Source organism: Solanum verrucosum, unplaced genomic scaffold (genome assembly GCF_900185275.1).
Source record: "Solanum verrucosum unplaced genomic scaffold, falcon-dt-bn FXZP01000182.1, whole genome shotgun sequence".
Taxonomy (NCBI): domain Eukaryota; kingdom Viridiplantae; phylum Streptophyta; class Magnoliopsida; order Solanales; family Solanaceae; genus Solanum; species Solanum verrucosum.
Genome location: NW_026020378.1, coordinates 4,172,814 through 4,225,220, shown reverse-complemented (window position 1 = coordinate 4,225,220; position 52,407 = coordinate 4,172,814). Strand labels below are relative to the sequence as shown.

At 35.1% G+C, this 52,407-nt stretch overlaps 3 protein-coding genes across 4 annotated transcripts; 2 read left to right on the top strand and 1 right to left on the bottom strand.

Annotated features, from left to right (window-relative positions):
• The first annotated feature begins 1,892 nt into the window (after nt 1-1,892).
• Nucleotides 1,893-7,143, top strand: LOC125838555 (pentatricopeptide repeat-containing protein At3g54980, mitochondrial). Of its 2 annotated transcripts, XM_049517602.1 has the most exons (3): nt 2,135-2,254; nt 2,335-4,763; nt 6,648-7,143. In XM_049517602.1, the coding sequence occupies exons 1-2, from the start codon at nt 2,182-2,184 to the stop codon at nt 4,539-4,541; spliced, it is 2,280 nt and encodes a 759-aa protein (XP_049373559.1). In that variant the 5' UTR covers nt 2,135-2,181; the 3' UTR covers nt 4,542-4,763; nt 6,648-7,143. The 2 variants fall into 2 exon arrangements, with proteins under 2 accessions (XP_049373558.1, XP_049373559.1); XM_049517601.1 differs by having other exon boundaries at nt 1,893-4,763.
• A 7,471-nt stretch (nt 7,144-14,614) lies between these two features.
• LOC125838769 (protein arginine N-methyltransferase PRMT10) lies at nt 14,615-21,261 on the top strand. The gene is made up of 8 exons (XM_049517807.1): nt 14,615-14,906; nt 15,551-15,743; nt 15,868-15,973; nt 17,814-18,003; nt 18,665-18,850; nt 18,932-19,015; nt 20,393-20,593; nt 20,909-21,261. Exons 1-7 carry the CDS (start codon nt 14,727-14,729, stop codon nt 20,567-20,569), a joined length of 1,116 nt encoding a protein of 371 aa, XP_049373764.1. The 5' UTR covers nt 14,615-14,726; the 3' UTR covers nt 20,570-20,593; nt 20,909-21,261.
• Nucleotides 21,262-22,824: 1,563 nt separating this feature from the next.
• On the bottom strand, nt 22,825-40,529 carry LOC125838671 (flowering time control protein FY). The gene is made up of 19 exons (XM_049517709.1): nt 40,221-40,529; nt 39,275-39,640; nt 38,327-38,418; nt 36,118-36,186; nt 35,236-35,340; nt 34,126-34,221; nt 33,962-34,044; nt 33,792-33,863; nt 33,491-33,588; nt 33,075-33,134; nt 32,894-32,954; nt 32,690-32,777; nt 31,711-31,774; nt 31,171-31,249; nt 29,967-30,056; nt 26,942-27,027; nt 26,174-26,661; nt 25,073-25,309; nt 22,825-23,163 (listed from the first exon to the last, which is right to left on the bottom strand). The coding sequence occupies exons 2-19, from the start codon at nt 39,591-39,593 to the stop codon at nt 23,044-23,046; spliced, it is 2,307 nt and encodes a 768-aa protein (XP_049373666.1). The 5' UTR covers nt 39,594-39,640; nt 40,221-40,529; the 3' UTR covers nt 22,825-23,043.
• Between the last annotated feature and the right edge of the window lie 11,878 nt (nt 40,530-52,407).

Sequence of the window (52,407 nt, the reverse complement as noted above, 5' to 3'; positions counted from 1 at the left end):
TATTTTACCCTTATTCCATTTAGACGTTTTAACTGTATTTTTCATGTACCACTTAAACACAAAATATTAATTTTATGATTTTGTTTGTTTTTAATTATATTCTTCAATTATAGTTTTTCATTTTAAAAATTGACATTTGTCTGTTAGTTTTCGTTTAAAATAAATAAATTAATAACTAACGGATGAACTTCAATTTTTTTAAAAAAAATCAATAATTATTTTGAGAGTTTCTCTAATTTTAGGATGAAAAATAACCGACAAATGTATGTTCACTTTTTTTAAACAATCAATTAATTAAATAACAACACTTTTTTTTTAATCCAAGCTATCTGGATTTAACTCAAACTAGATTTCTAATTTTTAATTCAACGGGTAAAAAGAATTCATCTTCAATACGAGTAAAAAGAAGACTCTTATTCATTACTAATAACACTACTAGAGAAATGCTGAAACTAGACAGATTTAGTTGGGTTGTCGTTGATTTTTTTAAGAAAGAAAACATACACACTCTCATCGATCCATTTAAACATGGTCTAATCTTAGTAGGCGTTTGGCCATGCGATGCCATATCACGATATGGTATCATGAGATGGAATCAGCGTTTGGACATGTGATTTTACACTAATTCCATTCAATATCATGAGATGTGATTCCATATTCTCCAAAAAACATGATATGAAATTATATGGTAATTCCATATCATGATTTGAGATATTTTAATACAAAAATTGATCCACAAGTTTATATTTTGTTAAAACAACCCCACATTTATATCTACTAACCATTTATTTCATATGTAAATAAAATTTATAATCACATCATTACTTTTTAAAAATTATTATTCTCACTGACATAAAATTTATTATTCTCACCAACATATAGTCACTTTAACTCACACCAACCGATTGTTAAAGTGATGAAATATTTATAGTCTCTGAGTATGAAAATATAGTTGCGGATGATATTGACCAACAAATGGCTCAAAGTAACAATGTTGGTTCGTCTTCTCGGTCACATGATCGAGAAATGCAAGTTCAACATGAGGAAATTGTATGTACTATGTGGGATGATTATATTAAAGACTAGTACACTACAATTTATGTTCAATTTTTTTTATTAAATTAAAGTTAGATGAAACAGTTTTTTAAGTGAAGAACAAATAGGTTTGTAATAATTTATTATGCGATTTTATAAATTTTTGTTTATTTGATAAAATTGAATAAACAATTGGAACTATTTTAATAGTTTACAACTTATGAAATTTTTATGTTTATGAAAAAATATACAACACAAAAATTTCATACGCATGTTCAAACAAAACTTCAATTTCATCTCATGATTCCATATCATGATACCATATCGCATAGCCAAACGGACCCTTAATATAATTTATCCCAAAATTAATAATCAAACAAGTATAAGACACTTCAAATTTTTTATCACAAAACAATTTATACTTGTTTATCATACCAAATGACCCCTTAACAGCATGTTGTGAATTGGATGATTGTTATCTATTGTCTTGTATTATGTTGCGTAAATATAATTTTATTTTATTTTTAAACCCCGGGATAACTCACTGATGTTATAGCTTCGGGTAAGCACTTTGTGCGTACTGGATAAACCCCTACTGTGTAATAGCATGCAAATCACATAAGGAATGTAAACCGCACTAGGCAAGCCCTATGAGTCAGGTTCGACTCAAAAGACACTGAGCGGGATTGATCCCGGGTGGATAACCACCCTCCAAATTAACTGAGTCATCCCGAAGGACTAATGTTTGTTTTAATTGTTCTAAAATTTTACTTTTAACCTATTATTAAATTTATTGTTATATAATGAAACATTCAACGACCTAGATAAGTCGATGACCCGATTTTGTAAAAGGGAGCAAAAGGACACCATTTTTTGGGATTTAGGGTTTATCGTGCTTCTGACTTGTAGGGGTCTTAGCGTTGGCAAACTAGCTAAAAATGAAAGCTTTACTCCCTTCTTCTTCGCAGATTCCTCCATGGCTAATCCTCTATTGCAGACGCCATTTATGCATTTCTTCAACCTCATCTTCACTAATTCAACAACCAAAAACTCCTCAACCTCCACCTCCACCTCCACCTCCACCTCCAGACTCAACAACCAATTCTCTTGATACTGACCATTCTTGTGGCAGACCCAATTCGGAAGATGGTAAGTTCACCAAGAATCATGTCGTTGATGTTCTTCTCAGTCACAGAGATGACCCTGATTCAGCTTATAGGTACTTCCAAACTGCTAGACTCCAAAGGGGTTTTCTACATTCTAAATCTGACCCATTCTTTGTTCTGCTTCACATATTAGTGAATTCTGCAATGCATCAGCATAAAGCTCGACGTTTGCTTGATTATTACGCTTCTAGTGACTCCGGTCCGTCTGCTACCATTATTTTTAATGGTCTAGTGAAGTGTGGTAAGACTTTTGATTTTGAGTTAAATCCTAAGATTTTCAACTTCTTGATAAGTAGTTGTGTGAAAGCTAATCGATTGAATGATGCTATTGATTGTTTCAATGGGATGTTGGAACATGATATAATGTTGTGGATACCAATTATGAACACTCTTTTAAAGAAATTGGTGAGGCAGGACATGGTTGGAGTAGCAGGAGATTTGTATACTGATATAGTGTCGAGAGGAACTCATTATGATTGTCGGACTGTTCATATTTTGATGGCAGCTTGTCTCAGAGAAGGGAAAATAAAGGAGGCTGTGAAGCTTTTAGAGGAGGCTAAGATGAGTGGGATTAAGTTTGATGCAGGATTGTATAGCTGTTGGGTTTATGTTGCTTGTAAGGAGCAGAATCTAAATTTAGCATTGAAGTTGTTGGAGGAGATGAAATGCGGGGGTTGGGTTCCCTCTGAGAGAATATATACAAACATAATTTCAGCTTGTGTGAAACAAGGGAATATGGTCAAGGCATTGAAGCTCAAGGATGAAATGCTTAGTAATGGCCATCTGATGAACTTGGTGGTTGCAACAAGTTTGATGAAAGGGTATCATCTGCAGGGGAACTTATCAAGTGCTTTGGATTTGTTTGACAAACTGGTCGAGTATGGACTCACTCCGAACAAGGTGACATATGCAGTTTTAATAGAAGGTTGCTGTAAAAATGGGAATGTTGAAAAAGCAGAACTAGTTTACAGGCAAATGAAACTTGCAGGTATTAAGTCTAATGCTTATGTTGAAAATTTGTTGATAAAGGGATTTTTGAGTGTTAACTTGTTAGATGAAGCAATGAATGTGTTTGATGGGGCAATAAATTCAGGGACGGCCAATGTTTTCGTTTACAATAGTATAATAGCATGGTCGTGTAAGAAGGGTCAAATGGATAAAGCTCAAAACACATGGGATAAGATGGTTGCTAATGGAATTTTACCTACTATAACTTCATACAACAATATTATTCTCGGAAATTGCAGAAATGGGAATATGGACAAAGCATTGGATTTGTTCTCTCAGTTGCCAGAAAGACATTTGAATGCTAATGTTGTAACATATAGCATTTTGATTGACGGGTATTTTAGAAAAGGTGACGCTGATAAAGCTGAGAACATGTTTGATCAAATGGTCTCTTCAGGAATTTCCCCTACTGACTACACATTCAATACTGTAATCAGTGGTATGTCTAAGGTTGGCAAAACATCAGAGGCAAAAGATTTACTTAAAAAGATTGTGGAAGGAGGAGACCTCATTCCAACATGCATGCCTTACAATAGTCTAATCGATGGATTTTTGAAGGAGGGTGATGTCAGCTCAGCTTTGGCTGTTTATAGAGAGATGTGCAATAGTGGTATTTCCCCAGATGTTGTCACTTACACAACTTTGATTGATGGGTTATGCAAAAGCAATAACATTAATCTAGCTCTAAAACTGCTAAAGGAGATGAGAAATAAAGAAATTAAGTTAGATGTCATTGCATATGCTGTTCTTATAGACGGATTTTGCAAAAGAAGAGACATGAAAAGTGCTTCTGAACTTTTTGATGAAATCCTTCAAGTTGGTATCTCTCCTAACCTATTTGTTTATAATAGCATGATGAGTGGGTTTAGAAATGTAAATAATATGGAAGCAGCACTAGTCTTGCGTGATAAGATGATCAATGAAGGTGTTCCATGTGATCTGGAAACATACACCACATTGATTGATGGGCTTTTGAAGGATGGAAAAATAGATCTGGCGTCTGATTTGTTTACTGAGATGCTTGGAAAGGGTATAATGCCTGATGATATCACATATACTGTTCTTGTACATGGTCTTTCCAATAAAGGTCAGGTTGAGAATGCACACAAGGTCTTAGAGGAGATGTGTAAAAAGAGTATGACTCCTAGTGTTCTGATTTATAATACACTAATTGCTGGATACTTCAAGGAGGGAAATTTGCAAGAGGCATTTAGGTTGCATGATGAGATGCTTGACAAAGGTCTTAAGCCTGATGATGCGACCTATGATATTCTTATAAGTGGAAAGTTGAAAGATAATAGTTTGGGTCGTGGTAGTTCAATGCCACAATGAACCAGATACCCTCTAGCAATTTGTTGACGAGATACATTGGCTGTCACTGCTGTCTGCAAGGCAAGGGTGAACTTGGTAACTAGTTGTTGCTGTGAATTAAGTTAGATGCCAATGAGATTTGGCTTCACTATGACCATTCATTTCTATGTCTCTTAGGTCAACAACTTTAATGCTTGGGGTCCAATGAAGTGCTTTCTCTTCGTCATCTCGAGTCCCTCGAAGGTATGAATTCTAGTTCTTCATCTTTCTAAGTTTTCAGCTGTTTCAATGATTCACGATTTCATTGAATGGTATTATCTGATTTAGATATGAAATTGAGTCTTCAAAAAACTTGAAATTGAATCCATGAGTTCAGGCTGTCAGATAAATGTTGGTGAATAAGTAAAAATCTGGATCTTTTTCTTTTGGTTGGAAATTAACAGTTTAATTTGGATATATTCGACGTGTGATGGTGCATTGTTTTATTTGGACTTTATAGAATGATGCATTCTTGATGACCTTTTTGATAGGTAAGCTTATTCTTATTAACCTAGGGCCACCATATTGTGCTGGATATTACAGAGGAGATTGAAGTATAAGTAAGCTCCCTATTTTTCAGCCGAGAAGCTGCGGAAATCGAATAAGATATCTACCCATTTACTATCTCCATCTTACACCAAAAATCTGGAGAAAGAAAGACTTCTTATTTTTAAGCTATAAATTGTTGGACATCCTCTGGATTTGCTTGCGGGATATCTCAAGTCTCTTTCTTTCCAAATGATCCCCTTAAACAGGGTGGGATAGCATCCCAAATCTTTCTTATGGCTTTGTTTAGTCCTTTCCTTGTCCAGCTATGCAGTTGCTCCTGCTGTATTAGGCGTTACTCATCTTACTCCATATGTAGTAAGGAAGACATCGCCACAGTTCTGATGCCTTTTGCAGTGTTGGAACAAATGATTGCTATCTTAAGTCACCATTCTTTTTTTTTTATGACCGTGGTGTCCGGGCCAGTTTTCGTGCACCTCGGCTAATTCCCACTGGATAGCTGCCACCTTCCATCAGCAATAGGTACCAAGTAACTCTGACCACCAAGGCTAGGACAGATGGAAAGAATCATCTAGTGTTTTTTTGTCTTCACTCATCTTAAGCCACCATTCTACAGAGGTATGATTCCCCTCCAGTGAAATTTGCCAAGTCAGGGCTGCCTCATAAGACACCACATGACATAAGCAAAGCCCCTTAATATAGAGCCCTGTTCCTCCAAATTCTCTTCCAAGGCCATTGACCGTGTTGGTCAGCAGTGTGTAGCAGATTTTTTACACTGAATTTTTTGTTTTGTAGTGAGTGATGAATACTCAAAGTTTTGGGGCTTATATGATCTTGTTCCACAACTGAAATTTCATTGTGTTATGCAACTCTTTCTTATGCTAAAAGAACTTTACTGATTGAGGGCCTTCCACAATTTGTTGGTTCGTTGAGTTATTTTACTATCCCCCTCCCCCACCCCCACCCCCTCTTCCATTCCCAACGCTTGCACAAATTTTATGCTCCTTTGAGACCAAGCAATTTTGCTATACTCTCTCTCTCTCTCTCTCTCACACACACACACACACACACACGGATCCTTCTTGCTGTTTGCAAAATCATGATGTAACTAGATACACACCATGTTGTGGGGAGTCTTTTAAAAAGAATAAACAACATTCCTTCTTATTAATAATCGAGTCTTGTGTCTGACCATTTTTTACTCTAGGTTGAAAGCCTGATATGAGAAAAACTCAAAAAGGTGTGATCATAAAGAGTTCAACCATCTTGTCGAGCTTTTTGCTGAAAAGTATGAGAAAAAAGACAAACATGAATTATCGGTTTCTCTGGGAAATAAGGAGGGTGAGACTTGCTGTTTTGTTTTTCATCTTTACGTAAGGAAGTTCTATTATCCCCCCTTATATATTTCTGTAAGACTGGAAATGAGGTTTCAAATAATTTTTCCTTGTTAGGCATAGGAGTGGTTGAAAAAGCTGATGAAATTGATTTACAGATGATTACGCTTTTCACTTAAACAGGGAGACCTGGCCTCTCTTTTTACAGCTTTTAGTCCTGCCTAACTTGGTGTAAGTTCATGCACAGGTATCTGAAGAGTCTCAAAGAGGCAGCGTTACCTGATTTCACTTCGTCTGTGAAGGCTACACGGGAAAACTAAACAAGTACTACACTGAAACATTTACTTGGATCTCTTGAAATTTTGAAAAGCAGGCTGTAGAGACTTCCACTGAATTTTGCGCTTTCAAAGCAAATTTGGTAATTGGTCCAGGGATGCATCACATTTCTTCTTCTCATGTAATCTCAACTGAACTTGTGAACATCACTGCTCTTGACACTCAACTGTATTCTCTCCTGAAGTGGAGGGTAGAAGTGGTGAACTATTTATGAGAAGATATGCAAGTGATAGTCTGTAAATGTCCATAGGCGAATGAGTTGTGTGTGCAAAACATGTAAATTGAGGTTTAAACCATTAGTATAGGATTCTGTGAACAATTAGACTTTGTTTTGGACCTGAAATGTCCCTCTCCAATTTACTTTATCAAAAAAGAGAATAAAGTCTCCAACTCTCCAAATTAAGAAATGAGGAAAGATGAATGAAGCTTGTACATCTTTTCTTTGTCCATTGGGTAGAATGTTCAGTTTGTTTGCTCAGAATTTACTTTTCCATTGTCACAATACAGTGAGCAATATTTCCAACTGGATATAAAAGGACTGATCGTGACGTAAGGAATAAAATCTCCAGATAAATACTTATGAGCAAAATGCTGGATGTAAGCAGTTATGGTAAGTCTCAATAACCATATTAATTGCACTATTAATCAAGAATGTCTAGAAATCCTCAGAAAGAAATGCTTAAACTTTCTTTCTGATTTCGTTTTATGAAACTTGCTGGGGGGCAATTTATCTGTTCACTTATTATGTGCTCCTCAGCTTGCTGCTGGTGTAAATGAAGATGAGGATGCTATGCATCATAATTGTTGTTTTCATGTTGTCCAAGTATTATGTTGAGTTAGCCACCCCATCCACCCCTTCTTTGTGGTATAAGCCAAACCAATATGAGTTGAGGAGGAGAATGGTGTCAAGTTTAGAAGGGATTCTTTTACAAATTCAAAGGTGAAAACCTGCATTTCATCGATGTGGATGGAGAGGGGAATGGTGTTTTACCCTAGAAGATCAAGATATTTCGAGAATTCTGCAAGAACACATTTGCATAGACTATTTGTTTCACCAAAGCCAAAACCAAAACTTTCCTGAAGATTTTTCTATTTTTCATGATACATGATATATTATTTATGTAAATGTTAAGCAACGGTTTGAATAATTAACATTTATAACAATATACTTTTAATAAAAGCAGAGATGAATGATGATATCATTAATTATTGAGTTACAAAAAAAAACTAACTAATTCTATAAATAACTTGTGTTCATGTGAGTTGAACAGGTGGGAAATAAGGAAGACATTTACTGGTAAGACAAGCATTCCAAGTACTAAAGCAACCAACTCCAGGAGTAGTAGTGCAACAGGAACAATTAAAACCCATATAGTTGAAGGGTACACATCCATGGTTTGTTGTCAAGTTTGCTATTGGAACCACTGGTCCTGGACCATCTTGAGGCCTACAAGGGTCCTTTGCACCTGCCATGTCATCACACAAGAAATTATAAGTAATTTTCCATCGCAAGAGGGGTTACTCAGATGGTAAGTACTCTCCACCTTCAACCCTAAAGTTGAGGATTCGAGTCATCGAAGGAGCTAGAATGTGGGAGCTCTCAGGGAGAGGTAAAACAAATATGCTACAATGATGACTCGTATATTTCTGGAGCTGAAACTCGAGATCTTTGATTGAGGGTGAAGGAGTATTTGTCACTAAAAAGATATCATTTTGTTAATATAAAATAAAAAGTTAAAGCACACAAAAGTTGATTATAGAATATTCTATTTGGAAAATATAAGTGTTTCTCTCTCAAACGACTAAAAGCTTGGATTGACTCTTTTTTTTTTACTTATAAATCAAAAATCAAAAATAATAAATTCAAACTTAAGACTCCAATATTTCTCTATTTCTAAGCACTTTTTTACTTAAATTTCAAGTATTTCTAAGCACTTTTTTAATTCATCCAAACACTCCAATAATACTTGCAAATCCATTTTAACTTTAAAACACTTAAAATAAGCTAATTCAAACATGCTCCAACTCTTTTTTCTTTTAATTCACTTGATAATTACTCATGACCGTCAAAAAAATAATTCAAATTGAAGTGTTGACATGATGGTTCATTCAAATAACTAAAATAAAAGAATTTAAGTCCTATCAACGAGTAATTCGTTTGTTAATTTTGGTGGAAGAGTTTTATAATTAATAATTAATGGATATACAACTTGTCAAAACAAAAAAAATTAATATATATATAAAAACTTTTTTGTTCTTAATCTTACAAAAGTGGACACTTATAAAACTAAATAGAAGTTGAACATACCTTCGTATTGAGCCAAAAAAGTAAAAAATACACAGCAAACCACAAAGAAGAAACGAAGGGCCATGTTCAATTAGCACACTAATGGGTAGTAGTAAGTTTTTTCTTGAAAAAATGTTAATTTTCAACCTCTTTTTATAGAGATTTCAACTTATTGGTCAATAATTTTAGGGATGTAGTGAATAAGTTTTTTCCCTAATTTGGTTGGTAATATTTGACTAATATTCAGCCTGCCTAAAAAAAGAGATTTCTCTATCATTTTTCTATTAAAATTTGTTAAACCACATTAACATTTATCAAGATTAGTCTCTTCTTATGCGCTTTGTACATGCACCCATACTAACAATACACTATTTCAAAAATCAATAAATAATGTTATAAAAAAAATCTAGATTTTTGAATTTTATTCTAAAAAAAAAGATTTATAGCATATTTTCATGCAATACTCATCTTAAGTTAATTATTTAATTGAATTATTTATTAATTAACACAGACAAACGTGTGTTTTAAAGCACGGTGTCATTTTTTTAAAATCATTTTTTATTAATAGGTTTTACACACGATAGAATAGTCATTTACACTTTGTTCGAGTGTTGTTACGTATTTTTTCATAATGCATTATATTATATTGTACTATATTGTTTTAGTGAATACATCAGTGGGATATATTATATCGTTCTCCGTCGTACATAATGTCACACGTCAACAAATTGAATGACAAATCTACCAGGAAAGTAGGGTATGAGGTAGACTTTGTGTTCCTATTTCAAGTTTCAATGAGGGGTAGTTTTGTACCATTTTCAATAGTTCGAGCGTAGTTTAATCTCTTTTCCGTTTTAAATTTTAAATATTGTTTTCAACTTATAAGAAAACAAGGGAGAAAAATGAGGAAAATAACAACGATATTCATATAGAAATAATTAGTTGAATAGAAAATGATTTAATTAAACAATTATGCACCTATACTACATTTTTCTTTCGCGTGTATCCAAAATTCAAAATAAAAAAATGAAATTAACATTTTCTCATATCCCCACCTCCACCCCACCATGATAATAATTGGAAAAAAAATATGAATATATAAGTCATTTCAAGTTTGAGTTTATGATATTCTAATTAAGAATAAAAGGATAAATATACCCTCGAACTATCGTAAATGATATGCCGTCCAAAAACTAGAGCATATATACATGTATGTCTGTTAGAGTGAAGGGCATATCTACTCTAGTTTTTGGACGGCAAGGACACCAGTGTCCCAAAAGTATGACTGAGGGTATCTGCATACCATTTACGATAGTTAGGGGGTATATTTGTCCTCTTCCCTAAAAAATAAAAAGAGTGAATAAACAAGACAATTGGATAATTGATAGAAAATGTTATATCAATAAGAACAATAATGTTTTTTAGATGGACAACTAGGCGGGACGACTGACAAGTATGAATTTTAGTTGAATCCCTAGTTATGAGTTAGGTTATAATAAATTGGGAGTTGATTTAAAATAGACCAATAGAAAAATATCATGAGATTACTAGTTTTTTTGAATATTATTTTCAAGTGAATTGAGTCAAAATATGAATCATATATATTTATTTGAGATAAGTTTGAATTTGAACTAATTAGACTAGATAACATAATAAATAAATATTTAATAATTTTACTTTGGGAGATTTATTGAAAATAAAGGCAATGAGCTAAAAGGTTAATATCGAGGGTATTTTCGAGCCAAAAAATTGATGTCAGATGTATTTAGCGGCTTAAGATAGATATAGAATAATATTATACCAATTCAAATAGCTAAAAGATATTTTAGACCCAATAATGTATTAAGGTATTTTGACAAATAAAATAACAAAATTAGCATCAAAACTAATTTATAAAAATATTTTAACCTCACTAAAGATTATTTTACTCTATTTAAAATTCGAGAAATTTAACCATTAATTATACCAAAATTTTTGTGTCAAACTGAGATCCTTTACAAAATTTGTTCGAAAAGTTACTCCCTTCGTTTCTAGTATAGTATGTTTCTATTTGGGATAAGGGTCTGAAAAATACCTCAATTTTGGTCGGATTTGCTGTTGCGATACTAAACTTTCATGAGGACCTATTTTCTCCCTAGACTATTTAATACCGTATTTTAAATATATATATTTGCCCACATGGACATAAAAAATAATGCAAAATTATAAATAGTAATGTGTCCACGTGGGCACACATATACCTTTAAAATACACTATTAAATAGTTCAGGGAGTAAAAAATACGGTATTAAATAGTCTAGGGAGGTAATAGGTCCTTATGAAAGTTTAGTATCGCAACAACAAATCCGACCAAAGTTGGGGTATTTTTCAGACCCTTATCCCTTTCTATTTAGATACTGTACTTACTAAATCACATTATTCTTCCTATTTTATCCTTGAAAATATATATTTGTCAACATAGAAAAATTAAGTAAATACGTCCTTATTCTAATAATAGTTGTTCATTATACTATTTTGGGATGTCCAACAATACTTGTCCACTTTATGAAACCAATGGATAATTTTACACTTTGTTTCTAATTTATCTTTAACATTAATTATAGTCAGTTTCCTATTACATTTTTTAAGACATTGTGTTTATTACTATTCAAAGGGTGATATATAAAATTACCCTTCTATTTATAGTTTCTTATGAAGTGTGCAAACTCAATAGTGAACAAATATTGTTAGACAAAGAGAGTAATTCATGTCAATTCGTCAAATTAATTAATCAAAATTAATTAATTTCAAAACTTGACTTTAACAGAATACTTATTGTATAATACTCACTCTGTTCCAATTTATGTGACACTTTTCATTTTTCGAGAATCAAATAGTTCAAATTTGACCGGAAATTTGCGCATAGAATCTTCAATTTTTTGAAAGAGAAAATAGCCAAAAGACCCCCCAATCTATTACCTAATTCTCAACTACACACTTATACTTTACGGGAGTCCTACTACCCCTTAAACTATTTTAAAGTGGAATTATTTGCTCCCTGAATGCTAAGGTGGCAAAGAAAGTGTAGTTCACTCTCTTTGAAAGAGTGAGAAGTAAAAATAATAATTAAAACTTTAATTTTTAATTATTTTTTAGTTTATATTGGTTTTCTGTTTTTTTTTTTTTAAAAAATAAGTTTCCTTTTAGTTTATTTTTTTTTTTTTTTTTTTTTTTTTTCTCTTCACCATAGCACCACCGACGGAAACTCAGCTCCACCACCAAGTCCTTCGTCAGCCTCCCACCATTAAGCGGATTTTCATCAAATCACAATTTTTTCACGGTAGATCCATTTAAAAATTTGACAATAGCTTAAAATCAAAATCGAAAGTCAAGAGGATCAAATTTTAGTGTCATTAATGGAGAAGTTTAGGAACCCTTGAGTGAAATTTATAAGTTTTCTTAGTTATGTTATGGTATAATACATAAATATGCCCTTTAAGACCTCATTTCACATTTACGCCCTCCAACTTTGAGAGTGCACAAGTAGACACTTAAACTTGTATCAAGTTGAATAAGTAGACACATGAGTCCTATGCGACATAATACACATAGGACACTACATAGGATGCAAATTGCCACATAGGACGTGTGTGTCTATTTGATCAATTTTATACAAGTTTAGTCTACTTGTGCACACACAAAGTTTGAGGGCATAAATGTGAAATGATGCAAAGTTAAATGTCATATTTATGTATTATGCCTTATGTTATCCTGACCCAACTATCACGTTCATCTTTAAAGTTGCTAAGCTCTCAATAATTTCAACCAAAATTCAAAACCCACTTTGAAAAATCAAATCTGAAGTCTCCAAATATTGAAAACTTTCACTCTTTTGTGTTCATCACTAAGCTTCAATGCAACTCATTCATTTCATATCCTACCAAACAACATCAAATGGTAAATCTTTTTACCATCAATCGACCTTTTTAAATTCTTTTGTTTTATTGAACAAAAATCATGACGAATTTTCAATTGATGTATAGAAGGTTTATGAAGAAAAGTTCACTTAAGGGTTTTTTAATTTGAGCTTGCTTTGCTAGTTTGAAAAACCATATCATCAAAGTAAAGAAAAAAAGGAGCAAGAAAGGAAAGCGAAAAGAAAGAGAAGAAGGGTAATATAAAAGGAAAAGTAAAATAAAGGAAAAATAATATTTTTTTAATTTTTTTAAAAGGTAAATTACGTGGCAAGCGCGTGCCACTTAATTTTTTATACAAATCTGGGAGTGAGTTTTTAAGGAGGTATATATTATACTTTTAAAATGTTCAGGGGGTAATAGGACCTCCGTAATATATAAATGTGTAGTTGAGAATTGAGTAATAGATTATGGGGGCTTTTGGCTATTTTCTCTTTTTGAAATGAAATTTATATATTTGCAAACTATGTAAAAAATATTATAAATCACAATAATTGACAATTCAAAAGATATATGAAAACTTTATAGTCAAAGATAGACTAGTTTGATTCTCAAAGATAAACTTATACAACTTGTTGAGCAACTTAAAATCTACGGAAAAAGGGCCTAAAATATCCTTTAACTATTGAAAATGGTATAAAACTACCCTCCATCCACCTATTGGCTCCCAAATGCCCCTGTCATACACCTATTGGCTCTCAAATACCCTTATCATCCATCTTTGAGTCCAATATTGACCACTTTTATAACGGATTATCATTTAAATAATTTTTTTAAATACATGTCAAACATCTGTTGGATGCAATTTAATTACTTAAATTAATTTACAAACTCACCCATTATTAATTATACCAGACCCAAATTAATTAATTTCACCTGTCCCAAATTACATTTACCCAACTAATTAAAACAAATTTAAACTTCATTCTCAACATGTCACTTCATCTTCCAACCTTCTTCCCCAATATATTCGCCTACAATCTCGAAAAACACAACCTAAAATACACATGTATCACCATAAAAATCATGTGTGTTTTGGTGATTTCTTATGGTGATACATAAATGTATTTAGATAGTATTTTTCGAGATTTTAAGCGAATATATTGGGGAAGTAAGGTTGGAAGAGGAAGTGAAATGTTGGGAATGAAGGGTGCATTTGTTTTAATCGATGGGGTAAACGTAATTTGGGGAGGGTGTAGTTAATTTGGGTCGGATATAGTTAACTTGAGTGGAGTGTAGACAATTTGGATCGGTATAATTAGTAATCAGTGAGTTTGTAAATTAATTTAAGTAATTAAATTGTAATCAATAGATGGTTGCCACATATTTAAAATAATTATTCAAATGATACTCTGCTATAAAAGTGGTCAATATTGGACGCAAAGGTAGATGGAAGGGTATTTGGGAGAAAATAGGTGGATGTCTGGGGTATTTGGAAGCCAATAGGTATATGAAGAATAATTTTGTACCATTTCTAATAGTTTGAGGGTATTTTAGGCCCTTTTCCGTAAAATCTAAAATGGAGGTAACTAAATATAGGAACTAAGAGAGTATACCTAAAAAAAAATAAAAAAATAACCGCACTAAATCAACGGCCAAAAGTTGTCTATGGCCCATCAAACGAGCCGCTCTACATTCTTCCATTTAAGTTGAGAGGTTATACAAAATCATTTCTCCTTGCTGCCCTAAATTTCGAAGCAAAATTTCTCTGTCCCGCTTTCAACAGCCAAGTCTGGTAACCGGCCGCTGATATGGGTAGCTCTTCTAATGGCGCCGCCCCTAACAACAACGTAGACAAGGGCGTCGATTATGCTAACTATTTCTGCACTTACGCCTTTCTCTATCACCAAAAAGAGATGCTCTCTGATCGTGTTCGTATGGATGCTTACTATAATGCGATTTTCCAAAACAAACATCATTTTGCTGGAAAGGTAAACGGTTTATGTAACTTGTATCTTTATTTCAAGTCGTTCTGTCATTGTGCATGTTTGATTTTCTAACTACATTTTTCCAGTTAATATTTTTGCTAACCTAGCTTCAAGTTTCCTTTATTGACTGTGATAACTTGCTGTGTTACCTAGTTTCGATGTAAATTCAGTTTTGAGTTTCTCTGTAAAATTTGCATGTATGATGCTGATTTTCGCAAAAGCAGATAACTTCATTTTTGCAGTTTTGCAGTTTCTCAGACTGTCTGGCCGAGCTTTTAAAATCAGTTTATTTTGAAAAGTGCTGAAACTGTTTTTCGAAATAGTTTATGATTTTATATGCATACAAACATTCAGTTTATTTTGAAATAAGTGTAGAAAGTGTTTTTCAAAATAGTTTATGATTTTTATATGCATACAAACATCAGAAAGTAGCTGGTACTAACTTGATTGAGTAGTCAGAGGAAAAAGCTGTACTTCTCAATTTGCTATTGAGATTCGACAAACCATTGCACATTATAAGCTTCACATACAATTTCTTTTGTTGACTCTTGATTGAATGGTTGCACTGAACTACATTTGTGATATTAATACTTTCACTAAGATCTTGAGTTGTAGATTGGGATTAATTTAGCTGGAAACTGGTTTAGGCTGTTTTGGATGTAGGGACAGGGAGCGGCATATTGGCATTATGGTCTGCACAAGCAGGTGCAAGGAAAGTTTATGCAGTCGAAGCCACCAAGATGGCAGAGCATGCTCGTGAACTTGTTAAAACCAATGGATTTGAGCATGTTGTTGAAGTGATTGAGGGGTCAATGGAAGATATTACTCTGCCGGAGAAGGGTTGGTCTTGAAATTTCTTAATATTCCCTTTGGAAACAAAGCCAGTGTTTTATAGTAGCAACCATTGACGTGTCTCTACAATACTGCTGTCTTGAATTCTAATTGAATAAATCGTGCTGTGCAGTTGATGTAATCATTTCAGAGTGGATGGGATACTTCCTTCTACGTGAATCAATGTTTGACTCAGTTATCTGTGCTCGGGATCGTTGGTTGAACCCAGATGGAGTTATGTAAGAGTCACTGCCTGTAAATATTACCAATATTTATTACAGTTTCTTTTATCAATATTATTGCATTTCCTAGACTTTTGCTTGTCTAATAACTTCTGCATTTCTCACTAGTCATAAATGTACTGAAACTTTGGTTTGGTATATTTTGAAGTAATGCGTATGCACTTCTAATCTGGTTGGCTCTTATCACCAGCCATATGCAGGGAATCATTTTCTCAAAGATATGGCGTGTTTAAGTTACATGTAGTGCCTGCTCCATCCTGCTCTGTAGATAAACTATATACCTAGATTTTGTTCGAACTTTCAGATTTACATACTTACCTAGTTGTGACCTCAATAGCTTTACCGTGATTAAATTAGTGAATCATTTTGTCAAAACCTCGATTCTGGCTTTCTGCATTATTCTAGAATAGCTATTTTTGTCGACTGTTTACATGGATATCTTACATCCCACTTTTGTATAATATAGTATCAAAATACATAATTTTATTTTTGTTATTGTATACTCTGATTTGATTTGATCTAAAGATCATATTAATGTGGGAATGTTCAAGTATCCACCAATATTAGGCACTAGTTCTGGAATGTCAGGGTGGGTTCTGATATGCCATCTCACCCTAAACCTACTTGCTGCTATCATAATTTTGAATAATGAACAGTTGGCATGAAATAAAAGTTTTGTTTGAATATATGGATGTTAAATGGGGTGAGATGCTGCTGCTGAGTAACCTTTAAATACTAGTGAGTGCCTCTTTTTCACTTTCGAAATTGGTATTCCCTTTGGGCACATTCTAATTTAAATATATTAATTTTTTCCCATAGATTTACTACTACAGATAATCTCTCTTTACACTTCTTTCATATTTCAGTTCTTCTAACCATTACCACTTCAAAAGAAAAAAAAAATCATCTAATCAGTAATAAAATGTATACTAAAGTCTGATTTTTTTTTGCCGTGAAATCAACTTCACACAAAAAAATTATCTATTCCTAAGGAGTCGTTTTGAAAAGAATGAGAGATTCAGAGTTCAAGGATCAAATGATTTAAGTTTAATTCTTAACTTTGACAACAATTTTATTTTCTTTCAAAATAAAAGGTACATATTTAGAAACAATATAAAAGTACTCTTAGTAATAACTTTTTATTATTAGAGTATTAATATTAATAACGAAATTGTAGTCAATGAAAATGTTTCAACTCCCCAAACAGTGATAATGTCATATAAAATAAAACAGAGCATATATAAATTCAACTGTCTCCTCTTTCAGATACAGTGGAATTGAACCTCATAAACTGCAATAGAGTATATTATAGTGAAGAAAGTTAGTGCTCCCTAAAAGAAGATGAACCATCAATTACTATAACTATTTCGTGATGCATGAGGTATGATCACGTTCTAGCATTGGGAATAAGCTAGAAAATTAATTGGGTCATTGCATGTGAGAGCGCACTATAATGAAGAAGCTTGACTGGAATGAGTGAAGGAGGACACTCCCTACACACACACCAGGCAACCTTCGGCGTTGGAGAAAAAAACGTGATCTCCATAGAAGATCTCCCACCCCTTACTTTCCAGAAGCATGAATGGGGTTATCCTTACTTTTAGATAAAGAAAAGAAAGAGGAAAAAGAAAAGTAAAAAAAGAAATGCTTGTGCAGATGACTCCATGAATGGAAAATTTTTATTTTCAGATTTTGAATTTTTTAATCATATCCTTCTCAAAAAAATATTAACCATATCGATTTGAGATATCTGCTACTACTGTTTTAGTAGTTCATATTTAATCACAGATTGTTTCTGCATGTCTGTCCTGTGGTTCAAGAAGCTTTGGTTTTCCAGGTACCCAAGCCATGCTCGAATGTGGGTCGCACCAATCCGCTCTGGATTAGTGGATCAAAAGAAGATTGATTATGATAGATCGATGGATGATTGGTCCCATTTTGTCAATGAGACGAAAACGTTTTATGGTGTGGATATGGGCAGTCTGACTAAGCCTTTTACGGATGAGCAGAGAAAATACTACCTACAGGTTGATGTTATTTCCTTTTCGTTTATGCAAACTGTGTGGTTCATTATAATGATTTCTTAAGTATGGTTTATATTATCTTTCTAGTGCATTCTTTTACATCTGCATTAATACTGAGCTTTTTGCAAGTTCTCCTCTTCCATTGAAAAAAATCAAATTCATCAATAAACAAACTGCCGTTGAACTGGCCTACTTGTTTATTGTGTTTATCAAATTATTCAAATTACGATTGTAGATAATGCATTTGTTTACTGCGTTCTTGAAGTTTGTACAGTCTTTGTAAGTGAAACTGTGCAGTAATGACTAGAAACTGTTAATAGATTAGATTGATCGATACATTAGCTTTTTGTCTAATATCATTTCCACAGTGAATGTGTCTATATAACCATAGCTTCTTATGGTTGAAAATAAAAAAAATACACCTTTTGTTACATTGTGTGTGATAGTGTATTTGATGAATATAATCAGACATGAAAATTCAGTTAGGGACCTTGAACAGAATGAGGCGAATGGAGGCGACTTGAGAGTTGAGAGACATTTTCATTTGATGTGAATGCCAAACTAAGAAGTTATTGCACTTCCCAGTGTTACTATTTTCATTGATAGATTTCTCATTTTCTTTGTTCCTTGAACATCTCAAAAACCATACTAATGTTTTATGTAGACATCATTGTGGAACAACCTTCATCCAAATCAAGTAATTGGAAAACCTGCTGTCATAAAGGAGATTGATTGTTTAACGTCAAGTGTGAATGATTTACTCAGTCTTCAGGCAAATATCTCATCAATCATTACTGCAGAAAATACACGATTCTGTGGGTTTGGTGGATGGTTTGATGTCCACTTTCGAGTAAGTTGTCCTTACTGTGTCTTTTCTGCATTGTAGTGAGTGCAAATTAATATTATTTTGAACTCACTTTGATTTTGTCAGGGACGCAAGGAGAATCCAGCTAAAAATGAGATTGAGTTGACAACAGCTCCAAGTGAAGACCTTGGAACACACTGGGGGCAGCAGGTTAGTTTACTAAACCTGTCCAAGTGAAGACTTTTTAACTGTCAGAGACAAACTTAAAACTAACTGAAATTTGCTAGAAAGTTTGCGTTTTCAAAGTCATAGTTGATTTTGTTGGCTAATCTCTTCAAGGTTTCCATCATCCATCAATCTGATGAACTAAAATTTCAAGTATTTTATTTATTTTTTCCCCGACTGTGAAAAGGGGGCAAAGCTGAAGATATATCCAATACCTAGAAAAATTCCATAATACTAGAGTTAATAAGAGGTCCACAAAAGTAGGAGCAAATCAGAAAATTCCCTGAAAACATGGAAATGACAATCTTTTGTTACAAGTGGAAACTCTTCATATGGAGGAAGGGTCATATGAAGATCTCCCGTAATCATCAGCTGATTGGCGCCTTCTTCCACGAAACTTCTTCTTTGTCTCTGATTCATCCCCTTTCATCCCAAGCTCATACCTGATGAATGCCTTGCGCTTAACTAAATCCCAGCAATACCATGTGACTTTTTTGCATCTGATACTGAATTACATGAAGGCGTGAAGCCTCATCATCCATTTCAAGATACCCATGAGGACAATTCTCCTTTTCACCAATTAATCTCCAATTCAAATCACAATTCTGATCTTTTCCCAAAATAGTATCATTCAAAGGGAAGTTTGCTTTCATAGAGAAGTTGTACATTAGATACTTTCTCAGGTGGGAAATCAATCAAGAGTCTATGAGAACATAAATTCCCATTTGTAACAGTGCCAAAAAGTCCATCACGAGGACATGGCAACCTCAAACCAAAAAAATTACGGAACTTTGATGCTAAAAAGCTACAGTAGCTGCACAAAGAAAGAAATATGCTATAGCAAGATGAACAAAAGCTGTTACAATACCTCTCAAACTCCACATATATCTACCGGCACTGGTTATTTTTATCCCCAAAAGTATTAGTAAAAATTCCAACTTAACTAGTGAACAAAGTAAAGGGTCCACCTTTTTCTTGATAAACTTACATAAAATTCAACTTTCTCCACTTAGAGATCACCAATTGACTCCTTCAAGAAAACCTAAGTGCAAACGAGTATCCATCAAATTATAAGCTCTGTATCAATGGAAACAATTATTTCTTGATTTGGGTACCCTTATAATGAATGTTTTGAAGTGGGGTTGAGATGAAACTCTCTGTTGGATTGATCCCCACCTCAATTAATTTGGTTTGCTATATCTCTCTATCCACTCCGTTCTGTAAGTTATTCTATATCTAAATGTTTGTGTTGGCTATGGCCAAGTTCTCGGAGCTTGTCTAAAGCTATAATTAGCTTTATTGCTTCCAAAATACTCTCTAATTGTTTTCAAGGTTTTACATTGCCTGTTCTTGTATTTGCAGGTGTTCTTGTTTTATCCATCCACACGTGTTAGCCAAGGAGATAACATGACAATGAATTTCTCAATGAATCGCTCTAAAGAAAACCATCGGTTGTTGGAAGTTGAGTTTGATTGTGAGCTTAGACAATCTTCTGGAAATTCACTTCCATCATTCAGCAAAAAGTTTTATATAGAATGAGGAGCACGGCCTGATTTTTGGAAGGTACAGTATATATCTTGCACTTTTGAACATTCATGTTAAACCTCCTATGGTGATAAAATTTAAAGATATGATTGAACTGGCTCCATTTATCTGATTTGGTAATTGCGCTCTCTTTACTGTAGTTTTGGGCCAACTTATCTAAGCTTGACAATTCCTCCTTTTGTGCGTATACGTCACATGTCTTTTATTTGCTGTTTTTGTTGGAGCAACTGTTACAGCTTTGCGTTGCCCTTCTGCGTTTATATTTCATGTTTTCCTGTTTCATGAAATTTTCACCATTTTGATTAAACTAGAAATAAAATTTTCAATGTGCAGTGTCATGTCTAAAGGCCAATGGGAGGATCGCTACGCCCCCCTCAGAATGAAATTCAGCCATTTCTGCCAGCTGACTTGTGCTGTTGTGTCTTGCCCCCTCGACTCTTATGCCCCCTTCTCAACAAATTTGCCTCTTAAATCATTTTGCATTTCTCTTTTTTTTTGTTTTTTTTTGTTTTGGGTTTGGGCCTGTAAACGAGGGGGCGCGCTAGAAGCTTTGGAATGTTTTGTAAGCATGCAGGATCAGCCAGCTACAATTTGTGCGGGAAATGAAGGGCTGGTAGTGTCCGCCTTAAACGCAAGTTTGTACCTTAAGACGAAACTAGTGCTACTTTCTCTTATCAGCGTACAAGTATTCTGTAGTCTTGTCACTTTTTTGTTAGTGCCATCTATTCTAGCAACTTCCATTTGGAATGGAATATCGATCGATCTTAAGAAGCCGAGAGACCTAAGATTAGATAAAAATTGGCTTAGTTTATTCTTCTATCGTCCATTTTTACTCCTAGTAAAGTTAATTAAAACATCAAAAATAAGTATTTTTTGTAGAATATGAAAGGTGCAAAAGCAAGTATGAGTTATACACATTTAACGACACAATGTTAAATAAATATACTATTATATTAATTAGAAAAGTGTATTCTATTCGTTTCAACTTTAGTCTGTTTAAAACAAAGTTTTTCTTATTCTTTTTACTGTTTTAGCAATTATTTATAATTTTAACTTTTCACATGACATGTTTAAATTCATGAGATTAAATTTGAACAAACAAATAAAATATTAATTTGTATATTTGTGTATCAACTTTCTAATTTTTTTCATGCGAAAACACTAAAAAAATAATTCTCTTATCACTGAATCAATCAAAACATATACGAAAATAGTCTGTTAAACATTTTAATAGTGATTTTTTAGTAGTGAAATTTCTTTAAAAAAGGAAAAAGGGTGCATTAAAAACGAAGAAGATATACTTATAGTATTGGTGAAGGAGTAGCTCGTCTAAATGACATACTTCCATAAACTCTTGAACGAAAAAAAAAGGAACCGAGACAGGGACATTGTGTTGGGGGAGTTGTAGCACTCCGAGCTGACTCTACATACTGGAAGTACCTTCTAATGGAATAACTGGACCAAGCAAGAAGATCTTATACAAGCTAACTAATCCAACTCTAAAATCTGAACAGATTTATTCAAGGTTTCAATTGGAACTTGAATAGTCTCATAAATGAAAGTCTGCTGGATTACTAAAATTACAAGCCAAAAATAAGTGAATCCAACTAAAAATTCAATAATGATTTCAGTTATATGTCACTTTAAAACAGAGTTGGAGCAGGACTTCTATAATTAATTAATGCTATAGAGAGGGTAATGATATTGCATATACTCTTGCAAGTCATAAGCCCCGCCCACCCCCCCCCCACCCCCCCCCCCCTCCTCTTTATTCGACAGTGGCACACTAGTAGAAAGAGTGTCGCCACTAAGCTACGCTACTATTGGAGAACTTGATATAAGCAATTTTTTGCTTCCCAAGAATGTGACATTCTAGTGAAGCAATGGCAATCCAAGTATGAATAAACTACAGTTCCCCAAATTCCACTTCAGTTGGAACTTTGACCCTCTATGAAAGATAAAAAGAGCCTGAATTAATAGGGGTGGATTTTCCATATACCCTGGTGCAACTGAATACTTAGGCCTAGGCCAACAACTGTAACTGTATTTGGTGGTTTCATGTCAAATTCTACTAACTAATGTCAAGAGGAACATTATGATCTTCTTCCTTCCCCTCTCTATTCCCTTGTATTTTGGAGGCAAGTTTTACGTCTCCTCAATGGGCGGATGAATTAACTATGAATATATTTTCAGAGTAAGAAAATTACTCCGTTTGTACCTGACAGGGATTCCCGTTGCTAAAATAAGTGTGAAAATGACAAACCAAGAATCATTATGAATTCTTTAGAAATAAAAGTGCTGTTGAAATATTAATTCCGAATGCCTAGATGTGCAATAACTTTTCTCTAAACATACATTGAAGAAAATACAGAGATGGTATCCGACTGTCTGTCAAAAGAAATCAATTAGCCAATTAAACTGGTGCAGAGAATAGAATTTGAACAAAGCTTGAAACTATAAACAATGGCCTATTGATGTCCTTGATTATGTGGTGGAGGCCCTGGCGGCAGTGGCGGAGGCATTCCAGATTGATGACCAAAGTTTGACTGCATGTGCATTCCAGGTGGTGTGTTTGGATTTCCAGATTGCTGTTAAGGCAAAAACAAAAAGAAAAACAAGGGTCATTGAACTGAAGAAATTAACTCAACAGCCCAAAACAGCAAATTTTTCAAGTTCAAGAAATCAGAACAAGGGTATTTCATATTTCATTAGTCAGTTAAACATACGAGGACGAGAAAGTAAATTACCTCACTGATCTATTACTAAGAAGATCTAAAAACATTTTTTAAAAAAGAAAAAAAGAAGAGATAATTTATCCAGGCTGGGAACTTGTAAAGGTACACTTCCATTGGGTCCAATATTTCACATGCACAGTAGGTAAAATTCCTTCACAAAAATATCTCTTAACAAAATCAGAGAACAGGAAAGACACAAACTAATAAAAAAAACAGCTGGTTTGAAGAACAATATGGGCAGATCAGGTTCAGTATGGGCAATCTCATGAATTGAGTTTTGGCAGGAAGAGAAAAAGCTTGTAGAGAAGTGCTCATTAACTGCCTGTCTCCCATGTAAATACAATATATGGGTTAGAAGCCTTTCCACCTTACAGGGTAATTTGAGAAGGCAAATTATTTTTATTCTAATAATCGAAAAATCTCCGAGGGCCAGTAGGCACACGATTTGTAAATAGAAGGATAATGGACCCATCCTTCTACCCTTCTCCACTTAAATATCAGGCTTCTGCGGGAAGGTTTCAACGCATACATCCAACCCCCTACCTGTCACATATTTCACTCTTACCACTAGACCAAAGCACTGCGCAGAGTTCGAAGACATTTTACTCACTAAAATAACCTCTCCCCCTCCACCTAAGAAAATAACACACTGCCTACCCCCCAATACCTCCCAACAGCCAAGGCCACCCCCTGGAGAAAGAAGAAACAAATCAAAACATCTACCATATAAATTTAATTGAGAAAATGTTGCAGAAAAGTAGGGACATTCGGCATTCCTGCACACAAAATGACCTCAAAGAAAACTTCTTTTGATAAGGTAATATTATGAATAGTACCAAGGAGGTACTGAAAATATACAAAAATGCTGGAAGCACAATTAAATCAGTAGTTCATAGCCTCATACTATCCAAAAAGTCAAAAAGATAGAGCTAATTCATCTATCCAACTATTCTCACACAAGTATAAGAATGACCTTGAAAAGAATATTCAGTTAATCACTTAAATATGTGCATATAAACTCCCACGCTTTACCCTCATGCATGACTAGCCCAGTGATGGCCAAAATTTGAATAACTCCTAGCACCTTCTAAAGAAAATACATTTAACTTTTCCAGCAATCAGTAAAAACTACTAGAAGAGCAAAATAATTATGAAGACAATGCCATCTTCCCCAAATTCAATCAGACCCCAATTCTTATTTTGCCCCTAACATAAGCTCACATGTATAGATACCTAACTTCTCCTTTCGGCAAAGAACATTTAGTATCACCCATGCAGATCCTACCACTTTTGATATACTGGACCGAAAATTGTTGACTTACTCTCACTAGAGTTTCCTGTCTTCACACTCTTTGACCACATTTAATCCTTTTGTAGAACTGGATTCAACACATTTTCACACATTCTGCAGTTCTCTGGCATAAGTTGAAGTTGCAGTGTAGAATTCTTGTTCCAAGAATAGCTTAAGAAAATACTGACAACAATTGGACAGTAATTTATTTTTGGATAAGTTGCTCAGAACAATATGTTTTAGACTGTAACTTTCTCTTTTCAATCCAGCTAAAACTACCCCAACTTAATGCAACAATAAATAGGAAACCTATGTAACAAATAATAGCTAATTATTAACTGACAGGTTAGATACATGTAACTGAAAATAAGAATCCAAATAAAAAGGGGATCCCTAACAGAATGAATAAGCTGCCAAAAGATTATCACCCATGCACTCTCAGGTCTCTTAAAGTATTTACATGTTATTCACCTGATAAGGATTAAGTCCAGGCATGAGCGGCATCTGTCCAGCTTGTGGCCTGTTGAAGCCTCGTACTGGTGGAAACATCTGATTGCCTCCTGAATTTTGAGGGCCTTGCATGTTTGGCAATCCATTTGGCATTCCACCAGGGGGAACATTGCCCTGCGGTCCAGATCCAGGAGGCATGCCAACAAAATGACCTTGAGGCATTGGAGGGCCCATCTGATTCATGTTACCTTGTATCCCCTGAAAAGAAGAAGACAGTCAATCGGTCATGCTGAAATAACCTCTTGATCCTCTCAATATATTTCCTTCAAAGCAAATGCACTTTGTATCAATCAACCAACTATGCCACAATGCAAAAGTAGTTGTTGCTGCTACCAACTCCGCTCTATTCAAGAAGAGGCGAAGACCCAAGTGAAATTAGATCCATGCATGCTGCATCACTTGCATACTGTGGAACAATGTGAGCTGTCTCGTATAAAATCTTAAGTTGTTAGAGACATGACACATCCTAAATGTGTTTTATGCCAACATTTCCCTCTCACGTGCAAACCTGTTTTTTCCCCTTGAGCCAAGCACATGAACATATTTTGTTGGTGGACGGCAACAAGACTTGAACTGAGGATCCTCTGCATTCTCGAATACCATTTGGCTACAAATCTCATCTTGATACAAATGCATGGCTAACTCAAATTATTTTATGGCCTTAACCTAGAATATCAGTTACTTAAAAGCAAGAATCTTTCAAAAAGGTCATCTCTGTTTTATAACAGTAAAAATTTCATAAAATCAAAGTTTTATAAATACTGCACAAATTGAATCTGGAACAACTACAGAAAATATGAAGTTCTTGCACTCAAGGGGGGAGTTCAAATGAAGAATCAGAATTCAGCATAAGCAAGCATAAACACAGAGATACACATCAGTATGATACGTTTAACAAAAAATGAATTTACACCACTAATTTATTTCCATTTGTTTAGCAAGAGAATTATACTTAGAGATGCACCAAGAAGGTGACAATCAAGATAAGTCACGACACATCTAGAGGAAGAAAAGAAAGATACGCGCAATAGACAGAGACAGCTGCAGAAATATGATACTTACCATCGGAGGCATTCCTTGGATGGGTCCAGATCCTGGCATTGAAGATTGAAGGCCAGGCATGTTTACTGGTTGTAGTTGATGTGGTGGCCGAGGTAGATGAGGATGTGGCATTAGAGGCATATGTGGAGGCTGTAGCTGTGGTAAATTCGGTGGTTGCAAAGGAAGAGAAGTCATTTGTTGAGGTAGTGACTGCTGCTGCTGAGCTTGCTGCATGTTCTGTTGATATGCTTGCTGCTGATTACTTCCAAGAAGCGATGGATGTGGACCAGGAGGAAGAGGAGGAGCTCCTAAAGGAATTGAAGTCTTCTGTTCTCCTTGAGAAGATGAATCAAGTGATGGGATAGACAGTGGCATTGCAGCTCCAACTCCAGGTATTGTACCCTCAGTTCGTAACATACCAGAGGCAAATGCTCCAGGAGTTGATGGGGGCTCAGGACCTGGAAAATTACCAGGCATGCGACCAAGAACATTGTGTTGATCACCCAAACCTGAAATCAACCAAATACCTGTGCTGAGGCAATTTAAGCACTATAGTTTGGTAGTTCAATGTGATAGTCTAACTAAGACTATTAGGTGCCAATGGAAAAGAAAAACGATAATCTTTCAAGAAATTTCTTTAAAACCAAGCTGATTTTTGCCCTGGTCTACAAAGCCCACGGCCCTTATCTAAATATATGTACAATAAACTTGTATACAATCTGAAGTACACTAAAACAATAGCAAAAAAATATAAAAATAACAACTGCATGGACAGGAATTAGTAAACACCTTGCTGTCCTAAATTGAATTTATCACGAGCGGAGTCCCCAGGCCTATTTCTGCACCAGAACTTTGTTGTCTGATCATTGCTGCCACTGCACCAGCAAAATGACTGATTAGTTATACCTGCTTAGGTTACTCCAGTTATACGCTTTATGTTGATGGAAATTTTATTCCTGTTGGCAGAATAGTACCTAGTGGAGAAGGTTTAAGGATATCCACAGTACTAGAGAGGATAAGAAACGAAATAACAAGCAAGAAAAGCTAGAACCAGCCACTGGAAGGCAATGACATACAATTTACAGTACAAAACACACAATTCCTCGCACACACACACACACGAAGATAGAGAGGGAGGGAAATTTTTTTAATCCAGCCTGTGGAGGCTGTGCAGGATTTGAATCAACATAAACACAACAAGGCCTAAAATGCAAGTAAGCACCCATAAAGTCACCTGCCCAAGAAAAGTTCAAATGAAATGACGAAATCTATACATAGATAGATGGAGGATTGTCCCAGCTCACAAGTTGCATCTGGTGGACAATCTGGAAAGAGAGGAACTCAAAATGTTTTGAGGACAGTAGCCATTCAATACAGAAGATCAAAAGTAATTGCATTAGACTTTTTTTGTTTTTAATGTAAACAGATTTACATAGAAGATATTGTTTCAATCATAGAAATCCTTGAATTTTGCAAGGACAGCTGACAGTATTCTTCCTTTGTAAATATGGTTTCAGTACAACCAATGTAAAATAAAATGGAGGAACTCATGTAGGAGAATTCCTTTAATAATGAAGTATATCAGCAACAGATGCTATATGAATAGTTCGTGATGCACTTTCATATCGGAGTTCAACATCAATTCCATACTAGAAAAATGGTGTCCAACACAAACCATAATTTCACCTTTTACAAGGAAATAGATAATGTTCATTTATTCATAATTCGTGATGCACAAGACAATAATTCCATTCTCTAATGGCAAATGGCCTCGCCCATTTCATTACAGCATTATCTTCCTGATCATCGGCTATTGATAGAAAAACTGTAGGTGACAATATCAAGGGAATTGATAGAAAACAGTCGCACCAAAAAAAAAGAGGTAAATTTTTATTGTTCTCTGGGACCAGGGCAGAGGCAGGGTCACGTGGAGGGGGGTGGCAGCGCAATGATTCCTTTGGGTTGAATGACCCTTTATCATATGAAATACTTTATCCAAAAAGGTTGACTACTTTTGATGAGCCACTATACATATCTTACTACCTTTTTTAACATCTACCGACAACTACTTTCAGCATAAGTATTAAGTACCTCAAATGTTTCACAACATAATAAAGCTATCGCTAATTGTATTTGTATATATGCTTGATAAGTTCTGTACAAGGGAGTTAGAGCCAACATACATGAAAAAAGAAGCTACTAAGTGAGGGCCATAGTTGAGCACACAACAAAGCTATAGACACAACCATCTACCCTAAGATTTAAATCTGCAACGGACTTCTTATGGAAACATGAATTTACTGGATAAAGAAAAGTTGAGAGCCCACACAAAAGAAACCTTCACATTCAAGAAAGAATTAGTACAGCAGAAGCTGTAATCCCCACGACCATCGACTGATAGACTTCTTAGAGTGGATAAAAGGCAAACCGAGAAGGACAATCTAAATCCATAGCCATCGTGTGGAAAGAATAAACTTATAAGATTACAATTAACTTTTGGAAGGACAATTGACATGTGGTAAGCAATCAGGAAATGGCCTTTCCAGATATCTTCAACTAGTTCTTCATCAGCAAAGGTCTATAGCAGAAATGAGGACACTTCAAGGATGGAGCATCATTTTCAGGAGACAAATCAATGATTGGGAATTGCAAAGAGTGGCTGATTTCTTTAGTACAATTGAGCAGTTTGGGCAACAGACAGGTGGAGATGTACTATGGTAGAAAGGAAACTATTCTAGGCAAATGCATCTTACAAAATGATGACTCACTCGAACCAACAGATAACCAATTGGACATGGAAATCCTGGAAGACTAAAGTCCATCACAAAGTAGTCTGTTTTGTGAGGCGACTAGTTAAAGAAGCAGCCCTTACACTGGATAATCTGTTGAGAAGAGGGATTCCATTGTGTTCAAGATGTTTTTTGTGTAAAGAAACAGCAGACAGTTAACCATTTCTTCCTACATTGTAAGTTCACAGCACAATAATGGAGAATTATCTTAAACTTCAAAGGCATATCCTGAATTATTCCTGAAAAGGTTACAGAAGCTCTAAAAAGTTGGGAGGAAACAGGCTTACAGGCAAAGGATGCGAGTAGATGGAGAATTGTCCGTGCCTGCATTTGGTGGACTATTTGGAAGGAGAGAAATTCCAGATGCTTTGAGAATATATAGAATGGTGTGCAAAAAATCAAGTTGAACCCCATCTTACTTTTGTGTTTTTGGTTTAATCAGATTTACTAAAATAATAATTGTTTCTATCATTGATGTTTTAGATTCATTATAGATAGAGGACAGAAAAATTTGAGAGCTCTAATGTAAATATGGTTTCAGTACTACCTAAGTACTGTTTTGATATATAATATACACACACACAGAGTTGCCAGTTTCAAAAAAAATAAAATGAAAAAGAGCAAAATCAAACAGAATTTGAAGAACTTATTCTATAAGAAAATTGGAAAAGGAGTACTTCGGGAATGCTTTGTGTTCTTACTGGGGCATAGAATTGCAGGATGAATACTAAACATGCTTTTGAAATCAGCTTCAGCTTATATTGTCATGGTAAAGCAGCAAATTCAGCACCATATAGATCCAAGCAACAAAAAAATGAACCTCAAAAGAATATCCAGCAACAACCAAGATGAATCGACCAGATTATTCAAATACGGGATAAGGCACAGAAGAAAAGCACACCAGTTATGAGAAAAATTCTAACAATTGCAACTTTAGAAAATTGTTTTCTGCAACTGGAAACCAGTACTAGTGTAATAAATGGCACATAACTACAGAGCTGCAGTTCAAGAAAATGCAGTATAACCTGCAAAGGAGATAGCCAATGGGGTGCCACGCAAGATCCCAAACACCAGTTTCATGTGCATTTGTAATTTCTACTTGAGGTGCTTCATGCCTGTGAGTAGAGCATCAAAAAGACGAGAGAAAAAAATATTAGAACTTACCCAATTCACTGATGATAGGGGGATTTGATTTGATTAAAAGTTTCATTTTTGGGTTCATTTTGTAAGTGAAATCATATTCTGGACTATCTCATCACATGTTTGGATGATAGACCAAGTAGTCCAGAGGGCTCTTTTACTCCCCACAATCACAGAAACTGTAGGATGATACTGCACTAGTCAATACTGGGTAGAAAGAAATTTTTTATTTGAAGCGAAAGGAAAAAAAATGTTTTTATTCAATAAAAAAAAAATCAAGTCTCCCTCTTACAGGAAAAGCAAATAAAAAAGGAATTTGAGTGGAAGGAGATGATTTTTCCCAGAACTATCCTGAACTCATCGCATTGAATTGACACCTTCCTAGGAGAAAAGGATAATTGCTCAATAACCATAGTACCAGATTCACATACAACAACCATGTATCCCCACTGTTTTGGTTTTATTAAGTTGAGAATGCTTGATGAAGTAAAGATACATGCTAAGAGGAGCATTAGAAGTGGAAACAAAGTTCCCTCTCTTATCTCCAACTTCTGGTTGCCAAGAACAGTTGAAATATTTCACAAAGATTCGAAATAAGTAAGATCATAAAATTGATTCAAGTTAGTTTAAGTACATTTTTCTCTTTTTTAGAAACGGGCAAGTACATATTTTTAACTTTTACTCACTCTTAACCTAGACTTTTTATCCCATAAGTTTCTTGATAAGTCTAAGCTACTAGCTACGACATTCATCCTGAATTGTCCTTTGCCAATCACCCCAACTTGAATCCAGCCAAAGAAGTGGCAGGAGTACCACACTTCAATTTTATTAAATGGTGGCAAAAGAATATAAATAAAAGGGTAATGTTATGACAGAACAATTAGCAACACTTCCTCAATCGATAGCTAGGTATCCTGTCTATTTCATCAGATAAGACTTGTTATTCCTATGGCGAACAGTTTAAAAAAATAAGAAATGTCAAGATTAATGTCCTAAACAAGGTCATATAATGGTATTTTGAAAGCGCAGGAGATGAAAGTAGCACCAATGATTTATAGTTGATAGTGAAAGAAGTTTCAAGGAACTTACCCCACAAGCCAATGAAATATTGAACCATCAAAGCTTCCACTGACGAAATATTCTTCATGAAATGGATGCCAGGCCAGTGCTGTCACAGTTACATGAATATAAACAGTTAATTAGCCAGTATCACAGACAAATGAAAGTTAACCATGGAAGCATGGTGGAGGAACAAGACAATAAGTGGAAAAAAAGGGTGTTTATTATCTGAATAAACAAAATAAAGAAGCATTAAAATTATTGTTGCAACACAGATAGTAGAAAAGGCTAAAAGTGATTAACTTTGAATTTCATTATTATTAACAATTCAGCCACTACCTCCATTTGTATTATCCACTTTTTCATCAACATGTCTGAAATTTCTTTTTCTTATAGTACCTTGGAGAAATTTGCTGAATAATACTAGCATACGAAATGCAAATTTTCATCCAAGCTCATTTTTCTTTATCAAGTCATCCAAACCCATTACCTGGCTATTACACGACATGCTAGTGTTGTGTGCATTGCATAAGATATATATACACACATACAGAAGAAGGTAATTATTACATGTCACATCCTTCTGATGCCCTCGGAATGACTCAACCTCCTTCATAGCACGTATGTCATAAAGCTGAAATGAAACAGCACGTTAAGAGGACAGAAGACAAGCAATTGAACACAAATGTTTTACTTGACACAATAATCATCAAAACTATTTGCAGGCATTCCTTCATTAGTATGCTAATTAAAATTCATATGTATATAGGCTTTGTTCTTCATTTCTAACTAGATAAAAAAATGAATACTGCAACCAGAAACAGAGAAGTGGTAAGAAGAAATGCACTTGCAGTAAAGAAGCAGTTGCAACTTAAAACCGAGCTAAAATTGCAATCTTGTTGCTACCAACCCCCTAATAAGAAATTTAGCGAGGCATCTCAAACCCCACAGCTACAAGTTTAACGAACCTGACTGAACCCCTAACAAAACTAGAACATGTTCCCCTAAAGCTTCATAAAGCTCAAAAGTACAACTCAACAGAAACGAAAATACACATTTCAACTGAACTAAGCAACTTCAAGTTTATCCTTCTCTGTTTTTCTATTCACCCATATTCTAAATACTTATTGACATCATCTTTGTGCATCATTAATGAAAGCTTTTCATTTGTCAAGGGTAAAAAAAGATAGCATAAATCTAGTTTTTGCCAATTCTATTAAAAAATGACATCTTTCCTCAGATAACAACAATCACATATCATATAGTCAAATTAACAAATAGTTATAATATTAGTATCATTATTATTTTATTGTATTTTAAACTTGATGGACATGTTCCACCTCCAACCATGTCATACAAACAGCAACAGGACAGAACAAGTAGTTGTACACTTTTGTCAATTGCCATGCAATTTCAAATTAATGAATTTGTGAAACAAACATCAGATCATTTGGTCATTAACAACAAATTTACACCACACGATCATTACAAGCAAAATCGGAAAAAGGATTTGTGGGTTTTAGGAGAAGTATGACATGGAACAGCCTACCTTGATAATTTGATCCTTGGAAGCAGTAAGGACCCAGTTACCATTTTGATTCCACTTTACACAGAGAACGGTATTCTTATGTCCGTGACTGCAAACCGCAAACAGCATCCATGTTATTGCTAAAAAAATTGTAACTTAAGTGGTAAAATCCTAAGTTTATAGAAGTAATAACATTGCAGAATTAGAAAGCAGTTTTTGACTGACAATGACGAAAGCTCCTTTCCTGACTTGGCATCCCAAAGTTTAACAAGATTATCTTTTCCACCTGCAGGCGGGACAAAAGCAAGGTGTCAAAGAGTGAATCTAAAAACCCGGAACATTTCCACCATAAAAAAAAACTAAGCAAAACATTTCTAAGAAAAGAAGAGAAGAAAAAAGCATATACCTGAGACTAATAGAGACTTTGTAGGGTGCCAATCAACACTCTTCACATCCCAACCATGGCCTGCCTGAGTTCAAGTGACATAAGAAACTATTCTAAGGTCACCTCATGCTCAAGTTAACTAGTACATTAATAAGTGTTGATAGCAAATTGAAGAGCTATTGCCAATGAAATTTTTTAACCAATTTTCCATTTCATAGTAAACCACTGCTGGAAACATGCCTAAACATGTCATAACAACTATCATAGCAGCAAGAAGTAATGGAAGGCAGAGTGTCAACTGACACATAGGAGCCTGCATATTATTTAGAAAAAACAACAAAATAGCCCTAACATAGATCACAGATATGCAGCCAAACCATCACTAATTTCACTTGAATCAACAAGTTTCTTATAGTAAACAGCTTGAGGAACATTACCAGATAATGAGCGCTCTTCTTGGCACCTTGCGAAGTCCCATATTTTAACGGTAGTGTCGTCAGAGCAGGAGCAGAATTTTAAATCTGTACTACAGAAGCTGTTCAAATTCAAGCATAAGACTCAGTAACCAACTAACATTTTTTTTCCTGAGAACGGGAACCAACTGACATTTAGGTCGTGCATACCCTAAAAATATATTTAATGATGCAAATGTGCTGATAGCAAAAACCAAACAGATAAAAAAATCCAAGAAATACATAATAATTCTCAAAACCAAGTCACATCATTTAGAATAATTACCTCAATTCTCGTATTGATTCTTTATGTGCATTCTTATGGGCTTTGACATTATTCATATTGTTTTGCCAATACCTGTTACATGATATAGATGCAAATTCACAAAAGAGAAAGAAAAACACAATATAGAGAATGAGAGTGTGAACTGCAGATTGTTCCTAAATTTTATTTACTTTAGTGTCCCCCCATCATCACCAGTGACCATCCAGTTATCATTGTGGCTCCATACCATTGACCTGACTGCTTGATCATGAGCCTGCACATGAAATACATTACATTGTCCATCTAATTTGCTTGTCACATACTAAGATCTGAAATTACAACCCCAGTTTCATACCTGAAGTATCATTTCAAAGTTAAATGATTGCCCATTCCATAGTGTGAATTCACCACTTTGAGATCCAGTAACAAGGCGCCGCCCACTAGGAGTCCACTTCACGTAATCCAAGAGAGCAGGTTTGAATAAGAGAACAGAAATATAAAGATATGATACACAAAGGATCCGACACAACCAAAAGAGAGACCCAGAAAATTTTTAGCTCTATGTCTTGTGGCATAACACAAGCTGGATCCCCTTTACTTCTTTCATCAGTAATTAGAATGACAATGACATAAAAGAGACCCAAGAGGGTATAAGATTTTAAACTACAATATCTGACAGGATGACTCCTTCCATGTCACCTTTTATTATTTTATTTCCAAAGAATAGCTAGTAAGAAAAAACTAGTACTAATCAGAGAAAAACAAAAACGTCCGAAGAGAGTTTGATAGCAAATAAAATCATGTTTCAAGGTTCCAGATTCATACATTCATCCAAGGCCTTGCAACTGTGTGAATATTTTAGACACTCAGATGAGTTGCATTTAAATGCTCCGAAGAACATACTATAATTGACGATTGTACTACTAAATATTACTTCCCCCATTCCATTTTTTTCAGAACTGCTAAGATTGTATTCTTCAGCATTAAGGCTGTATCCTCCATTCCATTTTATTTTTGTGATTAGTGGAAAGAACTAATCCCTCCATTTCCTTTTTATGTGATGATGTTTGATGGAGCACTTAGTTTAATAAGTTAATTTGACTTATAAATTATATTAGCTATGGAGGAACAGCATATTACAGTAGTCTGGAAAAGCTAGTTTGGCAGAGATATTTACCTCGAAATTTGAACTTAAAATTTTAACAACTTTGAACTCTTCACGGAAGTGACAGTTGCATAGAAATCGAATAGTCTCAACCATTTTGGGAAATCGTGAAAAGGAGAAAGTGCCACATAAACAGGGATGGGGGAGTATTAAATAGATGCAAACTCAAGGGCACATGTACAAAGATGCATGTGTGCTTCTGGACACAGTAATTCAATTGAGTATGAACACAAAACCAAAGATATACACAACTAAAGCACAAACGTAAAGATAGAAACCAAGAAGAATTCTTCAACTCACCGCAAGACAATTGATTGAACAACGGTTTTTATTTAGAGATGTATGAACAAATTTAGCAGCAAAACTTGTGGATGGATTATCCAAATAGGCAACTGCTGGCAATATCTGCACCCATGAACAATCAAAAAAATCCTGATCACATGTTGTCTTTAAAGGAATAAGATCAGTAGAAGATACAATCTTGTCTTTTTTTCATTTCTTTTAAAACAATATTGTCTGGGACTCTGGGCCAGCTAACACACACTATGTAGAATCATTAGCATTTAGTTTGCTGGCTTCAGGCCAATATATTTTAATAGTATGTTTAGTTGTGGCTTCAATTTTAAACACGTTAGTTTGGTACTTTTTGGGAAACCTATGGTACAAAATTCATAATTAATTCGTCCATTAGGTGGTTCTAGAATGTTCTTAGAGTCTATAACTAGCTTACTGCTTACATGCAGGTAAAACTGAACTATTATCACCTTCTGGGACTACAGATATTTTAGGTCAACTATCCTCATCCTCAAGATTGCCGAATGTCTATCGGAAACAACCACCCTACCTTCACGAAGCAGGAGTACACTTCACTTTATTGTTTGAACATCTATGTTAGCGAGTACAGAATAAGGGTTTGAAGAGCTTCAACATAAGAAGCTTGAAACCTACAGGACTTCAGCCAATGTTTTATCTCTTACTACTTCAATGGCGGTTCACAGTAGCTTCGCAAGTTCTATTTTGTACAAACCAAGAACTGAAGGAAATATATATATATATATTCCCTTTACATTTCTCACCAGGATATGCTTTCTTACCAGTAATGAAAGATTAAAAAAATATGATCATTAAAACAAATTAAATTTTGCAGAATCAAAGACCAATACATAGGTGGAGTAAACTGACATCAACTGCTGCTGCTGGGCTAGGTTGTAACACTGTCCTATCCCTTGAATCGCGCTGCCACATGCGGATCTGCAGAAAAGCGATGATTCTTAACTTTGGACCAAAATAACCTTAAAAGTCGAAGAATTATGAGTACCATTGCCAAGTTGACAAGCCCACCAAAAAAAGAAAAACTGAAGTTACTAATGGACAAAACAATCAAGATAACTTTGGTTTCTTGGTCTCATTTTTGTTCCCTTTTTTTTTAGATGAAAAAAGGTTAAAGAACTTCTATTCCTCTTTTTATTTTTGCTCTCACTTTTTTTTCTATCCTCGTTACCTAGAGTTATGGCAACCAAAGAGTGTAGTGATGTATACATATACCGGAACATCAATACAGCTCATATGGGTGCTAACTACTGCAAACCAAAAGCACTTATTTGGTTCTTGTGGAACTGGAATTAGGAAGAGGTTGGACTCCTTCAAAAAATATGTGGGATTGAGCAAGATCGCCTTCTGGAAAGATAATCAGAGCTCTAATAATATTCCTGGAGTGTATGGTTAGTGCTAGACAAATTAACCACTATACAAGCTATACTTACTGCTACTTTACAGCTAGTACTAATGAACCAGTGTACAGGCTATATTTACTGTGACTGGAGACTAGTCTTTCTACTAGAACAATTAGAAGAGCAATGTATGGTAAGTATAGTCCTACATATCGTTCTGCAAACTTTACAGTTGCCTGAGTTCCATAGAACTAAACATAGAGGCACTCTAATACCTTATAATCACTGTTTTACCATCAATGTTATATGGGATGACTGCTGTGCCTTTAAGGCCCAACATATCCACAATGAGTGTCACATAAATACCGATGTTAAGATAGATGTGCGGTCATACAAGATGATCATTGTTTAATAGAAAGTGCAATATAGGATGAAATAAAGGGAAGTTGTATGAGATTGCTTGACATGTACTATGTAAATCTCAAAGTGCCTCATCCCGAAGGTGCAACACCTAAGATAATTGAAGGAGTTAAAATAGGATGAAGTAGACCTAAAACCCACAATCTCTTGGAATCAACAAGGATTTAACTAAGAACATAACACAATGAAAGCAAATGATCAAATAGTCAAGCAAGTAGATAAGATTAAGGCTTGGTCAAAGTAGTTACACGTGCATTAAATGTGTGTTTGCATTTAGTCTTTTTAATATGGTAAAGACTTGTATGTCAGCATAGAGATAAATGGGAGATTTAAAGCAGTCAATAACAAGATTACAGCTCAGCATGTCCTCACAGTTACATTAAAGGACATAATAGACTATTTTTCTGGTCTGATAAATAACTTGCAAATGAGTGCAGGGATAAGTGTGAGATTCAAAGAACCTCTATTTTTTTAAAACCCTAACTAGCCTTAAAATACAAAATGTTTATTATCGAAATGAAATGTACCAAATAGAAAGGAATGGATATAGAGGATTCTTTTTTTAATTAAGGAGATATTTCTTTTAAAGATGATAACTAAATTGGAATTGAATAAAGTTGATTGACTGATATATAGGATTAAAGGGGGATTGAGCTTGAGATTAGAAGCCAAAATTTAACTGTCAATTCTAATGGATGGCTGAGTTGTGTTAGAGGATCATTTAAGAGAGTCTAGACCCAAGCTTCTCTCATGTGTAACAATAGTAGGGAAAAAAGGGTATCAAGAACTAATGTTCTGGTGCGTACAAAAAGAATCAAAAAAGAAAAAGAAAACAAATGATGTTCATGGACAATGGAACAATGACATCCAAACTATCCATAGGAGGTTTTTATCTTTGATTATACCAAACTCTGTAAAAGGATTTCCATAATGTTGGTGAAAATGTTGTGGCATGCAGATGAATAAACACTTACCAACTATTCCTTAATGTTTATTTCCCACATTGATTGCTAACTATACACACATTTCAAGGCAGGGATAGGTTAATATTGAATAAAAGCAATTTTGCTAGTTTTTCCTAATGGTGACGGGACAACAGCTTGTGGTTGTAACCCCCTTAAAAGAAAGAAAAGAGGAAAACGAACCCACACTTGACGTAAATTTTCTTAGTGATGCAGGATAACAGCTACTGGTTCTAGCCCCTTGCTGATCTATATAGTAGTAACATATGGAAGAACATTTACCGCAACACATTGCATAACTAGGTCTCTGGGTAATTGCCAACATTCAACAGTTATTACCTGCATATATCTTACAACTGTACTAGTGTAGTCAACTGCTCTTCTCTGGCCAATTTTTCTCATTCTCTTTGCAGCAAAACTGTCAGCATGAGCTGCAAATATAAGGAAAAGAATAAAACTTTGGCAGACATCGTAATTAGGTCCTGTAAATACTTGTCAAAATAAAAATTAGGTAAAGTGAATTATGTGTCGTCGAAGCAAATGGAAGTCTCTAAGGAAAAGGGTAACGTTCATCCTCTCTTCAACTTTATGGACCTAAACCTACCCAAGCAACAAGAATAGGTAGGTTCTATGAGAATTTGACAATCTGAGACAGTCATAGCCTCACTATCAGTCAATTTGTGGGTAAGAGACAATCTATTCTCGGCGCCGTATCTGATAACAAGAAATAAAGAAGTGATGAGGAATCAACCTTCTTTTTGCTTCAACATTCTGTCTTTTATCTTCTTCTTTTTTTGTGGTAAAGAACATTCTGTCTTTCATCTTGCTTCCTCTTATAAAATGAAATGAAAATGATAAATGGTAATAAGAGTTCAACATGAATATCTGTGAGTTGAAAATCTTCTTTCTTCTCCAACTAAATAGAAACTACATGAAATAACGACTAAATAGTATGTTCAAATGACACCTCTCCAGACCGGTAGTTTCTACTAATATTCACTCTCCCTTTTTCCCATTAAAATTACAGTCAATTCCAACTTTCAGTATCTAGCCATATTTTTTTCAGATTAATGAATTACACAGCAGCAGTTTGATAACTAAAATCAAAGAAATAAAAGAGAAGAAGTAGAAGAAGAAAAGTTGTAGCTAGGTATTTTTTCCTACAATAAAACAATTTGATAACAACTAGATTCTTGATTTTCACAACCAGCTGCACGCTCTGCTGAAAAGCATATCAATCAATGATGAGAAGTAAAAGAGTAAATGAAACATTAGTAAGTAACACACCGTCATAAGAAGGATGAGGAGGAGGTCCAGGTGGCTGAGCATTAAGAGTAGTGGAGGATGCAGATGGCTGCCGCATCATGGGAGGTGGACCTGGCAGAGGTTGTGGACCCCTTGGAAACTCTCCAAAATGTGGAGGGTGTTGTTGCTGGTGCTGTTGCTGGTGTTGTTGTTGGTGTTGTTGCTGGGGTTGTTGCTGGTGTTGTTGCTGGTGTTGTTGCTGGGGTTGTTGCTGGTGTTGTTGCTGGAATTGTTGCTGTGGCAGCGGCGGGTGCTGGTGCTGGTGCTGCTGGTGCTGATGAGGATCACCACTCGCCATCATAGTTGCGGATCCAAGATTTCAAGCTTATGAATTCAAAATTCAGAGTTCTAGGACAATGGCCTCAAGTTAATATACAATAATAATCGGACCAAGTATCTGATATAGATATTCAATACATATTTGAAGAAGTTAACAACCGCCTAAAAAACAACCATGTAAATCTTTCAAAAATAATCAATAATTACATTCATGGGCACACGTGCAAACACAATAACCTTTGATTTTCTTCAAACACCAACTGACTCAAATCTCAAAATGCAAAATACCTAACAAGAGAGCTTGCATTCCATAACTAATTGAGGGAGCTCCAAGAATTAAGAAAGCACCCAAAAAAATCATTTCAACAACACACATACTGTACTGTAATGCAATCTAAAATATAACTCTGGATAATATTAATGAGAAGACACGGATTTCCAATATAAATTTCTAATTTTTAATATGAACTTCCCATAAAGAAACTGAGAACCACTTAAAGAAAATCCTGAAAGAAACCCTGGAATCAATCATATCGCATAACAATGACAAACTGAAATTTGAATTAAAAAGCTATGCCGACCTAAATTCTTAGAATATAGTGCTACACAAATATAAGGGATAAACAGGAAAAAAAAATAGCTGGTGTACCAGTTACAGAAACGTGAAAGAACCAGCAACACAGTACCCGGAACTCCGGTAAGAGGGCCTTCAGCTAGTGCTACGATGGATGGCGGCAAGAAGTAAAAAGGGTTTAGGGTTTTTAAACCAGGAGTTAAAAAAAGAAGGAAATGGAGAGAGGTATATAGTGAAAGAGGGAAGAAACGGAGGAACTCACTAGGCAAAATCTTCGCCGGAGAGATCAACGGCGAGGTGAGCGCGATGTATTCGCCGGAGAGAGCAACGGCGAGGGTGTAGTAGCAATGGATAGGTTTGGTAATTTAGTGTGGGCTTATTTTGAAGTCCATTTTTCGTGTAAATGGAGATTTGGACAATGGAAAATGAAGTGAAATCCTCAAGGCCCAATGCCGAAAATTACAGTGAAAAATCTAAAAATTATTTGCGTAAAAAAATGGAAAAATCACATCACATAAATAATTAAGACTTTATATTACTATTAAATACAAAAAAAAATTTTTTTATCAAATATAATATTATTATACAAATTATAATAGACTTGAATTTAATAACATACTCACGATTTTTGGGCTAATTTTATGAAAAAGAAAATGTGATTTGGGAAATAATTATTTATGTGTTAGTTTCAAATATATATGGTAAAGTAATTAGAGCCTGTTAAGTAACTTTTAAGTCAAAAATAGATAGTTAAACTTAAATGATTTTTAAGTCAAAAAATAAAAAGTAAGAAAAGACCTACTTTTGGTTTTTAACTTATTTTAAGTCATTTTAAACTTATTTTAAGCTATTTTTTATCTTGTCAAACACTTCCTAAGTTATTTTAAGTCATTATTTAAGTTATTTTTATATTTGTCAAATACTTTCATAAGTCAAAAACTGACTTAAAAGTAGATTTGACAAACTTTTAAGTCAATCCAAACATCTTCTAGATTTACAACGAATATATTCATGTTTTATTTATATAAAAAAATAGCCAAAAATCATAGAAAGTATATATTGACTATACAATATAAGTATACCGATACAGTATAGTTTACTTATACATGGTTATACACTAACTATATATTATGATAAACTCAAAAAATTAAATATCGTTTAATTCTATATAAATCATACACTAACTATACATAAAGTATAAACTCACTATTCAATTCCAATCAACTCTAAATCTCATATAAACAATTACAAACTCTCCCTCTTTTGTCCCAAATCACCGAATTTTTTCTACCATTGTGATCCACCAGCATTGAGAATTCCGCCGCCACGAACTGACATTAGTGTGTTGTAATAAATTCGTGAGCTTAATTCATGTGGCAACTTGCTTCATCCATAGTCCCTCGTCAATCATTCTAACTTTAAATAAATTGGACAATCGTGCAAGAAATTAATTGTTCATTAAAATGGACCTTTCAGACACCAAAGATCAGGCAATCATTGTTGCTACAAATCACAATTGCTACAACTTTATGCTTTTATATTAGAAATAAGAGCGGAATAGTCCACAACCTTCCAAACTACCCCGCGCTTATTTCTAGTAATCTCCTACTAGCACTCGATCACTCAAACTCTACCAACAAGCTTGTTTTTCAAACAAGAAAATTTATCCAATAATGGGTGTGCATTAACGTCTCTTAGTCTTCTTTTCAGTCGGGTGAGGTATAATCCTCTCATAAATGGTAGGAATTATAGTTCACAACTCAAAATCATCAATAAGCAAAAAGGAAATCAAAACCAAAAGCTTTAGTATACTTTTCTAAACTGATTAGTGGTAGATTTGCACTCATTTAAGGTTCATTTAGCTCAATAATTAGTGTCCTCAATGCCTAACTTTATCCTATTCTAATAGAATTTTGATGATTTGTAGTTATGAAGGCAATTGGACAAGGCAAGGACTGATGTTTGAAAGAATGACCAAAAATACAAAAAGAAGTGCAAAGTGAACATGAAGGGTGGATCGTCAACTGAGCACGACCTTACCCAAATCAATAGTGCATAACACTTGTGTCTATCAAATAAGGTCGGCGGACACCAATAGAGAAGACGATGCACCGAATGATATCGACGGTCCTGATGCACATCACCTAAAGCGATAGTGTGCAGTGCAAAGATTGAATGCTCGAAAGGTGAACTAATGTGGTATTTGGTGATTCGCCAAACATGAAAAGATGACTCAATCGAGTTCGTCAACTAAGGTTCAAACACCTGAAGCCTAAAGCATCACAAAGCGAGCTGAGGAGCAAATGACGATGATAATGTATCTCAATCAAGCAAACAACGGGATTCATATAATTACTTCGACTATCACAAATATATGGGTTCAATAAGAGACTCAAACACTCAAAAATGACCAAATCAATAGGTACAAGTCTTAGTTGAGGTGTCTAAGCAAAATATGTGGATAAGTTTAATTGACCGTTGATGACTTGGACCTTTAAACTAATTACATTATCACTCATCACCTAGTAGTTTCCTATCAGATTTTCTCCCCTTTCTCTCGCTCTCTCTCCATAACTTTCTATTGCTTGCATCTCTCATCCCTCTGTTCTTCTATTTCCTCTTTCTCTCGCTCTCTCCCCCCACTTTTCTAGCCCTAGTTTTGTGCTATTCTCGGAGTGTCACGACCCAAGCCTAGGGCCTAGACGTGACCGGCGAATGGGGAACCCGAAGGAACCCCAAACAAGCCTCATAGCGTATCATTACACATCCTTGGTCGCGGAAGCAATTAAAATGACCATAAGCAATAAGCATAATCAAAGGGGGAAATCGGGACTAAGGGAGCAAGAGAAAAAGAAGAAGAAATGGTACATAAATACCATAGATGAGTCAAGCTCAAGCATAATACACAACTTGTCCAACACCACCTCTAAACATGAGTACTTAGCGGGGGCCAAGACAAACTACCGGGCTCACCCTCATAGTCAAAACATAACTAAAAAGAAAAGTCTTATACATAGCAAAAGATCATGAGCAACGTCCCCGGAATGGAGGACTCACCAATAACCTTGATAGGAAATCGTATTAGCCACGCGGAGGAGGATGGTCAAGCGGTGCTCCGGTCCCTACATGGTGACATCATGTAGGCATAGAGTATGCGTTAGTACGTTTGAATGTACTAAGTATGTGGGATGCAATGCAATGCTACAATAGATGGACATCATAGGAAAAATGCATAATCATACCCGATAGATAGCACATAAATGAAATGATGTATATAATGACGCTTACATAAAAATCATATTTAGTGGGACGTAGTACATGTGTGGTGAGTGACCATCAATATAGTATTTCCAAGGCCTACCACCCCCTTGGAGAGGCGAAAGAGGTACAAACCCCTCAATGTGGTTACCCGGGCCTACCACCCCCCGAGCTAGGGACCAAGGTACCAACCCCTCGATATGGTTATACGGGCCTACTACCCCCCGTACTAGGCAACCAAGGTACAAACCCCTCGATACGGTTATACGGGCCTACTACCCCCCGTACTAGGCAACCAAGGTACCAACCCCTTGATACGGTTACCCGGGCCTACAACCCCCCGAGCTAGGCTTGGTCGACTCACACACTATATAGAGAAAATCATATACATGTATCCATTTCATCATCATTTCAATACTTATATAATCATCCGACTCATAGGACGTACATTGGACCTTCCATTTCATAAGAATTCTATAAATGGCATTTTATCAAACATATGGTGGGCTACTTGTTCATGTAAATAAAATCATGTGTTTCAAGAGTACTAAGTCCAACCAATTTCAAAATCCATATAAAACAGCCCACCAACAACATACATATATATATACATATATAACAACCTTCATAATTTGATCATGGAGGCATGAAAACCATAAACATCATATAATCATTCCATTTCATGATAATATACAAAAAATAGACCATAATAGGATGTGTAGTAATAATTCCATAATTCAAGAGTTCATAAATGATCATAAGGACCCATAAACTTGAAGTAAAATAGAGGATAAATGGTTGGACTTGTGGAAAGGAAGGTTTCCACAATCAATCCACATACCTCAACTTTGGAGAATTCTTGATGAAGATTGGAATGGAGAATTGCTTGAGATTGAATCTTGAATCCGGAATTAAAGCTTGGGATCCTTGAATTTGGTTGATGATCTTGGTGGAATTTTGGAGAGGGTTTAGAGAGAGTTTTTGGATGTTTGAGAAATGTTTTAGAGACTTGGAATGAACTAATGATATATAGGGAATATCATATGCCCTTTTGGAAAAAAAATTGTCCAACACTTAGAAAAATTAATGGGGCGGGTGAACAGTGTTTCGGCTTACTGGAAATGGCACTTTTCTGCCGGCGAGGTTTTACGAAAATGGTTATAACTCCTTCATCCTAACTCGGAATGAGGAGAAACAAATTGCGTTGGAAAGCTAACTCACAAAGCTTTAATTTTGATAGTTTGAGCTCCTTCCAGTTCCTTGTGTGCTGAGAGATATGCCCCTTTAAAGTTGACCCTCAAAATCGCATTTTTTGCGATTTTCGAATTTTGATACGGTTGTTCTAAAATTCGGGTTAGACTCATTTCCCACTCAATTTGACCCCCTGAATAAGAATATGAAGTCGAATTTCCGAAATGATGCACGGATTTTGAGATATATGGAAATTACAATTATAGGTGTTTCCGAAGCACATTTTCGGGCTTTTTTGGGGTCGTTTCAATATCTCCCCCTTGGGAACATTCGTCCCCGAATGTTAAAGAAACATACATGAGAGACACAAACATGGAAATTTCAGCCCACATAAGGATGCAACAATGCACTTACACCTTATTTCAAAAACTTCAACATAGTTGTAAAACCACAATGAACTAGTTAACTTAAACATGAATGTATGCAATGACATTATCATGTTTAGTGATGTTCAAGGAGAAACTACCTTCTCCTAGTCATAACACACCAACATCAACATTTCTCATGTTAATAGGAGGAACTACCTTCTCCTAGTCATTACATAGTCCATACATCATTAAGCACATATGCAAGTTTCCATGTTCAATAGCACTCTTTCAAGGAGGAACTTCTCAACTCCTTACTAAGACATGCTCATACCTTATTTTCATGAAGTACAATAGATCACTTATAACCAATGCACTACAACATGAGGGAAACAACTCATCTTTCTTCAAAAACACAAGTTTTTATGGAAATGCGCAAACCTCATTAATTCACATAAACATGGGAGGAACTACCTCCTCTACTCTTTAGGAAAGTTTCCACCACATAAGGAGCTAACATTCCATTTCATAAGAACACATTCAAGCATGTTCATTTAATTCACATCATCAAGTCAAGTATGCCATATTACACACAATGCACAACTTAGGAGAAAAAAAATCTCCATTTAAAACACACATCATACAACATGAGAGAATAGGACTACTTCTACGAACTCAATATGCATGCAACTTAGACATATTCCGTTTCATTGGAGGAATTTCCTCCTTCAACTCAAATCATGCTTATCATATGATCTTCGGCCAATTATGCAATTACTTCTTAAAAGCACATTTAAACCATTCACCTCATGAATCACATAGGTTACTTACTCTAATTGCCTATCAACATGAGGGGCATGAAACATGAAAACTCATTTTTATCTCAAAACATGAATTCTCAAAAACATACCTTTCATAAGGAAATCATCAGAATATAAAAATCACATATGACTTCTAAAACATAACATAGGCCCATCTAGGAACTCTTGGTCTCAAGCTAGAATAGGAATGGAAGAAAGAGATGAGGATGTCGGGATTTCAACAAATCATGCTTTTTAAGCACACCATCCCCTCCTTAGGAGGAAGCCCTCACTACAACCCTCAAGAAAACTTTTTCCAAGCACTCCTAAAGACATAACCAAACTCACATTTTGCCATTTTTGCAAAAGTCTATGGTCCTCAACATCTAGCCATACCACCCTTATATGACACAATCAAACACCAAATCCATAATAGGAAGAAATTGTACCCAAATGTCATCCTACTCAACAAGGTGATAACTAGTACACACTCAAGGGCCCCATATTCTTCTAACCATCCGAGCCCTATCATCAATAAAAACACACCAAGTATGCAACCCATCCATACTAAGAGTCACATCAAGGCTTAACATGCCAAGTTTCACTAAGTCAACAAGAGTATTCCTAGGGGAACAAGGTAAGAGATATTCTTCACAAACCCCTTTTTTTTCTAACTTTAAACCACTAACCGGGGTAAAATCCGAAAAAGGTTCTATTAACTCATCCGGAGAACTCTAAGCCTCATAGCCTCATAAGGCATCATACAAGATAAGGTAGTACCGGAAATCAACATAACACTTACTCTCATATGAAATTACCACATACCGGTACCTTCATCCCAAAATTCTTCCAAGTCAACCCTAGTAGCATCCTTTTCTAAGGCCGTCACTAGGATATCACTCAAGATCTCATATGAATCTACCAATCCGGGTCTAGATTGCTCCAATTCACTAAACCACATAAGGTGAGAATTCAAGCAAACCTATCTCATAAACATCAAGGACACTCAATAACCTTACCATCTAAGCATATTATCCCGCATTGGGGTAAGCCTAAACTATCTCATTACACAACATGATTCTCAAACCAATGAGGATCTCACTCCTACCCTCTTTTAAAGGAGCTTAATCACTCAACATCTCTAGGTACCACTTAAGAATCACTATTCGTCAAAATCCAACACATCATAAAACTCATAAGGACTAAGTTGAGTTATACTAATCACTCACATATGGCCATAACTAAACCCATGAATATTAAGGACGACACAAAAAAAAAAAAAAAATCGCGATATTCTCTTTATCAAGTCACGAAAGACAAGTATTACTAAGATTACTCCTACAAGGTTCATCACCTTAGATAACTCCTTTATAAACTCTAGAGGATCTTCCTCTATCTTTGGCCCATGGAATTTCCGCAATTCAATAAAACATAAAACACATACCGGAACCCTTAAGATCCACTACCACTCACTCTTTGAGACTTACGGGTAGACATCCTTTCTTGGTTAAACCTTAGAGGAACTTAGAGGAATTTTGACCAAGAAACCTTTCTCTTTTTCACTAAAGTTGGATTAAGACAACTCTAGACCATGTCAACCCTTATCACCACTTTTGGTGGGGTCTACCAACCAACTATGCCTAGGTATTATCTAAGCACCCTACTTAAGTGACCATACTTAAGATCAATCTTAAAATACAACAACTAACCCTTTGAAGTTGGTCAACACTTATACTTCTTATTCTTCACCTTAACTAGATGGTACATGCAACCCTCAAAGTCAACTTCAAAACACAACATAATCCCGACCTAGGGCATATAATTTCTTTTCCCATCTCCACTCTCGGATAGGCTCCTTTGGGAATCAACAATTTGACCATATGGGTTCTACCATCAACTAAACATAACCTCACAATTACCTTGCTAGGTAGGCACACTATCTCCCCCTTTGAAGTAAGCCTACACAAGTTCTTCTAACCAACACAAAGACAATTATGAAGCATTAATCACACAAAATACAACTTCATAATCTATTCCATCAAAGCTCACAAGTCACATAGCCATAATTGGCATTACAACCACTCGCTCCTTCTAGCAAGAACCCTTCAACTGGTCCAACTTTAAACACCATAAGACAAGGAATAAGAGAGAGAGCTTATAGATCTATGGCACGACTTAGAGAATGAAGAAGTGAAACATTTCCTAAAACGTCTCATAGCCTCCTACTCATAGTTGTGGTGCACAACACAACCATGAATCGGACTCTAATCAACGCGGTGTGTTGGACTCCGAGGATCTATCAACCTAGTGCTCTGATACCAAGTTTGTCACGACCCAAGCCTAGGGCCTAGACGTGACCGGCGAATGGGGAACCCGAAGGAACCCCAAACAAGCCTCATAGCGTATCATTACACATCCTTGGTCGCGGAAGCAATTAAAATGACCATAAGCAATAAGCATAATCAAAGGGGGAAATCGGGACTAAGGGAGCAAGAGAAAAAGAAGAAGAAATGGTACATAAATACCATAGATGAGTCAAGCTCAAGCATAATACACAACTTGTCCAACACCACCTCTAAACATGAGTACTTAGCGGGGGCCAAGACAAACTACCGGGCTCACCCTCATAGTCAAAACATAACTAAAAAGAAAAGTCTTATACATAGCAAAAGATCATGAGCAACGTCCCCGGAATGGAGGACTCACCAATAACCTTGATAGGAAATCGTATTAGCCACGCGGAGGAGGATGGTCAAGCGGTGCTCCGGTCCCTACATGGTGACATCATGTAGGCATAGAGTATGCGTTAGTACGTTTGAATGTACTAAGTATGTGGGATGCAATGCAATGCTACAATAGATGGACATCATAGGAAAAATGCATAATCATACCCGATAGATAGCACATAAATGAAATGATGTATATAATGACGCTTACATAAAAATCATATTTAGTGGGACGTAGTACATGTGTGGTGAGTGACCATCAATATAGTATTTCCAAGGCCTACCACCCCCTTGGAGAGGCGAAAGAGGTACAAACCCCTCAATGTGGTTACCCGGGCCTACCACCCCCCGAGCTAGGGACCAAGGTACCAACCCCTCGATATGGTTATACGGGCCTACTACCCCCCGTACTAGGCAACCAAGGTACAAACCCCTCGATACGGTTATACGGGCCTACTACCCCCCGTACTAGGCAACCAAGGTACCAACCCCTTGATACGGTTACCCGGGCCTACAACCCCCCGAGCTAGGCTTGGTCGACTCACACACTATATAGAGAAAATCATATACATGTATCCATTTCATCATCATTTCAATACTTATATAATCATCCGACTCATAGGACGTACATTGGACCTTCCATTTCATAAGAATTCTATAAATGGCATTTTATCAAACATATGGTGGGCTACTTGTTCATGTAAATAAAATCATGTGTTTCAAGAGTACTAAGTCCAACCAATTTCAAAATCCATATAAAACAGCCCACCAACAACATACATATATATATACATATATAACAACCTTCATAATTTGATCATGGAGGCATGAAAACCATAAACATCATATAATCATTCCATTTCATGATAATATACAAAAAATAGACCATAATAGGATGTGTAGTAATAATTCCATAATTCAAGAGTTCATAAATGATCATAAGGACCCATAAACTTGAAGTAAAATAGAGGATAAATGGTTGGACTTGTGGAAAGGAAGGTTTCCACAATCAATCCACATACCTCAACTTTGGAGAATTCTTGATGAAGATTGGAATGGAGAATTGCTTGAGATTGAATCTTGAATCCGGAATTAAAGCTTGGGATCCTTGAATTTGGTTGATGATCTTGGTGGAATTTTGGAGAGGGTTTAGAGAGAGTTTTTGGATGTTTGAGAAATGTTTTAGAGACTTGGAATGAACTAATGATATATAGGGAATATCATATGCCCTTTTGGAAAAAAAATTGTCCAACACTTAGAAAAATTAATGGGGCGGGTGAACAGTGTTTCGGCTTACTGGAAATGGCACTTTTCTGCCGGCGAGGTTTTACGAAAATGGTTATAACTCCTTCATCCTAACTCGGAATGAGGCGAAACAAATTGCGTTGGAAAGCTAACTCACAAAGCTTTAATTTTGATAGTTTGAGCTCCTTCCAGTTCCTTGTGTGCTGAGAGATATGCCCCTTTAAAGTTGACCCTCAAAATCGCATTTTTTGCGATTTTCGAATTTTGATACGGTTGTTCTAAAATTCGGGTTAGACTCATTTCCCACTCAATTTGACCCCCTGAATAAGAATATGAAGTCGAATTTCCGAAATGATGCACGGATTTTGAGATATATGGAAATTACAATTATAGGTGTTTCCGAAGCACATTTTCGGGCTTTTTTGGGGTCGTTTCACGGAGAGAAGAAGAGAAAGCAAGTAAAAATAAGTGAAACAATGCAGGACTATGAACACAATGAAGAATATATAGACAATAATGTCTCTCCTATTTTCAGTGATTTCGAGTTTTTTTTTTTCTTATTAGATGACTTGAAAGTATTTTTATTGGTTTTGAACGTATAGCTATTATGTAATTGACAGATAGTCAATAAAGCGCCACTTGTTAAGACACAATTACACTAAATACATGTATTTATGCATATGTATATACATATATATCTGTTTATAGATATATGTACATGAATAATTATATTTTCTACTCCATCTTCGTCTAGTTTTATTGTAAGTATGTATCTATGCACATGTACAATGGATACATCACAAATTTAATATCAGATAGATGTATTTATGGACACATACATTATTGATACACTAAATACATCAGTGCCCTCTCAAAATCAATCTGTAAACTATGCACATATACACAAAATATAATAATGCATTTTTTATACCAGATACATAAATTTGATACTGAATACATCAGTGCATATTTGATATTAAATATACAGATACATGAAATAGTGAAATACAGATAAAGAGAAGTAGAGAGACGAAATACATTTACTATATAGTAGATACAATGTATCTAGAGGCAAATATAACGATATATATATATATAACTTAGACAAGATATGTATCATTGAAATTATCGATGCATTGACTAATTAACATATATATATTAAGCTTCATACATTCCAATATTCTTGGATTGAGATGTGAGTTAGAATAAAGTTTTAAAAAATAAGAATAAACAGTGTGAACCGATTAAAAAACATAAAAATGTAATCTGAGTGAGAATAAACAGATTTTTTTTTGAAAATATTATATTATCAACTTAGTGAAACGATTAAGAAACATAAAAGCCTAGTCTATAGGCATAAATGCAAAATAAGGTAAATCAATTCTACCTTTTCAGTCATACAATACAAAAGCACAAATTGTATTTTATTTATGGGAAAAGGCATAAATTCACCCTTGAACTTATCTCGAAAAGTCAGTTGCACGCTTAAACTATCATGACGACATATTACACACCTTTAGGATTTAAAAATGATTTTTTTACCCCCTAAAACTGACGTGGCAAATAATAAAAGAAAAAAAAAGTGCGTTTGATAGTAAATAAAGTAAAAAAATAAATTAAAATATTTTTTTTACCATCACCCCACCCCTCCTCCACCCAACGCCTCTTTTTCTTCTTCACAAGCAACCATCTTCTTCTTCTTCTTTACTTTATTTTCATCATTTTTTTATACCCAATTTCCATCCACCCCACTATACCTCCAGCAAAATCCTCACCCCCCATCATATCCTATTTTAATGCTTATTCGATTTCACCATTTTCATTATGTTTGATTTTTCTCTCCGGCTTTTTTGATGATTGATAAAATTGATGGTTAAGTTTAAAAAATAAAATATAATGATGGATTTGTTGGCGTGGGGTGACAAAGAAGCGAGAATTAAAGGTGGTGGAGAAGAAAAAATCGATATTGACAATGGTGGTAGTGATATTTGGTGGTGGGTCTGTACCTTTTGATGGTGATGAGTTTGTTTATGGGTGTCAAATTTTGTTGTGGATCTTTCTAATTTTTTAGGGGGTAATGGTGATAGTATGATTTCGATGGTGGATTTGATTGTAGGTGGTGAAATTTATGGTGACTATTTTGATTTTTATGGTGAAATATATAGATTTGGTAGTAATATGGCGGCAATGGTAGTGGTTACATGGTGGTCTTCATTGAAGAATAAACAATTGAATGATATGGAGAATTTTTTAGTCAAAATTTGACATGACATCTGATGTGGCAGTGAGACATGGCATTGATGTGGCGCAAGTGTGATACACCTCCCATTGTGAGAGTGGTGCTACACGTCTTAGGGGGTAAAAAATTCACTATTTAGTAACAGAGGTGTGTAATAGGTCACTATATTAGTTTAAGCGTATAACTAACTTTTCAAGACAAGTTCGGAGGTAAATTTATGCCTTTTCCCTTTATTTATTGATGATGATGATTTGATATACATTTACACGATATATATATATGATATACATTAGTGTATATTGTACAAATAATACTTATTACCCCTCTCAAGCGATGTATGGACTAAAAAACATAATGAGTTTGTCAAGAAAAGCTATCAAGGAGAGGAAAGAGACTTCGTTAGCAAATCTACAAGTTATAAATACTGAAATGAATAAT

Coding starts and splice junctions, on each gene's coding strand:
- LOC125838671 (XM_049517709.1), bottom strand. CDS start 39,593: ATGATGGCGAGTGGTGATCCTCATCAGCACCAGCAGCACCAGCACCAG. Junction 32,955..33,074: donor AAAGTCTCTATTAGTCTCAG/GTATATGCTTTT, acceptor TCCCGCCTGCAG/GTGGAAAAGATAATCTTGTT. Junction 32,778..32,893: donor GGAAAGGAGCTTTCGTCATT/GTCAGTCAAAAA, acceptor TGCGGTTTGCAG/TCACGGACATAAGAATACCG.
- LOC125838769 (XM_049517807.1), top strand. CDS start 14,727: ATGGGTAGCTCTTCTAATGGCGCCGCCCCTAACAACAACGTAGACAAG. Junction 15,744..15,867: donor TATTACTCTGCCGGAGAAGG/GTTGGTCTTGAA, acceptor CGTGCTGTGCAG/TTGATGTAATCATTTCAGAG. Junction 15,974..17,813: donor TTGAACCCAGATGGAGTTAT/GTAAGAGTCACT, acceptor TTGGTTTTCCAG/GTACCCAAGCCATGCTCGAA.
- LOC125838555 (XM_049517601.1), top strand. CDS start 1,974: ATGAAAGCTTTACTCCCTTCTTCTTCGCAGATTCCTCCATGGCTAATC.